This window comes from Triturus cristatus, chromosome 3_2 (assembly GCF_964204655.1).
Source record: "Triturus cristatus chromosome 3_2, aTriCri1.1, whole genome shotgun sequence".
In the NCBI taxonomy this organism is placed as follows: Eukaryota; Metazoa; Chordata; class Amphibia; order Caudata; family Salamandridae; genus Triturus; species Triturus cristatus.
In genome coordinates, this window is record NC_140584.1 from 374,498,703 (window position 1) to 374,570,791 (window position 72,089).

The following is a 72,089-nucleotide window of genomic DNA, read 5'->3' on the forward strand; positions in this document are numbered from 1 at the left end:
AATTCTCGATGAACTTCATGCTCTTCGTGCCAACACTGATAATATTGCATCAGAAATAAAAAATCTGCATATAGATATGGCTAGCATGTCGATGAGGGTCTCAGATAACTCCATTAAAATACAGGATAACCAGGTTAAAATCGACACTTTTCACCTCTTGTGGCTAAAATCTCCCCTATGTCTGCTCAATTGTTAGATATGGAAAATCGTAATAGACAATACAATCTATGCATTTTTAATTTGCCAGAAGATGTTGAAGGCTCCAATTGCAGACTGTACCTGGAGAATTTGCCTCCTGGTCTTTTAAATGTTAAATTTCCAGAGAAATTTGAAATAGATAAAGCGCATAGGATTCCACTAAATCGCAATCCTCATCATACCAAGCCACGACAAATGATTTTTAAGGTTCTTCGTCATCATCATTTGGTTTTGATAAGGAAAGCGGCTTGTGAAATTCCATCTTTACTGGTAAATGGCAATAAAAAATGTATTCACCAAGACTTTGCCAAAGAGACTGTTAAGACTCGCAAGGAATTCTCTGATTTGCGTCCTCAACTGCGTAGTCTTGGATTTAAATATGGCTTATTTGATCCTTAAACGTTGCGCATCTGGAGAGAAAATTTTTCTAAGACCTTCCAACGCCCAGAAGATTTAAAATTGTTTCTGGAACAACAGTCACATAATTCGCAGCATTCGCAGCATTCGCAGCATTCGCAGCTTTCGCAGCATTCTATGGATAAGCATGACTCTGCTACTTGAACAATATTTTCGCTCATATTTCTGACTAATTTTGTCATTCTCTAAGGGCTGGGCTCCAACGGTTTGGTGTTGCTTGTTAAGTGCGTGTGCGCTTTGCATCTGTTATTGATGTTTCTATGTGTTTGTAATTTTTGTTGTCGTCTTCTGAGTGTTAGTCTGTATTTTCTTTTCCTACCCTTTCCTTTTCGCCTGTTCTGGGGCTACTATTCTTCATGTTCCTTCCTTACTTCTTACTTTCCTCATCTTGACCTTTTCTTTTTCTCTTTTATCATGGCTAATGTTCATAACATTAAAGTAGTCTTATTAAATGTTAAAGGTTTACGTCATCCAGTTAAACGTACAAACATTTTAGACTACTTAGGTAGTTGCAAAGCAGATATTTGTTTTATACAGGAAACCCATATTGATGACAACATTTTAGAATATATGAAAAAAGTGGGTTGATAATATTGTCTCTTCTCCTGCAGTTGGCAAAAAAAATGGTGTGGCTATTCTTTTTTCAAAAAAATTACATTGCCAAATTTTGAGTAAATTTTCAGATACTGACGGGAGATATGTCCTAGTTAAACTTAAAGTTCATGATTCAGTTATATTTTTACTAAATGTTTATGGTCCTACTGCAGATGATCCTGTTTTTTGGTCTACTCTCACAATTGAAGTTTTAAAATTGGGAAAAGTTCCTCTAATTGTTGGAGGTGATTTTAATGTTATTTTTGATCTTTTATTAGATAGATTGTCTCTTACTAAATATCGTCCTCCTAAGGTTTTTTATGCTTTTAAATCATTTATTCAAACCACACAGTTAGTAGATATTTGGCGACTACATTTCCCTACAGAAAAAAGTTTTACATTCTTTTCTAATCCACATAATTCTCATTCTAGGCTTGATTATTTATTAGTCTCTACGCAATTAATTAATTCCGTCATTACTCCTATGATTGGTAACATTAATATTTTGGATCATGCTTTGATTTCTTTTGTTTTGAATTTAAATTCTTCCCTTACAAAGCAATCTAGATGGTGAATGAATACTGACATTGTTCTTAATGAGCGTAATAAACCTACGCTCTTAAATGCCATCCAGGAATACTTCCTTCTTAACCCTCAGGGTTCTACCTCTATGGTTAATAAATGGGACGCTTTCAAAGCTTATATTAGAGGTGTTACTATTTCTCTTATGGCTCACAAAAATAAAACCTTTAATGCCAATATTAAACACTTGGAAAAGCAAATAGCAAAATTTGAGAGACTTTTTATAACGTCTAATGACCCTCAATATAGAATCAAATTACAAAAACTACGATATGAGTTTAATGCAATCCTTAGCAAAAGAGCTGGTATTCAGATTTCTAATTCTAAAGCCAAATATCGTTTCAATGCCAATAGATCCGGCAGACTTTTAGCTAATTATTTGCGTATAAAAAAAAGATAAAACTCAAATCAATTCAATTCATGGCCCTAACGGTAAAGTTGCTTTATCGCACAATGATATCGTTAATTAATTTTGGGATTTTTACTCTACTCTCTATAACAAACCCAATTTTAGTGATGTTTCCTTGATTGATTCCTTTTTAACTAAGTGTGGGTTACCCAAGATTTCACAATCATATAAAAGTGGGCTTGACTCTCCCATTACTCAAGATGAAATTCGATCAGCCATAAAATCTCTTTAAAAAAATAACTCTCCTGGTCCTGATGGTATTCCTGCTGAGTTTTACAAAGAATTTCAATTACAGCTTATTCCTTTTTTTATTTCAACTTTTTATCTTTTTTAGTTCTACAGGAATTACTTTAGGTTCTTTTACTGAGGCTTTAATTATTGTACTTCCCAAACCTGATAAAGATCCCACACTTGTATCAAATTATCGCCCTATCTCTTTAATTAATCAAGATTGTAAATTATATGCTAAAATACTTGCTTCTAGATTGTCCCCTGTGTTAGATTCTATTATTCATCCATACCAATCCGGTTTTATGAAGAATAGATATTCTGCTAATAATACAAGAACTCTACTACATGTTATTGAACAAGCTTCCAATTTATCTCTACCATTGGGAATTCTCACATTAGATGCTGAGAAAGCTTTTGATAAAATTCACTTTGGTGATACATTTATTCGCATGATTTCTGCTCTGTATTCTGCTCCTACTGCTCGTTTATTTATCAATGGCCAAATATCAAACCAATTTTCTCTTTTTAGAGGTACAAGACAAGGTTGCCCTCTTTCCCCACTTTTGTTCCTTATAGGTATTGAACCCTTACTTACTTCTATAAGAAATTGTGATAATATTAAGGGAATCAATATGAAAGACGTCATTATTAAAACCTTAGCATATGCTGATGATGTACTTTTATTTATTAGTGATCCTTTATCTTCATTCCCTCCCCTATTAGAGATTATTTCAAAATATTCCACAGTATCTGGCTACAAATTGAATACTAATAAAACTGAATTTTTTCCTTTAAATATTTATTGTACTCCTGATATGTTACCTATGAATGAAATGTTTTGGCAAAAAGATACATTGAAGTATCTTGGTATTCTTTTCTCGTCATCCATAAAGTCTACAATAACACTGAATTGTGATGTTATTTTAAATTATATTAAAGATAAAACATCCAAATGGTCTTGACTTCACCTTTCATGGTGGGGAAGACTGGATGCTATTAAAATGACTATTGCTCCCAAAATATTCTACACTCTAGCTATGATTCCTACTCAATTCTCATTAAAATTTTACAAAGATGTTGATAAACTTCTCTCCAAATTTCTTTGGAATAATAAATCACCTCGTATTAGTTATATAAAATTAAAGATAACCAAATGTAATGCAGGTTTTGGTTTACCTGACTTTTTTCATTATCACAAAGCTTTCATTTTGAAACAAAGTTCCATATGGTTTAACCAGTCCTCTTTAAATAATCCACCTAAGTGGCTTCTTATCGAGAAGTCAATAGTTACTCCATTTCCATTACCCACTTTATTAACCATGTCTAATAAATCACCATTTTTACATAAATCTGTTATTCTTAAATTCACTAAATTGATTTTTAATTGTTTAGACTCAATTTTTCAATCTCCCATGTCTACTACAGAAGACTTGTCATTATGGTATAGCACAGTCATTAAATTAAATTGAAATATAAGTTTTTGGTATTCATGGATTAATGCTGGTATTTTTTATCACAAAGATGTCTATTCCAACAATGCATTCATATCATTTGATGCTCTACAAACAAAATTTAGTTTACCTCAGTCTGATATTACCAAATATGAATATTTATGTAATTCAATTCTAGATTCATTTCCCCATGTTATTCCTTCTAATGTTAAAGCTGATTTAGCAATATATATATATAGTCAAACGGTTTCCACATCGTCTCATGGTGTTTCTATTTTATATAAAAAATTATCTAATTCTCTAGGAACCAACATTAATATGATTTCAGTATTTTGGAATAACGAACTTTCGCTCTCCTTATTTGTTGATATATGGAAAGATATTTGGCTCAGTAATATTTCTGGTTGGTTACCTGTCTCACTTTATCAAACGAATTCTTATATTTTATTTAACTGTTTATGGACTCCATTACGTTTATTTCAAGCTAAACTCCTCCAATCTTCAACTTGTTGGCACTGTAAATTACATCCGGGTTCATTAAAACATATGCTTTTTGATTGTTCTTTAGTTGCTAAATTCTGGTCAGACGTTTGGGATATTATATAAAAGATAATAACTATTAATGATGATGTTTCATTTAAAATGGTAATATGTAAATCTGCTGTTTTGACACACAAATTGAATGACTTAGAAGGTAAACTTTTTATTTTTCTAATATCAGCTGCTTTTAAATCCATTACATTCTTTTGGAAAGATGTTTCGTTATTATCAGTTCATGCTTGGTGGTAATGGGTGATTTTTACAAGAAGAGGTGCTCAGTTATCTTTATCCGGTATTGGTCATAATTCCAACTCTTATCAATCTTTTTGGATACCTGTCGATATATATTTATCTTCTTAAATTATATATTTATATCTAGTTTTATTGCAATTTTATTAGACACATGTTTTTGCTATAGTAGCTCTTTATCTACTAGTTAATGCAATAGTTTTCTAATTGTATCTTTTCCCTTCCCCTTTTCATTTTTCATTGAGTAATTGTAATGTTGTTACCTACTGCAATCCATTTGCTGCTTTTGTATCTCTAAATTATGATTAGGTATTTTCGCTCAATAATATTTTTTCTATATTGTCTTTATGTTTTGCTTAATACAAAAACTCAATAAAATCTTTTAAACATGAAAAAGGGTAAGGATATATATGTGAGCAGTTTCACATCAATAGACGGTTTACTTAATACACTTACTTATTACATGGTGAACCTCAGCATGTGGGTACATAAAAAAATTATTTTCACTACAACAATACAAAAAGCCGTCAGAGAATTAATATAGATATGGGCTGAGATTTACTAAGAATTTGCATCAGGTTGCATCCCTTTTGTGGTGCAGCTCGACGGAAAATCCTTGAAAAACCACAGAAAGTGTCTTCATGTATGCTTTGATCCCACGACCTATCCCGCTCTAAAAAATCTTTATTGAAAACCTATTTGTTAGAAATTGGGGTGTCTAGTTGACAGAGGTATGCACCTTGTTCAGGTAGCGACGCTTCCTTCTAGTCAGGATAAGGGAGATACACACCTAGATAACCCCTGCTCACCCCTTGGCAGCTTGGCACGAGCAGGCAGGCTTATCTCAGAGGCCATGTGTAAAGTATTTGTACATAACACACAGTGTAACAGTAAAAACACTACAAATGGACACTACACAAGTTTAGAAAAATACTGTATCTTTATCTATACCAAACAAGACGAAAACTAATCCAACATACACAACTCAAAATATGACTTTTAAAAGGTTTCAAACAATTCTGTCCATAGAAATCTATGGATATGTGATTTTTACACAAAGTACCTCAAATGCATCAATATCCACAAGGCAAAACAGCCACAGAGAAGGGAAGCATCGGAAAGCACAGTGATGCGTCTGTTCCTGAAACCTTGGGGAGGCAATGCCTCGAATCCGGATTGTAGGGGGAAGTGTCAATTTCCCAGGCAATTCTGGTCTGCGGGTGCTGCGTCTGACAAATTTGGTGCACAGGTGCAATGTGTGAGAAAATTCAGGTAAATGGGACTATGCGGCGGCGATCCAGGTGCTGCATTGATTTTATAGTCGGTGACAGGTGATGTGTTGTTTCTCTTAGATCCTCACCTTGGCAGAGGTTCCTCTTGATTCTGGAAGTATTCTAAAGTTCTGGGGTTTTAGGTCTAGTACTTATACACTTTTCCCCTTTGAAGTCTTTGTTCAGAAAGTCTCTCTTGCTCAGTAAAACCATTTCTGTCCTCCCGGGTCCAGCCACACTATAGAGCCAAAAGGCAACAGGTGGCATCAGTATTGTGGTTGTGGAAGTTTGATTTCATCTGTCTTCAGGAGACCCACATCCCCTGGTGTAAGGGAAAGGTATTATCTGATCTTGGCTTTGATCTTTTAGGGTGTACACAACAAGGGATAACTTCCAGGGGCGTAGCTATACTAGGGAAACGTTCCAGCTGCACCATACTTCAGAAATTATCAGATAAAATGGGGAGGTGGGTAATTCTAGACTGAAAGATTGGGGAGGCGGCTTACGCTGTGTTCAATCTATGGAGCTAATACAGACGATGACACTTTGGATTTTTTTAATGTTGAGCTCTCAAAATGGCCAACCTCTTTGGTAATATGTGGGGACTTTAATTAACACTTAGAGGTGGATAAAAGATTAGATCCACTGGAGTATACAGGAAGAGAACCTACACTATTTAAAGCACTTACTCGTCTGGTTAAAACTCACGGGCTTGACGACGGTTGGGGGAAATACAGGGCCCCAAATCCAGGATATACCTTTTTCTCACACCCTCACAATAACATTTTAGAACTGTGCTTGATTTGTATTATACACCAGATAAATTGTTCAAATGATGAAGGAGAGAGGATGATTGCTGTCCTCGGTGTGAGGATGTAGCGGCTGAGATTGTCCGCATGTTTTTTCTCTGCCCAAACTTAGGACCTCTGTTTTATGATATGATTTTTAGAAGAGATTGGTGGAGTCCAAATACCAGTCGACTCTACACTGGCACTTTTATGAGTAGTAGAGGACCCAGTGGGAAATGAGCTGGTAAAAAAAAGAGGAATATCTGCTATTTATTGCTATGGTACTAACATGGATGTGTATCGCTACAAGATCGCTTAACCCGGAACCCCCCACTTTCCTTAAATGGAAATCTAGATTCCTGGCCAAAAGCGAGATGCCAATTTCATTTACATTTCGTATTGTTTCCTTATTAAATGTGTGGTCCTAATCAAATTTAGTACTGCCACACAGATAGCTTCAATGGACAAGGAGCATAGAAGATTAAAACCCTCCTGGTGATTACGGAGTTTCTCTAAAAAGTGGAATAAGGAACCGGGCCCTTGGTTCCATATAAAGCGTACAAAATAGGGTAAAGTGCAAGGTGCTTTGTTGTGATAAGTTTTTACAAGGGCAAGGAGTAAGCTTATTGCACCATCCAGCCTGTTTCGGAAAGGCCACTAAAAAGTGAAATGTGCAAAGCCAAAGTCTAGTCAAAAGTAATCTGAACTGCGCGTTCGTAGTAAAAGACAAATACAATTTTTGATGTAAGAGGATTTGATCATTTAAGGGTTGCAGCCTTCCTAGCCGCCGGCGATTGTCAAGCTCACCACAGTATGTATGTTTTATGTTCGATTTCATATTTGTATCTATGCTGTCAGGATTATCGTAATAATTCCCTAGGCCTATTTCATTCAATTTCCCTTTCACATGGCAAAGCCATGGGATAGCCTCGGCATTATCCAGCATCATGCAATCCTTGATATTTTCTCTTGTGAGCTTTAGGTCTTCCAACAGCCAAACTTTGGCCCAAAGGATCAGTGGGGCAATATTAATCCGATCAGCAGTAAAATCCACCCCTACCTCAGAATGACAAAATGCTGTGGGGAGCTTTTTGAGAACATCAACAATCTCTTTAAAAACGTATTTTCTAGCATTTGAAGTTGTGTGCTTTTATAGTGTCCCCATACTCCCGCTCCATAAGTAGTAATAGAGAAACATTTGGATTTATATAAGGTTATCAATTCCGCTACTGGCTTATGGTCCAGTTTACATGCAAAGCGGAAAAGACCTTCCACAGCACGGCTAGTGTTCAGCACCCTAGATATAATAAGATGTTCCCAGTTCAATTTATTATTAAAAATATTCCCCAGGTAGTTAACATTTGAGACCTTCTCGACTGCCTTACCCTTTACTGTAAACTTTCTAGATTTAGGGGCCGATTCCGATCCGGGTCGGAAAGCACTTCGACTGAGCCGGATCCGGAGTGTTTTCCGACCGAGCCGGAGTCCTGCAGTCCGACCGAGCGAGTACGATACGGCCGTATGCTGTCGGACTCGGTTCGGTCAGACTCCCATAGAAGACAAAGGGAGCCGGTCGTAAGACGCGTACATGGGCTCCCATTGACTGAATGGGTACGTCGCGGACAAGTGCGCCCCCTACAGTGAGTACGCGTCAGTGCCATCCGCACCGTACATGCCTGTGTTGGGGAGACCCATGGGTCTCCCCCTGTGTCCGAGTCGTAGGGCTGCGGGTGACAGGGCATCCGACGCGGACCCCCAAAGGCAACCACCCAGACGATTTGCGAGCCGGACACTCCGGCTCGCACTGGCTGTGCGATGCGTGCATCGTACTGGCTCGGTTGTGAGTCGCATCCATTGCACGCCACGGTTAGCTTCCGACCGAGACGTACGGAGCGGTTCGGACCCGGAAACGAGTCGGTCGGTGAATGTCATGTAGCTCGCATCGTACTTGCTCGCTCGTACAGCTGTACGAGTTGGGCAGAAAACACTTGTACGGTGCGTAGTTTTTCCAGTTGAATCGCATTCGGTGCCCTTCCGACCCGGATCGGAATCGGCCCCTCAGTGTGACTAGGACCGCAGACCATAATGTAGGATTTAGTAAAATTACCCTTTAGATCTTGGGCTAGCATAAAATCAGTAAAAGCATTCAGGGACTTTTGTAGACTATTAGCAGTTAAAGCCATTAAAACGTGTCATCTGCATATGAGAACAACGGAATCGGCTTGCCCCCAATTCTGGGGAAGTCTAACTCCTGATATAATAGAGCTGATTCTAGTCCGTTTATATACAAGAGGAAGAGATAGGGGGCCAATATGCACCTCTGATGAACTCCCTCCGTGGAAACAATGGGCCCGTCCTCTCTCGCCCAGGGCTAAATCGTATGGCTACCGTGGTGGATGCATGCAAATTACGCAATAGGGTTATGAGAGGCTTCTCGAAACCCATTTCTCCCATCATGGACCACAGTTTACCACTGTTAACCGAGGTGTATTGACCCCCTTCCTTGCCTTCATGTACTTGCCCATGATCAGAGGCAAGTTTAGGCACTGTTCATTTGTCCCCATACCTCTTCTAAAGCCATATTGAGTTTGGGACATTAGCCCTTTGGAATCTGCCCAGGTCTCAAGGCACGCTAGGATCACCCTCCCCAGCACCTTAACTGTGGTATCAATTAAGGAAATGGGGCTATAACAGGCTGGATCTTCCTTCTTTCTCATCTTGTACACAGGGACCCCTATAGCCTCTTTTCATGATGTTGGAATAGGGCCAATTATTGCTGCTCTAAAGACATTCGTCAGGAGGGGTGCCCAGAGTTGGAGATTACTTTTAAAAAAATCAAGAGGTAACCCATCCGGCTCTGGGGCTTTTAGGTGTATCTCTTTCTTGAGGGCATCCTCGACCTCATTCACTGAAAGAGAGGCGCTCAGATGGAGTGCAGTTGTTGGATTTAATGGGACCTCCTGATTTATTTCCTGGCTAGTAATCCCATTCGGGTTACATATCTTGGCATAGTGCGATCCCCACATATTCCCTGCTATTAATGAGTCCATACCCCTTGAGTCTTTTGAGAATAATGGGCGGTTTATTCCCTCTCAAAAGCTCCTAGAATCTTTGAATGCACTTGCTCTCTCTAGGTCCTACCAGGTCAACATTCTCAGGTCTTGTTTCCTCTGTGCAACTATGGTCTTATAGGACTGCCTTGTGCTCTTGATTAAGGCTTTATTATGCAGACTTTTGTGTATTGCCTTCTTTAGGTCCTTTAGGAACCCCTCGATTCCCTTGATACTAATGGGTTCATCAGGTTTCTTGATACGTCCCTGCAAATTCCCTGAAATCCCTGAATAACCATTTCAGGGGTGGAATCGTAATCAAGGCATTTCAGAATATAGCTTAAGTTTGCTTTAGCAGTGCTCTCCTCAAATTGGGGGGAATTTATCTTGTTCCATTTCATTTTCACCCCTTGGTTTAAATTATACTGGAGGAGGCGACCATCACCTTCCTTCTCCTGGGCAGCTACAAGTAAGGAGGAAGTGAGGGGGTTGTGATCGCTGGCATTGTTTGGCTTCACCTCAAAACTGTCTATCTGGAAGGCGGATTTTCTGGATATTAACATAAAGTCAATAACACTTTCTCTACCTCTGTCCATGTAGATGGGATATTGGATTTCTGTGTTACTGACCAGGGTGTCAGCGAAAAGCAAATCATTCACAATAATAATATCATTGAAGCCGTCCCCCTGTGGAGTGTGTATAAAATGCATCAGTGGTTGAACCTCAGTGTCTGTAAACCAACATACCTTGTCTGAGCTATGTCTACATAGAGTACAGTTAGAATCCCCGACCCAATAGATACACAGGGGCAACCACTTCCCGATCTTGTCAATTTCCTCCTTCAGGTTTACAATAATATCTCATCTATTTAGGTCAAAAACATTGTAATACCAATTACTTAAAAGAGTCTTGACCTGAAACAAGTTAAAAATCAAAATCAATTGATACCATTGTGAGTTAATAACTGACTTAACTTTAAAGAGCCCCGCATTTGAGAGAGATCAAGATCGCCAGTCCGCCTTTCGCTCGCCCTATAGGTGAGGCGGTTGCATGAACATTGAGGGAACGGCAACCATCTAATTGAATATTCTCCCTAGTCCATGTTTCCTTGGTACAAATAATATCGAAGGCATTTACAAACTTTAACCAGTTTCGAGCGGATGCCTGCTATGTTCCAGGAGACGATTCTAAAGGGTCGGGTTTTGCACGGCCTTATAACTGGGTCCTCCCTGTTACTAACAATCGCGAGGTTTACCGGTCCCCCACTGACTGAGTCAAATAAAGTAAAGGGGCTGGAAGGGTAGTCCCCAGTCGACAGCTCCTCATTACTAATAAAACTGTCGGGTTGTATATGTATGTTTTAATCCAAATAATATAACCCCTCCCTATTCCCTTCTATTTTATTCATTGAGCGGTGGGTTTCCCTGGGTAACCATCCTGTCATCAACCGCTTACTTGGGCTATATGGGTCCAAAGGTAGTCAGTCAATATCTGTTAAACCAGACAATGCTTCAAAGCGGTTAGGGTGGTGCAATGTGGGGGGCTGAGGAAGGGGGATTCTACTCTGAGAAGGCGGACAGATCGTAATACCTCTTTGGTGGAGAGGGTCAAAGAAGCCCAATGGGCGGGCCTGTATGTGCTCCAAAGGGGAGTCTCTGAGGTGACATAGGGCAAGTTCCGCCCATCTTCTAGCATCAAAGTTCAGGACCACACAATCACCTTCTCTATCTTTTTGTGTTTTCCCCAGCCAGCTCACTCGTCTTGCCATTATGATGTGCTTGCACCTGTTTACCTGGGGCTGTATTTTACTAGAGCACCAATAGGTGGATTTATTAATAAAACTCTGACAGCTTTCATGGTGACCTGGTTGAGGGTGTGGAACCCCTGTCAGAATTAACGTGTAGGGAGTACACTCTGGCTGGAGTTCTAATACTATATTAACATCCCGCCGGGTTTGCTCAAGGCCCTTATTGGACCCTTTCTTGATCCCTTAGCTCCCACTACGATCCCTTTCAGTGCTCAGGGAATTAAGGGCCCTTTGTTCTCTGTTGGCCCTCCCATCTTAACCACTTGCCTGTGTTTGCGGCGCTATTTGAGAGTCTGTACTGCTAACCCTGTCCTGATGGGGAACTGATATATTAGCCTCCACGCTTGTAGCTATTATAGCTATTGGTCTATCTGTAGCTGACCTCTCACTCTCGGAGGCACTGAGGGCGACGTTTTCCCCTCTCTCTAACGGGCCTTTACCCAAAGAACACCTTGCCTTAGGCCCACTTTGCTTTACCAAGCACCCTGGTGGTGACAGTAATTGGCCAAGCTGCTCCTCTATGCGGGCCAATCACAATAAGATAGGCTCCAGCGAATCTGTCACTATTTTCCCAAATATAGCTGACACCAAGTCCACATCAGACAGAGTTTTTGTCTCTGCAGGCCCGCCCACCCCTCGGGGTTTCCCCGCAGAGACAGGGGGGTTTTGCTTTCTGCTCTTAATCCTGGGTAGTTGACCCAAAGTCCGCTGTTCAGTCCCAGTTGGGTCAGTGCACTTCCTTTTTCCACCGGCTGCGTTTTGGTCCCCTGTGATTGTTGAATTTATGGTGTCCATGCCTTTTGGCTCTCCCCCCGGTGGACCCTGGCTCAAGATAATGACGGTGGGTGAGAGTGCAATTGGGGGTTCCTCTTGCCGAAAGGGAGAGATCACAGATGTTGTTCGCTTGGGGTCCTCTGTGGTTATCAGGGGGACAGGCTGGGCAGAATGTGTGTTCATGTCTACAGCTAGGGGTAATGGGGCCAACAATAGCCTGCGTTGCGCCAATTCACTGTCTTTGTTAAGTTTCCTCATGGCCCATTTGTAGAAAACCATATAATGTGGTGTCTGTGCATTTTGGTGCGGGAGTAGGTTTCTTTCTCCCCATCTGAGTGAGGAGCCTGGCTTCTCAATATGCAAAATACAAAGTTTCAGCGTTTAAATAAGGGTTATTTCCCAGGCCTTCCAAACCCAATCCTTACTTCTGTATCTCTGTTTTAGTGGGTCCAAGAGATGTGGCACAGCCCGGCCTCTTACGGCCTCGGACGGGTGCAGACGGGCCCACCCTTGGCCTGGACACGCCCGCGCGCATCGCGTGTCCCACGCTGTGGGAGCCTGTGCCTCAATTTGAAACACCTCCAGGTGCTCAAATCAGCTGGCGGTGGTAGCGCTGGGCGGCTCCTGCCTCTAAGGAGCTCGGGCCTTGTAGTGCCCCAACTGTTCCCTCTCGCTGGGGACACGGACTGCTGGCTGTCTCTCCTTGCGGGACCCCCATTTCTGACAGGGACAAACTTATGTATCTTTCAGCAGTTAAAAGAACTGATCCTGATGCTGGGTTTAAGGACATCTACTAAACAATGGCGGGCCCAAGGACAGAGAATAGGGAGAAGGCAAAACCAGGGGAAAGGGAACACTCAAAATAACAGAATTTGCCAACTTCGCATACTTTACAACGTTGAAATGAAATGTCATATATAAAAAAAGAAATAATGTTCTCACTAATGAGCTTTAAGAATGTCTGACTCATAAATATATATTTCTGAATTAAGGAATTCGAGTTATACCGTGCAAAGTATGTTGAGTTGGCAAATTCTGTTATTTTAAGGACATCCACTCCATCATCTCAAACCAGGAATTGCTATTGTAAATTAAATGGAATGGCAGCAGATGAGTTTACTATCTTCAGAAACAGGAGGCAGCCACTTATTTTAAGAATGATATTGTCTTATTTCCTACTTGTCTATGATTCGTAGGATCTTAAAATGTAGTCAGTGTCTAAACACTTGGGGGCAGATTTATGAGCCCCTTGCGCCTCATTTACTCCACCGTTTCATCACTTTTGTGATGCAGCGGCGGCGCAAATCCTGCACCATGCTGCGGGGTAATTACAACGTGACGCATCTGGGAGATGCGTCACATTGTAAAGCCCTGCGCCAGCAGTAGGCGTACCTGTGCGGGGGGGGCGTTCCGTCGCAGGAACACCTCCTAAAAGATTTCACTCAGTCACTTTTGAGCCCATGCTGCGTCAAAACCCTGCGCCTGCTTGAAGCAGGCGTAAGGATTGATGCAGCATTGTAATGATAGGGCACCCCTGAGCCTTGCTGGAGCTGCGTCGCGCTTGCGACACAACTCCAGCAATGCGCCGCCTTTCCGACAGGAGATGCGTCACGCATCTGCCCATCCGAGTGCCACGGTACGCCGCATTGTAATGCGGTGCATCAATGGTGGCGCACGGGTGGGCAGATGCGTCGCAACTCTTCTGGCACATCTCTGCTGATTAGCAGAGATGCGCCAGACGTCATAAATCTGCCCCAAGATTTATCAGTGAACTGCAGGTAAATGGATCATTTAGGGGGCAGTCAAATTTATTCCTCCTTTTTGCTTTGTTGGTTTTATGGCTGTACTAATCAGCAGGAAAGAAGGAATTGTCACACAACTGTCTTTTTCATGAATTATTATTAGTAAAATCATTACATTTATTTTCAAAAACAACGTTTTTTATAGTATATTAAAAAATGCAATATTCTTTGGCGATGGGTAGGTTTCTTCTGCCATGATGGCTTTTCTAGGTGTTCAAATCCTAAGGGGGATATTCACAAGGAAGGGGCTGAGATGGGCATTAGCCTTCTTGGCTTAACGCCTCTCTCTGCCACTTTGTAAAAGCAAGGCTGCACTATATTCACAAGGCCATGGTGCAGCCTTGCTTTTCCCCCTTTTTCCCATATCGATTTTATCCACACTCAGTGTGGGAGGGTATGCTCAGACGTGAGTCCCTTGCTCATTGCACCATCAGGATTCAGGCAAGCCGGGCTGACGAAGGCTGTGATGCCAGAAACCGGTCCCCGGAAGCTTGTTTCCTTCCCAGTATAAGAATTGGCTTGGTAGTTTGGTTTGCCCTGTTCCCATCATGCACTGGGACAGGTACAGACTAATTTGCATGTAGCCAGGTTCTGAGCTGGGATGGTGCAGTGAGCTAAAAAACGGTGATGGATTAAAACCATGATCTCTTGACTTGGTAAGAGTATTCTGCATCATTCAGAAACTCTGTCCGTCACCACCCCCTTTTTCCCATATCAATTTTATCCACACTCAGTGTGGGAGGGTATGCTCAGACGTGAGTCCCTTGCTCATTGCACCATCAGGATTCAGGCAAGCCGGGCTGATGAAGGCTGTAATGCCAGAAACCAGTCCCCGGAAGCTTGTTTCCTTCCCAGTATAAGAATTGGCTTGGTAGTTTGGTTTGCCCTGTTCCCATCATGCACTGGGACAGGTACAGACTAATTTGCATGTAGCCAGGTTCTGAGCTGGGATGGTGCAGTGAGCTAAAAAACGGTGATGGATTAAAACCATGATCTCTTGACTTGGTAGGAGTATTCTGCATCATTCAGAAACTCTGTCCGTCACCACCCCCTTTTTCCCATATCGATTTTATCCACACTCAGTGTGGGAGGGTATGCTCAGACGTGAGTCCCTTGCTCATTGCACCATCAGGATTCAGGCAAGCCGGGCTGACGAAGGCTGTGATGCCAGAAACCGGTCCCCGGAAGCTTGTTTCCTTCCCAGTATAAGAATTGGCTTGGTAGTTTGGTTTGCCCTGTTCCCATCATGCACTGGGACAGGTACAGACTAATTTGCATGTAGCCAGGTTCTGAGCTGGGATGGTGCAGTGAGCTAAAAAACGGTGATGGATTAAAACCATGATCTCTTGACTTGGTAAGAGTATTCTGCATCATTCAGAAACTCTGTCCGTCACCACCCCCTTTTTCCCATATCGATTTTATCCACACTCAGTGTGGGAGGGTATGCTCAGACGTGAGTCCCTTGCTCATTGCACCATCAGGATTCAGGCAAGCCGGGCTGACGAAGGCTGTGATGCCAGAAACCGGTCCCCGGAAGCTTGTTTCCTTCCCAGTATAAGAATTGGCTTGGTAGTTTGGTTTGCCCTGTTCCCATCATGCACTGGGACAGGTACAGACTAATTTGCATGTAGCCAGGTTCTGAGCTGGGATGGTGCAGTGAGCTAAAAAACGGTGATGGATTAAAACCATGATCTCTTGACTTGGTAAGAGTATTCTGCATCATTCAGAAACTCTGTCCGTCACCACCCCCTTTTTCCCATATCGATTTTATCCACACTCAGTGTGGGAGGGTATGCTCAGACGTGAGTCCCTTGCTCATTGCACCATCAGGATTCAGGCAAGCCGGGCTGACGAAGGCTGTGATGCCAGAAACCGGTCCCCGGAAGCTTGTTTCCTTCCCAGTATAAGAATTGGCTTGGTAGTTTGGTTTGCCCTGTTCCCATCATGCACTGGGACAGGTACAGACTAATTTGCATGTAGCCAGGTTCTGAGCTGGGATGGTGCAGTGAGCTAAAAAACGGTGATGGATTAAAACCATGATCTCTTGACTTGGTAAGAGTATTCTGCATCATTCAGAAACTCTGTCCGTCACCACCCCCTTTTTCCCATATCGATTTTATCCACACTCAGTGTGGGAGGGTATGCTCAGACGTGAGTCCCTTGCTCATTGCACCATCAGGATTCAGGCAAGCCGGGCTGACGAAGGCTGTGATGCCAGAAACCGGTCCCCGGAAGCTTGTTTCCTTCCCAGTATAAGAATTGGCTTGGTAGTTTGGTTTGCCCTGTTCCCATCATGCACTGGGACAGGTACAGACTAATTTGCATGTAGCCAGGTTCTGAGCTGGGATGGTGCAGTGAGCTAAAAAACGGTGATGGATTAAAACCATGATCTCTTGACTTGGTAAGAGTATTCTGCATCATTCAGAAACTCTGTCCGTCACCACCCCCTTTTTCCCATATCGATATTATCCACACTCAGTGTGGGAGGGTATGCTCAGACGTGAGTCCCTTGCTCATTGCACCATCAGGATTCAGGCAAGCCGGGCTGACGAAGGCTGTGATGCCAGAAACCGGTCCCCGGAAGCTTGTTTCCTTCCCAGTATAAGAATTGGCTTGGTAGTTTGGTTTGCCCTGTTCCCATCATGCACTGGGACAGGTACAGACTAATTTGCATGTAGCCAGGTTCTGAGCTGGGATGGTGTAGTGAGCTAAAAAACGGTGATGGATTAAAACCATGATCTCTTGACTTGGTAAGAGTATTCTGCATCATTCAGAAACTCTGTCCGTCACCACCCCCTTTTTCCCATATCGATTTTATCCACACTCAGTGTGGGAGGGTATGCTCAGACGTGAGTCCCTTGCTCATTGCACCATCAGGATTCAGGCAAGCCGGGCTGACGAAGGCTGTGATGCCAGAAACCGGTCCCCGGAAGCTTGTTTCCTTCCCAGTATAAGAATTGGCTTGGTAGTTTGGTTTGCCCTGTTCCCATCATGCACTGGGACAGGTACAGACTAATTTGCATGTAGCCAGGTTCTGAGCTGGGATGGTGCAGTGAGCTAAAAAACGGTGATGGATTAAAACCATGATCTCTTGACTTGGTAAGAGTATTCTGCATCATTCAGAAACTCTGTCCGTCACCACCCCCTTTTTCCCATATCGATTTTATCCACACTCAGTGTGGGAGGGTATGCTCAGACGTGAGTCCCTTGCTCATTGCACCATCAGGATTCAGGCAAGCCGGGCTGACGAAGGCTGTGATGCCAGAAACCGGTCCCCGGAAGCTTGTTTCCTTCCCAGTATAAGAATTGGCTTGGTAGTTTGGTTTGCCCTGTTCCCATCATGCACTGGGACAGGTACAGACTAATTTGCATGTAGCCAGGTTCTGAGCTGGGATGGTGCAGTGAGCTAAAAAACGGTGATGGATTAAAACCATGATCTCTTGACTTGGTAAGAGTATTCTGCATCATTCAGAAACTCTGTCCGTCACCACCCCCTTTTTCCCATATCGATTTTATCCACACTCAGTGTGGGAGGGTATGCTCAGACGTGAGTCCCTTGCTCATTGCACCATCAGGATTCAGGCAAGCCGGGCTGACGAAGGCTGTGATGCCAGAAACCGGTCCCCGGAAGCTTGTTTCCTTCCCAGTATAAGAATTGGCTTGGTAGTTTGGTTTGCCCTGTTCCCATCATGCACTGGGACAGGTACAGACTAATTTGCATGTAGCCAGGTTCTGAGCTGGGATGGTGCAGTGAGCTAAAAAACGGTGATGGATTAAAACCATGATCTCTTGACTTGGTAAGAGTATTCTGCATCATTCAGAAACTCTGTCCGTCACCACCCCCTTTTTCCCATATCGATTTTATCCACACTCAGTGTGGGAGGGTATGCTCAGACGTGAGTCCCTTGCTCATTGCACCATCAGGATTCAGGCAAGCCGGGCTGACGAAGGCTGTGATGCCAGAAACCGGTCCCCGGAAGCTTGTTTCCTTCCCAGTATAAGAATTGGCTTGGTAGTTTGGTTTGCCCTGTTCCCATCATGCACTGGGACAGGTACAGACTAATTTGCATGTAGCCAGGTTCTGAGCTGGGATGGTGCAGTGAGCTAAAAAACGGTGATGGATTAAAACCATGATCTCTTGACTTGGTAAGAGTATTCTGCATCATTCAGAAACTCTGTCCGTCACCACCCCCTTTTTCCCATATCGATTTTATCCACACTCAGTGTGGGAGGGTATGCTCAGACGTGAGTCCCTTGCTCATTGCACCATCAGGATTCAGGCAAGCCGGGCTGACGAAGGCTGTGATGCCAGAAACCGGTCCCCGGAAGCTTGTTTCCTTCCCAGTATAAGAATTGGCTTGGTAGTTTGGTTTGCCCTGTTCCCATCATGCACTGGGACAGGTACAGACTAATTTGCATGTAGCCAGGTTCTGAGCTGGGATGGTGCAGTGAGCTAAAAAACGGTGATGGATTAAAACCATGATCTCTTGACTTGGTAAGAGTATTCTGCATCATTCAGAAACTCTGTCCGTCACCACCCCCTTTTTCCCATATCGATTTTATCCACACTCAGTGTGGGAGGGTATGCTCAGACGTGAGTCCCTTGCTCATTGCACCATCAGGATTCAGGCAAGCCGGGCTGACGAAGGCTGTGATGCCAGAAACCGGTCCCCGGAAGCTTGTTTCCTTCCCAGTATAAGAATTGGCTTGGTAGTTTGGTTTGCCCTGTTCCCATCATGCACTGGGACAGGTACAGACTAATTTGCATGTAGCCAGGTTCTGAGCTGGGATGGTGCAGTGAGCTAAAAAACGGTGATGGATTAAAACCATGATCTCTTGACTTGGTTAGAGTATTCTGCATCATTCAGAAACTCTGTCCGTCACCACCCCCTTTTTCCCATATCGATTTTATCCACACTCAGTGTGGGAGGGTATGCTCAGACGTGAGTCCCTTGCTCATTGCACCATCAGGATTCAGGCAAGCCGGGCTGACGAAGGCTGTGATGCCAGAAACCGGTCCCCGGAAGCTTGTTTCCTTCCCAGTATAAGAATTGGCTTGGTAGTTTGGTTTGCCCTGTTCCCATCATGCACTGGGACAGGTACAGACTAATTTGCATGTAGCCAGGTTCTGAGCTGGGATGGTGCAGTGAGCTAAAAAACGGTGATGGATTAAAACCATGATCTCTTGACTTGGTAAGAGTATTCTGCATCATTCAGAAACTCTGTCCATCACCACCCCCTTTTTCCCATATCGATTTTATCCACACTCAGTGTGGGAGGGTATGCTCAGACGTGAGTCCCTTGCTCATTGCACCATCAGGATTCAGGCAAGCCGGGCTGATGAAGGCTGTGATGCCAGAAACCGGTCCCCGGGAGCTTGTTTCCTTCCCAGTATAAGAATTGGCTTGGTAGTTTGGTTTGCCCTGTTCCCATCATGCACTGGGACAGGTACAGACTAATTTGCATGTAGCCAGGTTCTGAGCTGGGATGGTGCAGTGAGCTAAAAAACGGTGATGGATTAAAACCATGATCTCTTGACTTGGTAAGAGTATTCTGCATCATTCAGAAACTCTGTCCGTCACCACCCCCTTTTTCCCATATCGATTTTATCCACACTCAGTGTGGGAGGGTATGCTCAGACGTGAGTCCCTTGCTCATTGCACCATCAGGATTCAGGCAAGCCGGGCTGACGAAGGCTGTGATGCCAGAAACCGGTCCCCGGAAGCTTGTTTCCTTCCCAGTATAAGAATTGGCTTGGTAGTTTGGTTTGTCCTGTTCCCATCATGCACTGGGACAGGTACAGACTAATTTGCATGTAGCCAGGTTCTGAGCTGGGATGGTGCAGTGAGCTAAAAAACGGTGATGGATTAAAACCATGATCTCTTGACTTGGTAAGAGTATTCTGCATCATTCAGAAACTCTGTCCGTCACCACCCCCTTTTTCCCATATCGATTTTATCCACACTCAGTGTGGGAGGGTATGCTCAGACGTGAGTCCCTTGCTCATTGCACCATCAGGATTCAGGCAAGCCGGGCTGACGAAGGCTGTGATGCCAGAAACCGGTCCCCGGAAGCTTGTTTCCTTCCCAGTATAAGAATTGGCTTGGTAGTTTGGTTTGCCCTGTTCCCATCATGCACTGGGACAGGTACAGACTAATTTGCATGTAGCCAGGTTCTGAGCTGGGATGGTGCAGTGAGCTAAAAAACGGTGATGGATTAAAACCATGATCTCTTGACTTGGTAAGAGTATTCTGCATCATTCAGAAACTCTGTCCGTCACCACCCCCTTTTTCCCATATCGATTTTATCCACACTCAGTGTGGGAGGGTATGCTCAGACGTGAGTCCCTTGCTCATTGCACCATCAGGATTCAGGCAAGCCGGGCTGACGAAGGCTGTGATGCCAGAAACCGGTCCCCGGAAGCTTGTTTCCTTCCCAGTATAAGAATTGGCTTGGTAGTTTGGTTTGCCCTGTTCCCATCATGCACTGGGACAGGTACAGACTAATTTGCATGTAGCCAGGTTCTGAGCTGGGATGGTGCAGTGAGCTAAAAAACGGTGATGGATTAAAACCATGATCTCTTGACTTGGTAAGAGTATTCTGCATCATTCAGAAACTCTGTCCGTCACCACCCCCTTTTTCCCATATCGATTTTATCCACACTCAGTGTGGGAGGGTATGCTCAGACGTGAGTCCCTTGCTCATTGCACCATCAGGATTCAGGCAAGCCGGGCTGACGAAGGCTGTGATGCCAGAAACCGGTCCCCGGAAGCTTGTTTCCTTCCCAGTATAAGAATTGGCTTGGTAGTTTGGTTTGCCCTGTTCCCATCATGCACTGGGACAGGTACAGACTAATTTGCATGTAGCCAGGTTCTGAGCTGGGATGGTGCAGTGAGCTAAAAAACGGTGATGGATTAAAACCATGATCTCTTGACTTGGTAAGAGTATTCTGCATCAATCAGAAACTCTGTCCGTCACCACCCCCTTTTTCCCATATCGATTTTATCCACACTCAGTGTGGGAGGGTATGCTCAGACGTGAGTCCCTTGCTCATTGCACCATCAGGATTCAGGCAAGCCGGGCTGACGAAGGCTGTGATGCCAGAAACCGGTCCCCGGAAGCTTGTTTCCTTCCCAGTATAAGAATTGGCTTGGTAGTTTGGTTTGCCCTGTTCCCATCATGCACTGGGACAGGTACAGACTAATTTGCATGTAGCCAGGTTCTGAGCTGGGATGGTGCAGTGAGCTAAAAAACGGTGATGGATTAAAACCATGATCTCTTGACTTGGTAAGAGTATTCTGCATCATTCAGAAACTCTGTCCGTCACCACCCCCTTTTTCCCATATCGATTTTATCCACACTCAGTGTGGGAGGGTATGCTCAGACGTGAGTCCCTTGCTCATTGCACCATCAGGATTCAGGCAAGCCGGGCTGACGAAGGCTGTGATGCCAGAAACCGGTCCCCGGAAGCTTGTTTCCTTCCCAGTATAAGAATTGGCTTGGTAGTTTGGTTTGCCCTGTTCCCATCATGCACTGGGACAGGTACAGACTAATTTGCATGTAGCCAGGTTCTGAGCTGGGATGGTGCAGTGAGCTAAAAAACGGTGATGGATTAAAACCATGATCTCTTGACTTGGTTAGAGTATTCTGCATCATTCAGAAACTCTGTCCGTCACCACGCCCTTTTTCCCATATCGATTTTATCCACACTCAGTGTGGGAGGGTATGCTCAGACGTGAGTCCCTTGCTCATTGCACCATCAGGATTCAGGCAAGCCGGGCTGACGAAGGCTGTGATGCCAGAAACCGGTCCCCGGAAGCTTGTTTCCTTCCCAGTATAAGAATTGGCTTGGTAGTTTGGTTTGCCCTGTTCCCATCATGCACTGGGACAGGTACAGACTAATTTGCATGTAGCCAGGTTCTGAGCTGGGATGGTGCAGTGAGCTAAAAAACGGTGATGGATTAAAACCATGATCTCTTGACTTGGTAAGAGTATTCTGCATCATTCAGAAACTCTGTCCGTCACCACCCCCTTTTTCCCATATCGATTTTATCCACACTCAGTGTGGGAGGGTATGCTCAGACGTGAGTCCCTTGCTCATTGCACCATCAGGATTCAGGCAAGCCGGGCTGACGAAGGCTGTGATGCCAGAAACCGGTCCCCGGAAGCTTGTTTCCTTCCCAGTATAAGAATTGGCTTGGTAGTTTGGTTTGCCCTGTTCCCATCATGCACTGGGACAGATACAGACTAATTTGCATGTAGCCAGGTTCTGAGCTGGGATGGTGCAGTGAGCTAAAAAACGGTGATGGATTAAAACCATGATCTCTTGACTTGGTAAGAGTATTCTGCATCATTCAGAAACTCTGTCCGTCACCACCCCCTTTTTCCCATTTCCCCATATGATGGCGCTAATTTTCACAACTTAGGGCCAACGCAGGCCCCCTTGCACCAGAGTGCAAGGGTGTCTGCAAGCAGGGAGGTTTGTTTATGTACAGGAAGGTATCCTTTCCTGTACATAAACAAACCTAAAATGCCAGTTTGTAACTTACATGTGTGCTGCTTCATGCAGCACACATGTAAGTTACAAAACTGCATTTTATAAAAAGGTTTGTTTATTTACAGGAAGGTACACCTTCCTGTACATAAACAAACCATGGCATTTTTATATTTTCCATGTGTGCTGCACAAGGCTGCACACATGGAAAATGCAAAATCGAGGAGAAATTAAGCATTTCTCCTCGTATCGCCAACTTAAGACCAGGTTTTTCCTGGTCTTAAGTTTGGCGTTAGCTCCTATTTACACTGCCCTTGTGAATAGGGGGCAGCATAAATATCAATGGGTGTTGCGGTGGAACACCCACCACAACACCCACTGCACGCCCCTTTCATGCTAAACACAGCGTGAAAGGGGGCATATTCACAACGCAGCGCTAAGTCACGTTTAGTGGCTTAACGCTGCCTTGTGGATAAGTTGATGCCCCTATCGCCACCACAAAGTCACTGAAAGTGACATTGTGGTGGCGATAGGGGCTTGTGAATATGCCCCTCAGATTATTCCTCCTTGTGAATCACTTTCAACAGCAGCTCTTTCATAATTGGTTTCTGTGTATGGGCAACATCCTCTTTCTGGCTCTTTTTTCAATAGTCACTCGTTCTCTAATGCCCCCCTGCCACAAAGAAATCGTTAAGTCAAGGCAGTGATTTCGACATAAATTCCAACACGTTTAGTGTTAGAAGCAACTATAATAAAAAAAAATGTGTGCAATGTTTCAATTTCAATAGTTTTCTTAAAAATGTGAGTGGTTGTTTGGACTCATTTAGTTTGTGGCTTACATCCTTATAACAAACAGTGTCGGAAATATATTTTGTGCTCCTGTATCACTCAAAAAGACAGTGAGCATATCAATACGATTCCAAAACAGGATGGTTATAGAGAGCGTTGTTTTTTTTCTCCTTGCCGATAAAAGCTTGAACTGTGTATATTTTTCCTCCGAAAGGCAAAGGAGTTGAATTTCCCCAAAAATGGTTAATGTGGCTCAATATATGCAACTATTAAACTTATTTCATCTAGGACAGGAACAACGCCATTTGTAAAATGAATTGTTCTTATTAAGAATAAACTGTCAGAAAAAATAACAGTTGCTGAAAAAAAATCAATTGGTTTGTTTAAAAAGACAAATGTTTCCCTATGAAAAAAAAAATCTAAATTTAGAGAACAAAATCAAACAGTTTCAGTGTGGCACGTTAGCTAATTTTCTTGATTTGAAGTATCTGTGGCCTAGAAAATGTGATGGTCCATTGCATAAAGTAATATAAAGCTAAGCATCTTGTCTTCTTTCAATTATCCTACATTGGACCAATTCAAAGTGTTGTTTACACACCTAGGTTAATTTTAAGAATGCAAAGAAATGCAATTTAGGCCATTATTACTAGTTCTTTTCATTTTGGTGTGGCGAAACATCTGTCCCTCCACGCCGTTAGCAGAAATGTGATGGGTTGAATGTTTGAATTAATCCCAACTACTGCAAATTACTAATTGTTTTCCCAACACCGCTTTAATTATAGGAGTGTTTCCTTTGTTTGCCTCCCTGGAAAGTCACTTTTAACTTATTTGCACAAGAAAAAATCTGCCTGCATTTCCAACATGGTAACATTACTTGAAAATGTTGCATGAAGACCACCACATATAGCAGTAACTGCTGTAGATTGCCCACTCTGAAGCACCCACTGTACTACTCAAATGTGTGATGCTGAAAATCATTGCAAAAGTGGATTTTACATCGTATTTATTCTTCCCAATGCGAATTAGTGTGCAGAATTTACGATTACAATTTTTTTTGCACATGTAGAAATTTGTCAATTAATTCTGCCCTCCTTCACTCCCCACCTCTCTCTCTTCTTTCTCCTTCTCTTTTCTTTCTATCTCTCACACACATATATGAACGCACACATGTTCTCTCTTAGGATGCAGGATTTTGAGCTAAAACTTATGATCAGAATTTGTTACTCTGAACATCTACACATTTGCCAATTGAGCCCTTCTGTCCTCTCTCTGTGCGTCTCTCTCCTCTCTCAAGGGTGTGCGTGTACAACCCCACACACTCACTCACTCACACACACACACAATCTCTCTCTCTCTCTTATAGCAGATGTTTATTTTATGCACGTTTTTGACACTGTATCAATGACAGACCATAACATGATAATCCATAAAATGTGAATGGAAATATAACCCAGCTACCGATAAACATGCAGTTTTAATCAACTTAGTCAATAGTATGCCAATTCCATTTAGTTGCTAGCTATGTGCTTGTGTTATAATTATGCTAATTACTGTTTTGCTGTGGATGCAGCTGCAGGGTCTCTGAATGGCACAAGAGGCAGTGTCTGCATCACAGCTGTCCAATATAACATCTAGTTACACTGTCTGGAATGCACATTCATAGAAAACACACATTAATAGGAAACAAATTAATAGAAATACTGCTACATTGTAACTAACAGAGGAAACCCACAAGATAAGTGAAAATATGTTTTAAAAAGAAATTCCCATTGCTCTCCAGAACAAGAACATAGGGGCATATTTACAAGCGGGCGATAAAAAATTATCGCTGCTTTTGCGGCCGTTTTCGGCCGAAAAGCGGCGATAATTTTATTGCCTAATTAGCAAGGCCAGTGCTTTAGCGTGGGGATTCCTAACGCCCACTTTGCATTTCTAATGAGATGCAAAGTGGGCGTTCCTGACTTAACATGACAGGAGAAATGTCGCTAAGCGACATTTCTCCTATCATCAAGCCCCACGCTATGAAGCACAGCGTCAGGAAAAGTAGCGATAACCCCTGTTATCACTACTTTCCTTACACCTGCTTCAGGACTGACTTAGCCATGATATCCTATGGTAGGTGGATATCATGGCTAAGTTTGTGAGTCCCTATCAACAAGCTAACGCCACATTGCGTGAGATTATCGCTGGGTTTCCAGCGATAATCTCACGTTGGGCAGTTAGCGTGAGGATTTTTATCGCTGAGGAGATAAGCGTTGCTAATAGCACGCTATCTCAGCGATAAAAATCCACGTTACCCGGCGAAAATTATCCTCACGCTAAGAGCGCTGAGCGATAATTATCGCCGGATGTTGCTGATATGCCCCATAGTTTTAATGTTAAGCATAAAAAGTTATGCAGGCAAACATCGTGAGAGGCAGGGTGTGTAAAGTGTTTAGAAAGAGAATGAGGGTGTGCCCTACAAAAAAAATGAAAAAAATTGTGAAAAGGGGGGCTACAGGCAGGTATGAGAAATAATTAAGTAAAATAACATGAAAGAAGAGAGTGCAAGGGATGTTTATGAAGAAGTGAAGGCAGAGAGAAGAAATGGAAGAGAAAATGAGTAGTGCAGAAAGTGAAGGAGTTTGGGGGTGGCAGTTAATCCCATTACACACCAATGCCTAAAAGGAAATTAAAACTCATCTACTGAGAAGTTATGGGAATGGAAAGACTGCGGAAGGAAACTATTTGTGCACACTTTATACAGAAACCATAAAACGTGCGAAAGGCATTTATGAAAAACAACACTAAAAAGTCCCAAATCATACAGGACTCGTAAGTACCTTTCCTCATGATTTATTGAAGAAGTAGCAGGTAAACGACCGTCAGAGAGACAGGAACCAGCAACTGCCAGATTTCCCCCAACATTCACACTCAACCTTGACAGTGGTTGCCAAGGTGGCTCATGCATCCCAGGTTCTAAACACAGAACCTAACACATCTTCCCCTTATAATAACCTAAAACAAACTCAAAATACAAAAATGCATAAAAGTATGATAGCAAAATAATCCATATATGATATCAACCTTTAATGTTGCACAAAAGGGAGTGTAGAGATAAGAAAATAATGATATTTAGATGAAAAACAAACTTTACACTTTTAATAACACCAAGATCCCGAACCTGCCTGCAAAAACAACAGAGGACCTCAGAGTTAAAAAGGAAGACCTACATAATCCTTGAAATGAGTAGGTGTCCTCCTTATTCTTACAGACGTACCTGATCCAGAATATTCCTGGTCCTGGGAATCTCCTAGGGCAATTTTGGACTGCTCACTACCCTCACTCCATTTCCTTTTTTGTTTGAACAATTTCTCTTTGTCCCACCATTTTCCATTGCTTAGCTTCACCACCCTCTCTTTGACCACCTCAATCTCCATGGGCTGGGAGAACCCTTTGCCACAATGACTGGCATTTTTACTTTTACCAATCTCCTTTATTATAAACAGATTGGCGTCTTCCCTTCATCAACTCTGTGCTTGCATACTTCTCCTGAGCCTTCTTGCAACTGTCCTTGACCTGCTGAGGTTTACAATGCGACACCATCAAATCATTCATTCAAGGTTTGACAAGTTTGGCGGCCCCCATCCTTGCCTTTAACAGAACAAAAGGGGAGATATTGGTGGTGGCACAAGGAGTGGTACGCAATGCCCACAGCAGATCCATAAGCACTCTCTTCCAATTCAACCCATTGGCCATTGATAGTTGTATGTTATTCTTGATAACTCTGTTGCATCATTCCACTAGATCATTACTATGAGGTGGCAAAGGGAAATTGTTATGTGCTTTATCCCACAATGAGACATGAAAATCTGAAACACTTTGGATATAAATTGCATCCCACTGTCTGTGACTAGTTCAACTGGGGCATACTCCCTAAAGAACAAGGCTTGCAAAAACTCCAAAACCTCTTCTTTGTTGGCTGACTTCAGGAACTGTGAACTGTACCTCTGGCCACTGTGTGCCATAATCCACCAGTAGCAGCCCATACCTGTTCCCTTCATTCAAGACATACAAAGGTACAATGATGTCCAGACACAACTTAAACCAAGGTTTATCTGGTATAGCTTCAACCGGGCTGGAAAAAGTCACTTTAGACTTGTCACTTACTGCACATGCCACAAAATCCCTGACTTAATGCTGCACACCACGATCCATTCCCCGCCTCAAGAACAGCTCCCTAATCATCTTCTTCATGGTTCTTTTCCTTACATGTCCCTCGTGGGCCAAAGTGTTTTTTTTAACAACTTTATTTTTTAGGTTTTCATTTCCAACTGGTCGGTTGTACACACGTTTGCAATACAATCATCCATAATCTTTTTCTTGAAACATGCAGATCTCCAGCGATACATCAATCAAGTACATTGAACATAGCAAGAGAAAATAGAAGGCATACAAATTATAATAACGAAGGTGGACACCTCCACCAGCATGTCACGTGTCGACACAATAATAAGATTATTACATTACTCTGCACCATCATTTTCTGACGTGTCTGCCTGCTCACTTCCATGTCCTGTTACATTGAGCAATGTCCTGCATAATTATCTCCACTTTTCAAGGTCCTCCTCCAGTTTATCAATCTTTCTACAAGTCCTCATATGCAGCTCTTCGGCAAGTGACCACTCACCCACATCTCTCATCCACCCCTCTAGTGTCAGTACTCACAGGCTCATCCAGTATATCGATACCCGCCGTCTGGCAAGCACCAATACCAATTGAAAGAGTTTATAGGCCATCTTACTTTTCCAATGCTTTGGTATCTGTCCCAAAAGACACTGCGCACGGCTAGCCTCCACTCGGATCCCCACCCCCGACACCCTTGCCACCACACCATGCCAAAATTGTAGCACCTCTGGGCATTCCCAAGCTAAATGCAAGAACCCTGCTCGCCCGTGACATCTAGGGCATTCATGTGGTCGGATTAAATCTATGTGGTGAAGCCTCACGGGGGTCATATACACTCTTTGCAGGAAATTATAATGTATCAATTTTAATCGCGCATTACCGGATACTTTACTTGTCAATTCACATGCGTTCTCCCAAATCTTTTCTGTCACCGGGACCTGCAGATCCTCATTCCATGTTTCCCTCGCCCGGTGGACCCAGGACAACGAATCTGTCCTCATAGCCCTGTGAGACCAATTTACGTCCACTACCACAAGTAAGCAGCACATCCAATGTCTTGGTTGTTGGTGTCATATTAAGTACATGGGCCATGTGACCCTAACTAGCTCTATCAGCTCTGCGTACTGCAAATACTGTCCATGTCCTAATTCAAAACTCTTGCACGCCTGCTCAAACATAAGGAAGGTATCATTTATATATAGATCTGCCAGTACCTGACATCCTCCGTCCCTACACGCCCTGAAGGACATACTCTCAATCATTTGACGTACAGTAGCCAGGTGCCATATGCTTAACTCCCGATGAAATGTTGTGTGCCGTAGCACGCGCTCCACAAACTTTTGCCATAAAAATGCTGTTTGCTTAACGTCATATCGGAGATCCATGCCCACACCCGTCCCCTCCGTCAACGCGACAGGAAGACTCTCCAGCTGGATCAGTCCATCCAGCACACGCTTCTCCGAGTTGACTCCCTCATTCATCCACAGTGCTGCGTACTGAAGGTGCGCTGCATAATAGTATAAGTCTAATCTGGGTGCCTCTAATGCCCCCTCCTCATAACATCTGGAAAGGACCTGCAATAACACCCTGCTGCGTTTTCCCGCCCAATACAAGGATACCAACAACAGCCTCAATTGCCGAAATACCGGCATGGGAATATTACACAAAGAATTCTGTAAAGCATTGAAGCATCGGGGCAAAAGCACCATCTTTGCCACTGCAATTCTGCCCATCAAGCAGCGGCAGTGTATTCCAGAATGCCACAAAGCCCTTCAGAGAGTCCAATACCTTATATATGTTCAAGCGAAGGATCTGCGCATCTTCATGCGCGACTTGTATTCCCAACTAACGGAATTTACCTATTTCCCCCCGCAGCCCTATGGTTGGCAGCTCCTCAACTCTATATCCCTTCAGTCCAGCCAGCGGGAACACCAATGACTCATCCCTGTTAAGGTGCAGGCCTGAATATTCTGCGAATTGGTCCAACAACAGCAATAGCTCTGGAATTGCTGTCCGGGGGATTTTACATAGAACAATGCATCATCAGCATATGGAGATGCCAGATGAAGGAAACTCCCCAGTCAGATTCCCCATCCAGCCAGATCCCGACAGGCTCACAATGCCATAGGCTCTATGGCCAATACAAAGAGTAATGGGGACAGCGAATCCTGACACTTGGCTTAGTATACAGTATCTGAACCCACTTACGGAACCGGGGCCAGAATCCTGCCACTCTCAATACCTCTTGTAGGTACCCCCAATCCACCGTATCAAAAGCTTTTTCAAGATCAATTGATACTAGTGCCATTTCCTCAGCGCTTATTCTTGTCTCATGTATTATGTGGACCAATCGCCGAATGTTCATGCCCGTGTTCCGACCCGGAATAAAGCCACACTGGTCCTCATGAACCAAGTGGGCCATGTGCGGTCCCAACCTCTTAGCCAACACTTTACACAATATTTTCGCATCAGTATTAATCATTGTTAGAGGTCTGAATGCCGCGAGTCCTGACTATTTCCAACCGGCTTAGGGGACATACATTTTTCTCCCTCTTGCATTATTGTCGGTAATACCCCCTTTTCAAAGGCCTCATTAAAGGTTTGTAGTAAGGGTTGCAACAATTTAGCCGAGTACTCCTGATAGAATTAGCTTAGGAATCCATCTCCTCCCAGGAGCCTTAGCCCTGGGCATGTAACCAACAGCCTCCGCTATTTCATCAGTTGTCAATTGCACTTCCAGTTCCTGAATGTCGTCTTCCGTGAGCTTCGTCAGTTGTAGACCCTTCAAAAATGGGGCATAGCGTTCAGGTTTGACCATTGGGTCAGCCATATATACCTTATGCGTATGCTTCTGAAATTGTTCCAGAATGTCTAGTCTAGAGTGTATCGGTTCACCAATTTGCGTGCCTATACAGGTGATCGATGGGGGCGCCTGCTCCCTATGCAGTATCCATGCTAACAGCCAACTAGACTTAACTCTCTGTGTGTGCAGCAATTGCCTATATTTAGTAAGTGTATATTTTTCCAGCCTATCCCATGTATCTGTGATTTGTTCATTCAGCATACGTTCCCGTTCTCGGGCATCCTCCTGTCCCTGTACACCCGTCTGTATTTCCACTATTGAGTTTTCATTATCGCGCAGCTCACCAATCAATGCAGATTAATGCAGGTGCTTCTGTTACCAAGACCTTGTCCAGTCAGTCTACTATATGTGTGATGTGTTGGTGTAAAACACGTGTACACCTTCTGTGTCGGGTACCGTATCCTCCAGCTATCCCTCAGACCCAGGTCATGCATCACTTTTCGCAATTGCTTAGTCAGACGAGGCTTGGTGCCCCTCTGGAGGGATGCCTATCCAAGTCAGGATCCAGCACACAATTAAAATCTCCCAGCCAAATAAGTGGGGCATCCAAGTCCTCAGTGATCAAGTCCTGTATTGTTAAGAAAAAGAAATGATCATCGATATTCGGGGCACACGTGTTCAGTATGGTTATATCTTTTCCGTCAAGTTTCCCCAGTAGCAACCCATACCGACCAGCAATTTTAGCTTCCATATACTGGAGCTTAAAAGGTGTACCCGGGGCCTGCCAGATCAGCGTTCCCCTAGCATAGGTGGAGTATGAAGAGTGAAACACTTGCCCCCTCCATTTCTTAGCCAATCTCGCGGCTCCCACATCATCCAAATGTGTTTCCTGCAGGCATGCAATCTTTACATTATGCCGCTTTCAGAACAAAAGTACTCTATGCCGCTTAGTACTGGTACTCAACCCTCGAACATTCCAACTAAAAAACTTTACCTCTCTCGCCATAATTCTTGCTTCAACAACCTCTTAGCTTAACACATCTTATGCCCATCCCAAAACTTAAATCAAACCTACCCCACACCCCCACCCGCGGACAATATTCGGCAATCATCACAGTCGAATCTGCCCACCCTCTGCTCGTGCTTGGACGTACGCAGCACCCCCAACATCCCAAATGGGGCAACAAGTTTTGACTCCAGTCCCCAGCCCGTCCCCTCCTTAATTATGTGACAGCTTCTTAACCAGAACAGTCTTAGGACCCATGCGTATGTCCAATACCCTTCACGCCATACTCACACACTTAATTAATTGTTGTTATAGGCAGGCTAGTTTCGACAAGCTGGCAGACTACTACATTCTCAATACAACAGTGATTACTTCATGCAATATTACCATACATCTATATCAGCGTTTGTTCATGCTCCAGATGGGCCGGTCAGTCAATTGTTTCTTAGTCTTCCTCCCTCTCAGGAGGAACCTCCAGCAGCGTTTCAGGCACAATGTCTATCGTCGGCCCCAGGCACTGCGATTCCTCATCCGATCCGGCATTTGCCGCACCTTGGGGCTGTGCCATCTCACTTCCATCCTCCAGCGCATCCAGCCGCAGTGATCCATCCTCGCTCACTGTGATCCATTGCTGTGCAGGGTCAGCCAGATTTCTTACTTCTGCTTGTCCTTTTTTTTGCCTAGAGCCCTTGTTGGTTAATGTTCCCCAACGTCTCTTCTGCCCCCTCTGCTCACTGGGTGGACGCCATTCCCCTCAAATTTCTAGCCATTCCCAAATGTTCTCTGGAGTATCAAAAAAATGCACTCTGCCATCCCAAATTACCTTTAGTTTAGCAGGGTACAGTAACATATATTGGAGACTCAGTTCACGTAGTTTGCGTTGTACCCCTAGGAAGGATTTCCGTAATTTTTGTACTTGCTTCGTATAGTCAGGGTACACAGCAATCTTGTAGTTTTCAGCTGTTCGCAAGTCACAATATGCAGTCTCTGTCCCGATAATTATAAATGTTTGCAATCATTGCACAGGGCTGTGCCCCTGTTGGCAGGGGCGGGGGTGGGACCTGGACCCTATGTGCACCTTCTGTCACAAACATTGCTCTGCCGCTCCCTGTTCCGCTTTCCCAGGGAAACCCACCACATGTATGTTACTATGCCGTGCTCTCCCTTCCGCTTCCTCCGCAGGGTTCTCGAGCGCTTTTATGGCCATGGTCATCTGTGCCACCTGTTGTTTGAGCATTGCTACGTCCCCTTTCAACTCCACTATGTTCTCTTCAGCAGTTGTGACTTTTTCTGCTACTTTGAGAAAGTCCGCTCGGAGGAGGTTTAAATCTGTGGAGACGGTATCTATACGATCCTCCAATGCTTGGCTAGAGCCCTGGATAGCTGCCATTAATTCTGCTATAGTGGGTTTCTGGCTCTCTCCCTCCTGCTCTTGTTCTACCCCCCAGGCTTGTCATGTCAACCGCTGGATTTGGTGCCTAGGAGTAGTGTACTGGGTGATTGTGTTGGACCCCACCAACCTCTGAGCTTTATCATTTCCCATTTCGCTTCTGTAACCGCAAGCCACCCAGCTCTCAGTGATAGTCAATGATTGCGAGTCCTGCCTTTGCCCTTCTCCAAAGATGACCCAGGGCCTCACTCGACCAGTGCCACTGTTCATATCCAGCCCCTGGTTCCTAGAGAGGCGTTTAACCTGCCATCTGGCCAGTGAACCCCTCTGCTTCGTCCCTGTGTTCGGGGATGACACTCCTCAATCTCCAGTATTATTATAGCAACATCAATTGTCTTGCCCTGCTCTCACGCCCCTCACTGCCGCATTTCAAGCTTTCCACAGACAGGCCTGATATCCCTCCAGCATGAGCACCATAGCAGGGCAGGGCCGGGCCTCACCTAGATCTGATACCTCAGCCGCTGCTATCAGTAACATGAAATTGAGCTGGCCCCTCCACCGATCTCTGTCTCTTCTCACAGCTCACTACAGGGGTGGGGGGGCAAATGTTATCGGAGCATGATGCTCCCGTTCCTTGTGCCCTTCCTCCCTAACTAAAGCAGGCTCCTTAGCTGCTCTCGTATGGGACCCAGGCAAATACCTGCAGCAGGCCACGCCCATCACCAGCGCCAATCCTCGGCTCCTTTCCTGTTCCTCCGACGCAGCAACTCCGTTCCCTCCGTCGGGACACGGCAGGATAGCACACCGCAGGTGCAGATCGGTGCACTCGCAGGACACCTCCACTCAACACTTGGAGTTGCAGTAATACCCCGTCGGGGATTACACATCACCAGCTGGGCCCAGTCTGCTCCAGTTCAACTGCTCACACTCTCTCTGCCCCCTCTCCGACCAGGCAAGTCGCAAGTCACGGCGCACGAGCCGGTCAAGGCCGCTTCTCTTCACGCTGCAGGGGGCTTCACAGGACAGACAATCCAGGGACCAACGGCAGCACGACCAATGCCAGTCAACTCTCGGTCTCCTGCCCAGCACAGTTCATCTGCTGAGCGACGGCTATCAGGACCACTACGCTGCCATCCTCAGCCTAAGGCCCACACTCCGGTCACTGCGCAGTATTAGCGCTCGCCCTTTTCTGCCACCACCGAACCACCTCAATCACCTTCGCAGGGGTCAGGGGTCCAATATTCCTCTACACCTGCAGTTCTAGTTGGTTGCTGCCTTTTACTGACAGGATAAATACAGGATTCACGGGCGGATGGACCGGGAGCTCAGAATGCTCACGTCCTGTCGGCCATGTGGCTTGGCCACTCCCCCATCGTGGGTTAAAGTTAAAATCTTACCCTGCATTTTCAACAGAAGCACCAACAAATCCATCTGTCGATCACACCATCCCTCATTCTTAAACACATGCTGAAAAGAATTTACACTTGAACTAGACTCTTTGGACATCCATCCTTTACCCAACATACCAGCCACATCTTGCATCACCTCATCTTTCAACATTGCTTCTTTCCATTTTTTTCCTCGGAAATGCATCTAAAACCTGCTTCTTCCAGTGATGCCACCATGTAGTTCTCCTCACACTCCATACTTGTTGCCTCACTCTTGAGTTCCAATCTGAATAAACAATCCACAAAAATATTTTTTGCACCAGGAATGTATTATAAACTGAACTGGTAGTCCATCCTTCTATAATGCCTCTTGGCTATACTGGGAGTGGCTTCCCTAGGTGGTAAACACATTCACCAATGGTTTGTGGTCCATGCGAATGACAAATTCAGAGCCCCACAAGTTCATGAAATGGTCCACTACCCACCAGCAGGCCAAAGCTTCTAGCTCAATTACACAGTACATATACGCGCCCCTCTCAATGCTCTGGAAGTGAAAGCTACAACTACCTCCCTGCCTTCCCTTTTTCTAGCAGAATCGCAACCAAACCTTGCTGACTGGCATCAGTTACCATCAAAGATGGGTCATTTGTGTCAAAAGGCTGGAAGAGAATAGTCTTCCCTAGTTCACATTTGATTTCACGTTCATGCTTTGCAGACCATGTAAACTGCTGATTGCTCCTCATTACCCCTCTCAAGTTGTGTCTTCTTACTACAATTCAGAATGAGTCACGCATAAAATTCCAGTATCCCAAGGAATGACAGCAACTGATCCTTGTTCTGTGGGATGGGGAAATTCCTTGATGACCCTATCCAAATCTTCCTTTGGTTCCACACCTCAATCATAACTACATCTACAGGTGTAGCATTAGAACGTTTCTGCCTTCGGTGCCCAAAGAATGGCACAACAGAGCCAACTTTTTTGGTGGGAGTAAATACCTCCCCCTCTGTGTTTTTAAGCATAGGATTAGCACAGTGCTATCCGTGCCGAGCTCTAAAATGGGCAAAGCCTTTTACCACTCCAGGCACAGTATTACAGCTTTGGATTGGTAAATACCATCCAAGCCAACCTGAAATGAATACAAGCAACCTCTGACACGTGTTTCGCTCTCATTAGAGTTCTTCAGAGAGGTACAGCTTTGTCCAGACACAAGGGAGCACCCAGTATAAGTCAAAACAATTCCCTTTCAGGCATAGAGTGACGCATAAATTATGCAAAAAAAGAGGCAGAGAGCTCTGGGTGATTATCAATTATCAAGTACATACATATTATTAATAAAAAAACTCATAAAAAATATTTAACTTCCCACACTTTACCCCTATAATCCCCACAACCCACAGTTAAAATTAAACTATAAAAATGAATTACACAATAACAATTAGTATTTAACAACTAATTATAAAGTAAGTAAAATTAATTTACTCCTCATACTGTACACCTATAACAATAAAACCCACACAAAAAAATATAAACAAATACCCTAATTAAATATAAATGATAATTCATATTAATGATCAACTTATTTTTAATCAATTAAACAAAAAATATTTCCCACAATTTACCCCTATAAACACCACAACCCACACATAAAATTAATTACACAAATTCATCATTTAATTTTAAATTAATAAATTAATATTAACAAATAATTATTAATTATCAATTAATTAGTTAATATAAATTACCAACTAATTAATAATTAATTAAACATACATTTCTTACCACCCTTTACCCCTATAAACCCTACAACCCGCACCTAAAATTAATTACACAATTTCCGTAAATAAATTTCAATCAATTAATGAATATTCTTTAAGAACTAATTTTAAATTAATTAAAAATAAATTACTTCCCACCCTTTGCCCCATAAACCCCACAACCTACACCTAAAATAAAATCACACAATTACCGTAATTAATTATCAATTAATTAGTAAATATAAATTAACAACTAATTATTAATTAATTAAACATAAATTACTTCCCACCCTTTACCCCTATGAACCCCACAAACCGCACTTAAAATTAATAACACAATTTACATAATGAATTCTCAATCAATTAATTAATATAAATTAACACCTAGTTATTAATTAATCAAAACTAAATTACTTCCCACTCTTTACCCCTATAAACCCCACAACCTGTGCGTACAATTAATAACACAATTTACATAATTAATTATCAATTAATTATTTATTATTAATTAACAACCAATTAATAATTACTTACAAATAAATTACTTCCCACAGTTAACGCCATAAAATCTAAATTAAATAATTAAAAAGTAATCATTAATCTATTATAATTAAATTACTTCCCACCCTTTTCCCCTATAAACCCGCAACCCGCTACGGAAATAAAAAATGCAAAAGTTAATTAAAATAAAATTCATGACTAGTAAAAATATAACACCTATATTATAAAACAAACAATATTTATACAAAAAAAACATGCATCCAATACATTTAACATATAAACCATAACACTAATTAAATAATCAATATTTTAAACATCTCTATTTTTGCAAACAATATCGAGGACTTCTATAGTTTTAAAAACGATATTTCTTACCTTAAATTCGATATTCTTGACCACAATAATCTTGCTGTCGATATTTCTGAATCACGATATTTCAAACTCGATATTTGCGTAAGTCGACATTTCCAACTCGATATTCTGTCTCAGCACCCACGGATGCATACTGTATGCAGCTGTATAATAGGCTCAATGATTCAACATACATAATAACAGATTCTGCTCTTGCTTTTCCTCTTTGAGCCTAGCATAATTCAGGAATGACGCCTTGCTAAATATGGGGCCATAATAGTGGTATTAGTATTGGGTTAAAGAGGCACCTTCTCACTATTAAAAAGGACAATTTTGTAAGTTCACCGAAAAGTAGGACTCTTTTCACTTGGTCACATACAAGGTACATGCTCTGTCCAACACTTGTTTTATTTCTGTGAGTCCCATACATTTCGGTGAGCATTTCAAGACATGCATAGTGTATAACAAGGTGTTTGCGGATGTACAAAATGTTTACAGTTGATATAGGTGTGCTGTCCCCAAGATATCATCAAGACCCAATAACAATTGCCTCCCTTGAAATGACAATGTCATTCTCAGAACAGGCATGCCATCGCCCGAATTCTTTGCACATTGAGAGCTGAAAAATTGATAAATATGTTCACACAGTGTGCAAAGGCTGTCAGTAGTGATTCCTGTGATCACACTGCAGATGGAGATAGTGCATAATGGGTCTGAAACAGATTGGATAGAGCAGCTTTTGAAAGAAAGATTGTTCTTTTCATACAAAGATGCACAATTCTTGGTTTCCCTTAGTGGCCTGGTAGTAATCAATGGGGATAGCCGGGGTAGTGGATCTCACAAACCTGACTCTCTTCCTTGGAATAAAAGGAGTAATCTAAGAATTCAGGATTTTAGTGGAGACGTGTTCATTCACTGATGGGCCAGTGGCAACTCCTGGCTCAATAGTTACTTCCTCTGCATTTAAGAGCAGCGGCTCAACAGAGTTTTCATGTATTTGTTTCTGTGGCCAGGAAGATGTAGTTTTAGTAGTCTGGGTGAGTTTATTACTGATTATGCAACAGTTTTCGTCAATTGTTGAGGGACATGGGAGAAGGTTTTCCTGATGCCATGAATCTGAAAGTATACAACGTTTATCAAGGAACTGACTAGAAACATCGGAGTCATGTTTTTGTAGTTGACGATTCACAGCTTTGTAAACCTGGCACTAGTTAAATTAGTTGTTAGACTTAGTATTTCACCTCTAATTTTTGTCTATGCAAAATTGCCTGTTCGTTTCTGAATGGCCGTAATTGGCTCAAATTGACTATGGACAATGTGGAGAGTTCGTTGGCAGATCCCAGTTTGCCAACTCTTTCTCACTCCCTCTGGCAAATTAGCTGTGGCCCATGGCTACCCACCTCTAAAGCAATGAAAGACGGTTTTGAAGGTAGTAAGATGGTGGCTGCCCGATCGCTGTGATAGCTGCTCTGGTGGCTCCAGCCCTAATGAACAGAAATATGGTGGAAGGATTGTTCCGGTAATAAAATAATAACATGGAGAAAGAAACATACCTGATTGACCCTTCACGGCTCTGGAGGCAGAGTGCTTTGCAGCTTTGAGGAACGCGAGCCGTGATCACGGTGGCTTTGGGACTGGGCAGGGCTGCGGTCAGCATTCTATGCAGGAGATTTGCACAGCTTCTGACACTGGAAATGGCACCTAAGCTCAACAAGGCAGGGAATGATGTCGCTACAGTGGGACGAGCTTCAGGCCAGCACCTTTGTGGCATTACAGCCAAGAAACAAGAGGACACCGCTGCTTCTGCAGTGAAAAAACAGAGCAAGAAGCCCACAGAAAGCAGCGGAAAGTCAGCGTGGATCCGGGCAGCTCTAAGCAACCAATAATTGTGGAGGCTTTTTTGTCAGCTCCCCTCAGGGATGAAGCTGTCCCCCAGTTAGTCTAAGGTGGATAACGCCTCCTCCGCTCTCGCGCAAAAAAGATTGATGGGCGGGGCTCAGATGAACTCTCTGCTCACGGATACAATGTTGCCACTGGAAGTAGGTAGCCTATCTGGAGGTGAGACAGCGGCGCCAGGACAGAACCACCCAGTGGGAGAACTGCTTAAGGGAGGACTCCAGGGCCCATGGTTCCCGGAATGGAGGGCGTCTTCTATGGGTCTAGCTGTAAATACAGAAAATGTTTCTTTATCCTCACTCCCTGGTACTAATCCGTGTGAATTTATTCTGCTAGGAACTAATTTAAAGAATATGCTGGGGTCTCCAGAGCTGGGGGAGAAGTTGTCAGCTTCTAACATGGTGCCCACGGATGAGGAGTCCGGGACTGAGAGCTCATCAGTCAGCACTGAGGGTAGTCACGACAAAATGTCTACTCAAAAACAGAGAAAGAAGACAAGAGCAAGCCGAACCGGCCAAGACACAGATACCAACACTGTCCGTAACCTAAGATGGGACTATTCTGCTACCAGTCAGGTTTACAATGAAGATGGGGGAGGAAAAACTAAACTCAAGTCGGACCCGGCAACTCCCCAGGTCCCATAGACCTCCCCTCTATTGAACATATCTACTCAACCTTAAAGCAAATGCAAGGAGAGGCCCGGTTGGAAAATCAGAGGGCCCACCAGGCCACACAAAAATTGGAAGGGTCAATTTGGAAAATCAGTAAAAGCTGCTCAGAAATGAAGGAGAGAGTGAACCTTGTGGAGGAAAGGGGCAGAATAATATAGGGGAAGTCGGGAAACTTCAAAAGCATAAGGAGGCACAGGATTCGCAAATGACGAATGTAATGTGGAAACTTGAGGAATTCGAGAACCAACGCCTCTGAAACAATCTTAGGTTTCTGGGCCTAGCAGAAAACAATGAGGGGAGTGATATCAGATATTTTATGGCAAGACTTCTAAAGGGAGCTTTCCCTGACGTGCCTCAGTGGAACTGGGACGCTGAGATGCTACGGGCTCATTGTTTTCCTTTGATGCAAAGGAAAAACCAATTGGCAGGACAAACCGAACAGCCTCGGGCAATTTTAATTTTCTTGGGTAACTTCCTCCCCTGTCAAGCCATATTTGATAAGGCAAGGCCAAAAGCCAAGCGCACCTTTGAGCGGCATATGTTCTTTGTCCGCCAGGACTTTTGCCACAATACTGTGGAAAGGAGGTGTCGCAGGCGCCAGCTGATCTCATCCTTTCAGGAACTAAGCAGTGAGGCATATCTGTTAAGCCCGGCCCGTCTTCAAGTCATCTCTGATGGGAAGGTGCAGATTTTTACATCTGAAATTAAGGCTCAAGAGTACCTGAAGGAGATCAAAGGAGGGTCAGGGTTGGCAGGATTAGAATGAAAAGTTTCTATAATGTTAACTCTCAGAGGACTTCTGCAGCTGGCAGTCTATGGTCGTTAGCAAGGGGGCTTCTTTCTTACTCGATTATATTATTTTTACCACCTAATCTTTCTTTTTTGACATCTTTTTATTTTTTCTCTGGTTTTTATATGAGGGCTGGAGCCCAAGGGCACTTTGGGGCGGGTGATGTGGGTGACATCACCAGGGTCAGATCTGAGGATCTGGAGTAGGAGAGATCATCCAAGTGGACAGGGACAGTCATGCACAAGTGGTGGTGTGAGGGTTGGATTAAGTATGTTAGATAGGGAAATGGGCTTTTACTCACACACATATGAATGAGTAATCTGCTGTTTGCAACTATTAACATATGTGGGTTAAATGACCCCATGAGAAGGCATAGGGTAGCCCTTGATATGCTTTATCTCAAGGCAGACATCATATGTGTGCAAGATACACATATTGAGGGTTCTAGGAAGACACTGATAGAGTCTTTGGGATACCAAAGGGTATTTAGCACTTCACAAGGAGCACGTACATGGGAGGTGGCAATTTTGGTGTGGAAAGGGGGGCATGTTCCCAAGGGTTTAGGGAGACAAATATGGTCACTGTGCCATCGGTGACTGTCAGTTCCCCAAAGGGGTTTTCACACTTTGTTCAGTATATGGGCAAGTCTTAGATGACCCAGTGGTGTTTGAGTGGTTAAACTGTGAATTATTCTTATGACCACTCCCGCTCATCATGTGTGGGGATTTTAATATGAATTTGAATGTGGAATTGGTATGCATGGAGGCTAGAAAGTATAAAGCCTGCACACCTAAGATTCTTAGGTATCTGCTGGTTCTAAGCTTCACCCATTGCCAGATGGACATTTGGAGAGAGAAATGTCTCTTGGATGCTGGTTTTACATATTTTTTAGCTCCACATAATGTATTTGCAAGGCTGGACTATTTTTTTATTTCTCAAGATCTTTTGCACGGCAGCCAAATTGAGAAATATCCCATGGCCATGTCAGACCACAACCCATTGGTACTGGAGGTCTCTCACCTGGATAAGTTGGGCCAGTTGCGGTGTTGGTCTTTTGAACGGGCTTTGTTAGTGGATGATACATTTCATAATCATATGCAGGAGTGGATTCCACTTTTATGCCAGAAATCATGGGTAGTGCTCCTGTTAGGGTAATCTGGGATGCCTTAGAAGCTAGGATTTAAGGGGAGACTGCCCGGACCTGTAAAAAAAAAGAGAGACTCCATCTGGGTGGCATCTATAAAGGTTATCGCTCACAGAGGCTATAGTGATGGAAGCAGTGGGCTTGGGTATGGAGACTCAGATGGCACAGCTGAAAGTAGCCGTGGCTAAGGCAGCAATAGTGAGCCTTTCGACAAAGAAAGGCGCAGACAAATTTCTGGCACAAAAATATACATTTTACGAATATAGTGAGAGGGTGGGCCATCTCTTGACTATCTGGACTAGGCAGCAAATAGCCCAGTCCCATATTTTGGAAATCCAAGATCCAGTGTCAGGAATAGTTTCGGATCGAGAAGGAATAAGGGTTGCCTTCCAGAGATTTTACCAAAGGTTATAATCCAAGGATGTGGGAGGGGAGTCTGAGGACATTATAAGATATCTGAAATCAGTGATGATGGGGAATATAGGAGAGAAAGACAAGGAATATTTAGGTCGAATGATTATGGCAGAGGAAATCGAGCTAGCAACCTCCACTCTTGCAGCTGGGAAGGTAGCTGGAATGGATCAAAGAGAGTTTTAGAAGATTTTGCCTCCTGCCTCAATAAATACCTGCTGGAACATTTTCTGACAGTGCAGGGTGGTGAGGCGCCACCTGGGTCTTGGGTCTTAGCAAATCTTGCGGTGTTCCCAAAAAAAAGGGAAGTCTCCATTAGAACTAGGCTCATACCGGCCCATTTCCCTAATGAACAGTGACTCTAAAATCTACCCCAAGATCATGGCTACAAGGCTGTCTGGAACAATCAGCAAAATTGTGTCTCCTTGGCAATACAGCTTTGTTCCAGGTCGAAGAACAACTGACCACATCAGGTGGGTAATTACACTTTTCGATGCAACGGCAGTGAAGGGAGAGCCTATGGCTTTAATACTCTTGGATGCTGGAAAAGCATTCACTAGGGTCTCCTGGCACTATCTCTGGTTTTTGATCGAGAAGATTTGTTTAGGGGCCGGGTTTGGCATTGACTTGAAAGCATTGTTTTCAGCAGCCCAAGGCTAAGATTTCCATGATCGGTGGTCAGTAGGAACTTATCAAAATACAGTGAGGTTCTAGACAGGGATGTCCCTTTTCTCCCTTGTTATTCACCTTGTATATCAATCCTTTGCTAAGGAGGATAGTAAACAATAAGTTAATTCAGCTGATTAGGTCACATGATGGGAAACAAAAATATTGGCCTACGCTGATAATTTGGCAGTAGTTACAACAGATCCCGGGTTTTCATTAAGAGAAATAGATGAAGAGACTAAGCAGTCTGGCACATTTTTGGGATATCTATTAAATCAAGATAAGACCCAAATTGTTAAAAACATAGAAGTGGAATGGGACAGTAGGCACGTGGTAGAGGGTGCTACCTATTTTGGGGGTAAAAATAGTAGCTGACGTACTTAAAATTATACAGACAAAGTTAGATCCATTAATAAAAAGTACAAGGGTAAATTCGGTAGAAAAAATAACTTTCAAATGTCTCCAATAGGAAAAACCAATTTGATCAAGATGTTTTTTCTGCCTAAAATACTTTTTTAGTGCTATCCCTCTTGAAGTAGGGAACCAATGGTTTATGGTTATTGAAGGGGTGATGTCTAGATTTTTGTGGGCATATAGTAGGCTTAGCAGGACATTGAAATATCTGACCCCCTTCCGAGAGAGTGCGGGGGGCTAGCAGTGCTTAATATAAGAATGTACTACTGGGCCACCATCCTGCAACAGTTGTCTATTTTGTTTGGGATTAAAGAAGAGGTTTATCAAAGTCCCAACCTGTATGAGCTTCTGATTGGGGATGCAGTGTGGGGAGTACTTTGGAGGCAGATTGAGTAGGGTACTACAAAAGAGTTAGATTTAAGACCCTCCGTTGCTTGTTCAAAATATGGGTAGCAGTTCGGAAGAAAATAGGCCTGTGCCGGCTGAACTTTTATACTCCATTACATAAAACCCCTTATCTCCCGATAATTTTTCGGAACTCCTATATGAATCATTGGGAAGAGGACGGCCCTTTAAAATTAGGTGATTTCTTTCAGGGGGGAGGAAGTAATCTCGCTTGAAACCTTACGGCACAAGTTTAGTCTAGGGCATCATGAGTTTTGAAATATCTTCAGATTTGTGATTTTTTTCTGAAAAATGCTGGAGGGGACGAAACATTTTCATTTGAACTGGTTTGTAGAATCTTGATTAGAAAAACCCCTATTGCGAAGCATTATCAGTTGTTGAATGGGCTCATGCTAGAAAAGCAGGTAAAGTGGTGAGAAGAGAAGGTTTAGGCAGGAACAGTTGTCCTCTTGGAGTCCAGTAATCTGGCCCAGATTATTTTAATTTCTGCCTCTTTGCAAGTACAGCACTTTAAAACCTATTATAAATCGTATTACACTGCAGGGAAAATAGCTAAATGGGGTAGAACCAGGAACGTACATTGTCCCCGATGCCACTCATACGGGCGGATCTGATACACATGTTCGCAACCTGCCTGGTTCTAGGTGGCCTGATTGGGGACATTACTGAGTTCCTGGAGGGAAGACTGGGACTAAGTATAGTACTGAGCCCACACCTTATATTACTTGGGGTTAGCAATTAATCAATCCCTAGCCAGGTACAGGCATTCGTGTTTATTGCAATGACGGCTTTTAGGCTGTGTATGGCTACTGCATGGAGAGCCCTCTCTCCACCTTCAGTCCAACAATGGCTCGCTCGTCTAATGGCTATTTATCACACGGAGGTGGCAGTACATGCAAAAAAAAAACAAGGAGGCTACACTCGAAGAGGGATAGTAGAGCATCTTTTTATTTTTCTATGATGTGGGGAAGAGGGTCAAGAGGGTAATTTCTTCCACAGGTGTTTTTTACATGGGAAAGATAGGAATATGTGTATAAATGTTTGATCTGTGTATATGGTGTGACATGAATTAATTTAAGAATGGATTGTCCACTTGGAGGGGCATGTTAAAAGGCAAGCCATAAAACGTGCAATAAAGATATGGTTAAAGAAATAAAATAAATAAAGCAATGAAAGCTTCTAGGTTAATATTAAGATGAAATCACAAATAAGTACGGTAGCTTCAGAGGAAAAGAGATTGACTGTTTCCCTATTTAGGAGTACAAGTCAGGGCCCAATTAGGGATGTCACAGAACTACTGCCAGAATACAAGGACAACCATTCTTATGGAAGAGGAAACCTCACACATATATTTGTGTCATGCTTCATCATCGGCAACCTCTCCCCACCCAGATAGGACAATGCCACCAAGGTGGACTCAACCTCCTGATGGACTCGGACGGAGGAGGGAGTTTTTATATAAAAGCTACTGGACAATGGCAGGATCCAGGTGAATTGAATCTATCCTGCAGTTCCCTGGTACATCACCTTTAATAATGGGGATCTCAGGTATGTCTAAAAACCGAAACATTATGGTATTTTGAGGACAATGACTCAAACTGTCTCCCTGTTAAGATTAACACTGCTCTTCAGGGGAAACATCCATTACAAGGTAGTCATTACAACGCACTACCTTTACAACGCGACTGTGACAATGCAACTGCCTTTACATCGCATGCCATTACAACGCATGCCATTTCAATGCATCACTACGACGCATGCCATTACAACGCATGTCATTACAACGCATTATAAGTTAAGTAATGGAGATTTTTTAGTTTTAGGGTGGGTATGGGTTTTGGGGTACATGGGAATAGTAATATTTATCCAACACTTTCCCACTGTTGCACTCACTGGAGTGGGAATAGTAATTTTTACCCCCACACTATCCAACACTTACCATACTGTTGCACTCACTGGAGCGGAAATAGTAATTTTTACCCCTACACTCTCTAACACTTACCCTACTGGTGCCCTAAAAGTATTATGCATTGCAATGGTATGCATTGTAATGGTATGTGTTGTAATGGAATGTGTTGTAATGGTAGATTTAAAAATGCGTTGTAATGGCATGCGTTGTAAAATCATGCAATGTAAAAACTCTGTTGTAAAAGCATGCGTTGTAATTGTTTGCGTTGTAACGTCATATATTCCGCTTCAGGTGAACAAACAAGTGGCCTCAGAGGCCTCGTCTTGCTCTTTCTACCTTCATCAATTCAGACAGATTCTGCCCTATCTCTTCCCCGAGGACAAAATTTCAGCTGTATTAGGGTGATCAGTCCAAACTTGACTTCTGTAACTGCCTTTATCTCATTACTAATTCTGCACTGCTGGATTAGATCTAATCCACAAAAAATGAAGGAGCTTGACTTGCTTTGGGGACTCCTAACTATATAAGGTCTCAACCAGCCTGCAGATTTTACAATGCATTCTCATTTGAGCTCACACAATCCTTAACGTGTAATCAACAAGCTTTATGTGAAAATTCTCACACATTTATCTCTCATGGACTAAAGTAAGATTATTAAAGAAACGCTTCATTCTTCCTAGTTTTTTCTGCTACAAATTTCCAAACCACACAAAGCTTGGAAGGGTGACCACAGTTTATCTGTATGAGCACCCAAGTTATGGAACATCCTTTCATACCATCGTCAGTTCTGTTCTAAAGATTTATCTTTCATTGGCAATGAAATTCTTTTTTGTTCTAATTTCTCCTTTTTCTCTCAATAGCAATCGTTCATCATATTTTTTAATGCAGTTTTATATAGAGAACTCGACCTGAAGGTACCAGAGCACTTTACATGAGCACCAGTTGCATTACAGACAGCCACATTCATTTTTTGGCAGGGAGAGATTAGGTGATTTGCTCAGAACCACAGGATGTTTGAGCCTGCCGCCAGACTCGAACCTGGTTCCTCAACTTCAATGCCAACCGCTCTAGCCCACATCCTCTTCCTTTTGTGCCAGGAATCCTGAAAGTGTGAGTAGCGCTTTAGAAACCAATCTAACATAACATCATGTGATTCCCAGCTACGTAACACTGGCACTAGGCATCTTTCAGGGACCAAGTAGGAAGGCATCATGAATTATAAGGATGCAAACATTGAAGAACTATTGGAATCCTAGAAAATGTATTTTATTCAGTACAAGTTCCACTGATGCCCACCTCAACACATCTTTCCTCCACGGGTGTAATAAGGGAGCTGCAGCTGCCTTCCATGACATGTCTATGCGGCACTTAGCAAAAACCAAGGTCAAACTCTGAAAAACAACCATTTGCTTTGTCTTCTCAGTACCTACCCCCATATTAAGCAAGCATTGAAGAGGATCCTGTGGTAAAATCCAGACAGTCACTTCCGAGATACACTCTGCTATCTCCCTCCAGAACATAGTTATTACCGGGCATGCACACACCATCTGTATAAAATCTGCCTTCTCTACGTCGCATCTAGGACAGAAGGCCCTAGTTGGGATCCACATAGATCTTCCCTATCCTGTGTAGGGAAAGATATGCATGGTGTACATAGTTGAATTGGTTGACGCGAGCATTTCAAGATATCTTCTTGATCAACCCCAAACATTGCTCCCATGCAGCCTCAAGTATTTCTACCGCAAGTCGGTCTTCCCACCACCGCTTGAGAGCCCATACTCCCAGAATAACGGAGCCCTGCAGTAATGCCCCATATATTCTCGTGATCACCAGTCTTTTCCTCTTCACGCCAGGCACCATCTGTAGCTGAGAGGCATCCCATGGAAACTTATGCTCAGAACCCCACAGCCTGCCTACAACCCCACGAAGGGCTGCGTATAAAAAAATTGGCCCAGGTCTAAGTCATTTATGGGCACCAACTCCTCAAACGTGCATATTCTCCCATCTTCTACCACATTCCACCACTATGCCAGTCCCGCTGCCATCCAGTCCCCTGTTTGGTGTACCTCCACCAAGTGTCTGCAGAGAGGTGGAGCCCACAACAGAAGACTCGGAGGGTAGGGCACCATTTTCTTGCCGTCATGTACATATTTCTTCCAACACCAGATGGCCACCCTTAATAGCAAATTAGGAAAACCTTTCAATTATGGAGCTCTCAGGAAGCACTCCAACAATGGCTGGTTACTAAGCTCAAGTCTGGTCATGTTATGCTCAGGAGTCGGTGTGTCCCCCAACCATCGCATCAGCCATTAGAGCTGTGTGGCAGCGCAATAAAGTTCTATAGTTGGGCATCATCAAACTTCCTTCCCTCAATGGAGCGTATAGTCATCCTTTGCCCCAAATGATGGAAGCAAGTAATCACTGCAAGCCCATGAAAAAGATTTTTTCCAATTTGACTGGTAGGTGGCAAAAAAACTCAGAAGTCTAGGACGGACCAACATTTTCACAATAGATCCCCTACCCATGGGGGATAAAGGAAACTGTGTCCAAAAGGGCATCGACTTGCAAATCAACATCAATGCTTTCCCCAGATTAGCATCAATAAGGTCAATTTGGACTCTTAAATACTTAATGGTGTCAAACTTCCACTGCAATGCGTCACCCATACCTTTATGGCATTGGAGATCAGATTTCTGTAATAGCAGGAACAAACGTGATTTGTCCCAGTTAATCCGAAGTTTGGATATTTGGTCAAACCCGTCCAAGACCTTCATAATGTCAAGCAGTACACTGGGGTCCACCTTCAAATATACTAAAGTGGCATCTGCATACATAGATACCATATGGGATCGTACAGAGACACAAATACCCCACTGATGGCCCAGTGTTGAAAACAGGCGTGCCAAAAGACCCATGGCTAAGGAGAACTGTAAGGGAAAGAGGGGACAGCCTTGCCTAGTGCCCCTCTTAATGCCAAAACTGTCTGATATAATCTCACCTGTATGGACCCTTGCCAACGAACACTCATACAGAAGCCCAATTCATGGACGGAACTCCTGTAGCGTACCCAGTTTGGCCAATACAGCCGGCAGATAAACCCACCCTATGGTATTGAATGCCTTTTGAATATCCAGGGAGGCCACCCAACACTGAATGTTAGTTTTACGTGCACAGTCCATAAACCAGAATTAACCGTGTAAATTCAAAAACGTATTCCTGCCTTGAATAATACCGTTTTAATCTGGGTGCCCTAAAATCTGCACCTAGGGCATCAGTCTATTAGCTAGCACCTTCCCCAAGATCTTGTAATCAAGGTTGAGCAGGGACTGGGGGCGGTAGAATGCAACTTTCAACAAGTCATGTCCCGTCTTCGGGAGCATTGTTATTACTGCCTCTTTCATAGAGTCTTATAATATATCATACTCCTTCACCTTCCAATAGACCTGCAGAAGTCTAGGATTCAGCTAAGCTCGATATGTGGCATAAAATTCAATGGACAACCCATCTGTGCCTGGAGTGTTGCCCCTTGTCAACTGTTCTATAGGTAATGTGACCTCTTCCAAGGTCAGAGGACCATCCAAATTCTGTCCCTGCAGTGGGTTAAAAGCGGATGCCTCAATGTTTCCCAAGTACTCTGACACAGTCTCCTTATATGCTCTCTCAGCAACTGTATAGAGTGCCATGTAATAGTAATAGTTCTCAAATTCCTCATTGACAGCCAGCTGTGACTTCATCAGTAGATCTATAATGGTTTGGATCGCCCCTATGGGAGCATGTGCCAACTGTGTCAGCAGACCACTGGATTTATCACTTTGTTCATGTTGCACTTTAATGTATTCTTTATAGTCCAAAGCAGACAGATGTTGCAGTGTCTCCCTATAATCAGCCCTTTGGCCAATCAATGTAACTTGCACCTATGGGTTAGCCACCCACTCCCTTTTTGCTGCTTTCATACAATCTTCCAGGCTCATGACCTCCTCCCGCAAACCTTATCTCATACCATATTGTGTTGTCATACGCACCCCATGATCACCTTGAATGCATCCCATTCCACCAAAGCGTCCACTGCAGACCCCTCATTGTCAGCAAAATATCAATCAATATGGTCACCCACATGAGTCCATAGGTATCACCAAGTATGGGCAGCCCCAAGAAAAGGTCACTAGCAATGGGCTGTGATCTGAGAGTGTTCTGTCCAGGTAATCAGCACATATACACTTACTCACCAAGGTTACATTGCCGTATACAAGATACATGCATGTGTGTAAAGCATGCAGTGCTGAGAAATATGAATAATTCCATAGGCATGGATTTAAAGCACACCAAATGTCTACTGCTTGCACATTTTGTATCTTTTGTTGCAATTGTTTGATGTTAGTTTGAGACTGAGCCCCTGAGATAGGCATAGTTGATCTATACCATGCTAGATCTGGGACACAGTTAATATCCACAAACCATAAAGCCAAGGAAAGTGCACAGTGCAGGAGGGCAGGTGTCAAAGAGGCAAAGAAAAGAAGCTGTCCCACTTTCGGAGCTTACAATGCAAAAAGTGTGAGGGCTTCACAATCTGGGATGCCATCCAAACTGTCATAGTGACCCTCAGAGCCTATCAGAGATTACTCCCCCACAAATAGGACTCCAAATGCCACCCATAGCAGATCCTCCCTTTCATAGCAAGAATAAGTGGTGTCGTACGGCACACTTCACCAATGCTTGCACAGTTTAACCAGTTGCCCTGCCATTAAATGTGTTTCTGGAAGCATGCAAACTGGACACTGCAGAGTCTCAGGTATGTATGAATCGTGTGGTGTTTGCTATAAGTGCCAGTGCCCTTTACATTCCACATCATAACCCAGACCCATATGAGCATTGTAGGTAGCAACATATTCATGTCTAGTGTAATAGTGTGGACCATGTGGTGGTGAAAGCAAGTGCAGCAATTAAAAACAGAAAAGTGAAACATGATGAACAATCCCCAACAGTCCCACATTCCTGGCCATGCCATCATTCGAACACAGCCAATCAATGCCTCTAATGATTTGACAGACAATCTATAGTCATGATCCAAACAAGCCATGTGACACATGTAGTCAGCCCCCCGCCATCAGTACTTCACAGATCCCGCTCCTCCTCTGGGTGCATCAAATGCCCGGGTCTCCCCCTAACCCACCCAGGTGTAAGACCCTGTAGCAGCCACAGCAAAGAAGAAAAGGGTATTCTACAGTTCACGAACACATCAACAGTTCAGTCATCATTGGAGTAACCTGAGGGGCCTCCCTTTGTTCCCTTTGGTTTCTCCTCCATGTTCTGGTGGATCAAGTGACCCCACTGTGTCCACATCCGAGTCCCTACCATCTGACTTTACCACCACCGACTGTTCCACTTTGGACACCACCTGTCTCTGCCCATCGTGGCCTGAGCTTTCGCTGGTTTGTCACCATCTCGGCTTCTGGACCTTTCACTTCTCCCCCTTTTTGGTGGGGGTAGGGCGCAGGTTCTCACCTCTCTTTTCTAACAGTCCCATGCCTCCTACAGGGTGAAAAAGAAAAATTTCCCACCATCAACAAGGTCCTTCAGTTTCACTGGGTATAACAGTGCATATTTGAGTATTTGAGTCCCCGTTTCACCATGTGCAATGTCTCCTGCTGTCACCGACCCTCAACCTTGTAATCTGGGAATATCGCGACTGTAGTATTTTCCACTGTCCATAGGGCCCTCGTTCTGGCGATAGGTAAGATGTCATCCCTGTCCCCAAAGGTGAACAGTCTCATCACTACTGGCTGCTGGGATTCTCCAGGGTTAGGAGGTCTGCCTGGTACCCTGAAAGCTTGTTCTAATGAAAAGAAGGTCAAAGTTTTGCACTTGACATTTTCCGTCAATCAAGTCTGTAGATATAGATCTAAACTTGTGCCTTCAACTTTTTCGGGTAGACCTACCACCCGGATATTGTTTCTCCAGGAGCGGCCCTCCACATCATTCACCCAGTATTAGACGTGGCATCTTTTGGCGTTGTTACCCCTCACTTTTTGCCCTTACCTCCTGTATTTTTGACACTGAGCCGGATTACGTTTTTGCTGGTTTAGACTCTTCGGGCACTTTGCCACTGCTGATCAGTGCCAAAGTGCAAGTGCTCCCTGGAGAAATTGTATGTGATTGATTATCTACGATTGGCAGATTTGTGTTATCCATAGGCCCCTAGTAGAGTGCACTAAAGGTGCCGGGGCTGATAACTCAAATGCTACTAGAGTGCTTGCAGCACTGGTTGTGCCCCCCACACGAATAGCGCGGAAACGATGTCTCACGCCGGCCATTGCCGTGCCCGTGCACGATCTGTCGAGTGCACCGACAACCTGGCCGGTGTCCACACCTGCCATGCCTGACCTTCCCTTCTCGTGCACGTTAGTCGCCCCATAGTAGTCCCCCTATGGGCAGGGTGCAGTGCATGAGGAAGGCAGGACATGTCCTAGTGTGGGTGACATGTCCTGGTAGTGAAAGACCGCCAAATGATCTTTCACTATTGAGGGGCTATCTTGCCCGATAGGATAGAATGGGGAAGGCTGCGCATCATGGTTACCCGCCTATCTTCCCTTAGGAGCGAGATGCTCGGTCGGAGTCTGGTACCCCTGAAGTCAGGATTCGATAATGCATCATTTAGGCTGGATGGTTTTTGAATTCTGTGTTTGAGGATAGCACTTTTAGAAAGTGGCTGTTCTCGTGTTAGACCGTTCCATGTGGCTCGGCCTGTTGTGTGTATTGACCATCTGGGTTTATGAGTGACAGGGTCTGGTGTGATGTGTATGATCCCTGGGAAGGCCGGATGAGCCGGTGGTGGGCTGAATAGGCCGATCGAAACCTAGAGTGGTGGGAGGAGTAGCGCCCGGGCCTGAATAGGGCTGTGCCTGTCTTCCACAGAGCTGGCTCCGCCTCCTGTGGTACGTCTGAGGACCCTGGCACACCTGCACAAAGAGACGAAGACGTGTCCTGGCCGGGGGCACCCCAAACTGGTTCGAGCTGGGTCCTGGACCCCTCACACAAAGAGATCAAAGCCTTTATGGGGTATAAGTACACCCACCGAAACCCCAGAGAATTAGACAAGTGTGAATTGACTACCTTCATGATCGAGAGGAATCCCTGCTGAAGAGGAACAGCTGAAGAGACTCAGAAGAAGACTGCCCTTGCTGTGTGTCTGGGGTTGGCCTGTAGTTTGTTGTTGCCCCTGAAGAGAGGATAAAGGGACTCAGCTGTGAGGTGTGTCCCCCTACTTGAAGACAGACTTTTGCTGAAGTGCAGTGTCCGGCTGAAGGAGAAGCATCTCCAAGGACCGGAGTAGAGCTGGTCTCCTGTTACGAAGTCCCAGGCCCAAAAGGGCTTCACCGCCAGCACCCCTGAACTTCCTTGCTGGGAGTTCCAGTCGAGAGGAGGACCTAAAGCTGAGAGTAAGGCTTTTCTGTTACAGAGGAGCTGTGTAAGCACGAGAGGAGCGGAATCTGCTTTTTGTTCCCAAAAAGGGACCGCCGACGTCGCAAGTTGCCGAAGACGACATCAATCTCCCCTGACGCCGTGCATCGTCATCACCATCTCTGTCCGAGGTACTGTTGCCAAGGGTCCATGTGATGCTGCACCTGCTGCTGCGAGTATCGCAGGCAGTGTTGAACGTTGGACTTTGTGGGTGTTGTTGACGCAGAGGTAGCCCCGGGGGAGCTACCTGTTTCTACTACATAAACTTGATTCGCAATGAGCTTTCTAAGAAGAAACTTTCAACCAAGTAACCTTATTTATGTGAACTCTTTTTGCTGTGTTGGTCTTGTTAAAAGTTTTGTAGAGATTTTATTTTTCTAAACTGGTGTGGAGTCTGTTTGTGGTGCTATCGCTATATTACTGTGAGTGCTAGTACAAATACTTTACGCTTTGCCTTTGAAGTTAAGCCTGTCTGCTCGAGCCAAGCTACCGAGGGAGTGAGCAAAGGTTATCGACAAGCGTGTATCTTTCTTAATCTGACTAGAAGCAGGGGTCCGTCTTTGGTCTGAGGTACCTACCGCTGCCAACTAGAGACCCCCATTTCTAACACCAAGGAGCACAACACTGCCACGTCCTTCTGAAGCATTGCAATGTGCAGCTAATGGTATGGCACCAAGGGGAATATAGCCGCCAAATCTGACTCTGTTGCCTTCTTTCTTTTTTTTTAGCTTTTTGTGGTGTTCCTGCAGAAACCCAACCTCTAGCAGCTATGTGTCGAACCTAAGTTCTAGAGAGGTTTTTCTGTTACGTACAGCAGGCAGTATCTCCATTATTTTCTCAGTATGGTCCTGTAGTAGGTGTTCCACTGCCCACTCCTAAGGTAGGTGATCCTGACCCACAGCCAGGAGCAGCGTCATCAGCGCCCTTTCACCAACTTTGCCAGGCTTTGCCTTAGCCATGCACAGTAGCCAATGCCCCCCTCGAGCAAGTTATTTGTATCAGGAGATAGCTGTGCACAGAAACAGAAAGTCAGTGGTACTAGTGTCGCATTGTATATCCTCAAGTAGTCAGGTCCCACAGTACAAACAGTTTAGCAATAGCCCAAGCCCCCCATTAGGGAAGGGAATGGCAATTCCAGGGAGATGCGGCCCACATAGCAATGTGGCCAGCAAAGTGGCAATCCCTCCTTGTTCCAGGCAAAATGTCCTTGGTTCCAGTAGCGTTCTGATTTGGTGGTGCCAGGGGCCCAGTATTTATACCCAAATGTGCCTTTGAAGTGGGTAAGACATCAAAGAGGGCTTTGAAGTTCACAATTTCCCTGTGTTACCTGCCCTGGCTCCAGACACACTACAGGGGGGTATGTAGCTCTTTGTGTGGGGAGAGGCTCAGCTCTCTTCAGGTTCAAATGCTAGCTCCTCCCTCTCAATCCACCTTAGGAAGGTCCATCAGCCTGGAGATGGGACAACAGGATGCCATCATCATCATAAATCTTTATTTCGGCAATATTTCAGCCATAAAAGAACACATAAAATAGTTTGTACAATATAAAAACAGTAATGAAGCAATAGCTACAATTTCATGATCTAATGTAAACCAGAGCTACTAGCCACTGTTTGAAATTATGAAACTCCTTTTGATCCAAATAGCATGCAGATACTTCGATAGTGCAAACACAATATGACCTGCAGTGTCGGTTTTAAGAATCCTTAAAGCATCTGAGCATTTCCTGAATCCTAAATTTCTACAGATTGGTACAATCCAATTCTTCCTTGCTCTACTATAGAGAGGGCATAAAAACAAAAGGTGGCATTCATCCTCATTATTCATACCACAGCCTGGACATTTGGAGGCCCTGGACGGAGACCATTTGCTGGTAAGGCACGCTAAAGGAAGGGAACCAAACCTCCACTGTATGTAGAGCTTCCTGGCCATAACGGGAAATATTACATCCAGATAATCTTCAAAAGAGTAGACAGATTTTATCTCTAAGAATGATTTTGTCATGGACCCATTCTGCGAATCATGCAGCCATACACTTGAGCAGCGTGATCTATAGTACTCCGTAAATAGATTCCCTGAGATCTCTCTGCAAGCTGTTACCGGATTAAGCCACATATCCACAAGGCCCATTTCCAGAAGTTCATCTTTGATATAAGAGAGCCAGGGAATATCCACTGCCTTGCTTAGACTCAATATTTCTTGTAGTTCAGTTCTGTACTGCAGGAGTTCGGGGGTCAGCCATAGCCTCCTCCAAAACCTAAGAGGTTTAATGGCTAGTTCCTCCTGGATAGGAAATATACCCAAATCAAGCCTTAGCGGTAAAAGAGGTGTACTTTGAGGAAGCGAGAGCAACTGCCGCAGGAAATTGTTCTCTACTTTGGTCATGCCAGGTCTGGCGGCGTGCCCCCATAATTCCCCACCGTACAATGCTGCCGCTCTAGCCCTTGATTTATAAATTTCAAGCCCAGGGCTTATAGGCCTGTATGTGGAGGCATTTGACATTTTTAGTATTCCCCCAGCTATTTGGGTCAGTTTAAGTTGTGATTTGGCAAGATGGGGACCCCAGGAGAGATTTTCACTTAGTGTGACACCTAGGTATTGGAATTTATGAACTCTCTCCAATACAACCGAGTCCAGACTGGGTGGAGGTCTAGTGTGTGATGAGGGGTTAAAAATCATGTACTTGGTCTTGTCTACATTTATCTGTAGACCATGGTCACAGCAAAAGTTATTAAAACCATCCAATATGCAATGTATCCCCATGGGTGACTTAGATAATAGCAAGGTGTCGTCAGCAAACATTATAGCCGCGACTTTCTTGCCTGCCAACCTGGGGGCATCGTTGTTTGGCACTGCATCCAGGTGCGATATCAACCCATTTACATATAAACAAAACAAGGTCGGAGCCAGGACGCACCCTTGCCTGACTCCCTTGTTCACCGTGAACCTAGCGGACAGTGCACCTCCTCTCGCGCACCTGACCTGTGCGAAATTCTGGGTATGCAGCCTCACCAGTATCCCCAGTAGTAAATTGGGAACTCCCAGATCTCGTAGGACAGCCCAGAGTTTACCCCTAGGGACAGTGTCAAACGCTGAACGTAAATCTACAAACACCATATAGAGGCTGCCACCCTCTATTACCACAGTCTCCCAGTACAGCATTATTAAACGGAAAATCTGGTCCATGGTGGATGTTTTACTTCTAAAGCCGGCCTGATATGGTGAAAGAATTTCATTCTCATTGGTCCACTCCTGCAAACGATCTAAAATGAGTCGTGCAAATATTTTTTGGGGGACATCAATGAGGCTGATGGGCCTATAATTGACGGGGAGCAGGGGAGAACCCTTTTTAAATATTGGTATAATTTCTGCTCCCAACCACGAGCCCAGAACCTCTGCACCGTACAAGATGGAGTTATAAAGTGCACATAAGTACGGCGCCCATATCTTTGGCTGTTCTTTGAACATGTCCCCAGGTAGTTTGTCAATGCCTGGTGCTTTGCCCGTCGCCAGTTTACCGAGGGCATTGGAAACCTCCTCTAGGGAGAATTCCAAGGCCTCAGCATCCCCAGAAGGAGGTGCATAGAAGGGCAAAAGATCTAAGTCGGAAGTTGCTGCGTATAGGGATTTGAAGTGAGATTCCCACACCCCCTGCATCTAGATTAACTTCGATTGCGTTACGGGGTTCCGCACACCCTGTATTCACAATAGACCAGAATCTACGCGCTTCCTTGTTGGCAAGTGCAGAGGCTAAATTCTCCCATCTCTCCCAGTCCCAATCTTTTTTTGCCTGTTTCAGTACTTCTTTGTAGGAGAGCCTAAGGGCACGGATAGTTAGCCTATCACTGCCAGCTTTAATGGCATTAATCAGATCGGATTTGGATCTCCTACATATAGCATTATACCAAGACGAGGGGGTGATCCTGGGCTTACTGGATGAGATAATAGGATTAAAAATGCCTGCTAGGGTGTCAACCAAATCCTGATGGACAGTAAGCAGGTTCACAGAAATACCCAGGGACATCCCCTTGGCCCAGATGTCGCTTGCCATTTTAAGGAGGGGAAGGATGAGTGTATATGGACTTGAAAGTGCATCCCTCCTCTCACGCAGAGTCGCCCACTTTACCCGTCTCCTGTTGTTGGTAGTAACCAGGCCTGGGTCAGCGGTTGATTCCGTATGGGTTTTCGAGAGTTTAGGGAGTTCCATTTTCAGCAACAGTGCGTTATGATCGCTGTCCGTTCTATTCAATACCTCCAGATCCACAATCCTTGACCACAGCCTGGTCTGAACCATGACGTAGTCTAAGTGGGATTCCTGGTCTTTTTTGTTGTACGTGCACTTGGAGGGAATGTCTGAGGGCATCCGACCATTAACCGCCCTGACTGAATTATGGAGCATTAGGGTCAAGATCTGCATGGCCAATGGGGTCCATGCCTTTGCGTAGGAGGACCTACATGGAGGGATTCCCCAGAACTCATCCTCATCTAACAATGCCCCCTCATTCAGCCCTTGCAGAGGCTCGTAGTGGCAATTGAAATCTCCTGCAATCACATAGTGAATGTCTCGATTTAGGGATTCAAGAAAAGCTGATAATTCCCCAATGGTGTTAGATTCCTTTGCCAGAGCAGTTGGTCGGGAATATACATTCACTAGTGCCAGTTTATAAAAAGTGGGCCATGTCATTAGGACGCATAGAATGTCGTCTGAGTTTGTCTGGATCGATTCCACCCTACAACCCAGATGTACACCGACCCATGTTGTCAGACCACCAGAGGGGCGGCCTTTACCTCCCCATCGGGCAGAGATGGTAAAAGCCACAAACCCCAATCTATGAAACTCCTCCCTAGCCCAGGTCTCCTGGAGTAGGATCACATCAGAGGTATCGACAAAAGAACCCCATGCTGGGCAGGCTAGCTTATTTTTCAGGCCCGCCACATTCCATGATATTAAGTTCATGAGCTGTGGGTGACACGGGGGGTTTGGTGAGGGATCCGATTGATGAAGTGAACACCTCTGCTGATGTAATTCAGTTGGCCGAGGTGGGGCAGCACTAGTACTTTCTAGGATGTCTGACGATTGCTGGGCAGCGGGAGTCAGTATAGAAATCTCTAGGGGGGGACTGATATTAATCCCCACAGTATTGGAGGGAGTCCCCGGGGTGCAAGATGACAAGATGCTTTCCCTTATTGCCTCACTTGGCTCAGAACCTATGATGTTACCCCCCGATGTACCCTGTGCTGCTTTGTTATGCCTAGCCAGTCAGTCAACCTGGTCAAGATAACTGAATCTATTTGAGCAGGGGGTAAAGGACCATTTTGAGTCATAGGGATCTTGCCTTGCTTTCCCACCACCTCCCCTGCGCGAATGCGGGATATAGGTCCAACCATTTTCTTCTGGCCTCAGTCGTCCCTTGGGGTAAAAGAAGGAGAGGTGACGCACCCCTATTTTTGTATCTGAACGGGAAGTTTCCGAGTTACAGATATAATCTGCTGTCTTAGCATCCCGAAAGTTGACTATGACGCAGTCGCCAGTTATATTTTTGGGGGTGCACCCCACCCAACCCACCCTTCTAACCATGATGATCTCACTTCTAGCGTACGGAGGCAGAGGCCTATGCATGCTAAGCCAGTGTAATGTCTTATTTTTCAGGTTGGATAAATCTTCGATACTGGGGTCACTGATTTCTGGAACCCCTGTAAGGACTGCCAGGTAGGGGCTAGCTTCCGGGGGCAGATCAAATCTCGGGACAGACCTCGGAGCCTCTCCCTGATTTCGCTTCCGCTCCATCCTCCCGTTGGCACTGTCGTTAACCGGAGGGGCCTTTCCTGTAGTATGGGTGTCTAAATGGTGGTTGTCGGAGGGCCTACCTTCCTGTTGTGCTTGTGGGAAATTGTGTGTAGTAGCTGAGGCTGCCTGTGGTACAACATGTGGGATGGTGGATGACCGATTGTCTGAACATACAACAGAAGCGTCTGTCACTACCCCTCCTGTCCTGGCAATAGAAACACAATTGCAGGAGCATGGAGGGCGTGCTTTATTATTGACACCATCTGTAATTCCCCTTATTTGTTGTTCAAGCTTTGTGAGGAGGAACACCATGCCATCCAGCCTTTTTTCCAGTGGTCCCAGAAGAGTGCGCAGCAGTGAATCTATTTGCTGTGGTGGTGTTGCCTCCCCAGCTGCATATGGCAGGAAAGTGAGAGGAGCCTGTGTATGGTCAGAATGATCCCCGGCGGGCTTTGGATGGGTGACGTCTAGAAGTGGGGTACAGCTACCCTGACCTTCATTGACCACTAAGTCTACCTCTGGGACTGCAATATTTCGACGTTTTGCTAATTTAGCTCCCCCTGGATTAGTGCTGGCTTCCCTAGAGGCTTTGGGCTTGGTTTTCGGAATCAGCCCTTTACTATTGCCCTTTTTTTTCCGCAAAATCGGTCCATGTCTAGTCACTTGGGGGGATAAATCTCTCGAGTTGGTCACGGGATCATTACAACTCGAGGGATCACTGTAAGAAGTATCATCCACAAATTGGGTGAGGGGTAAGATGGTAGTTTTAGCACCAATGCCATTAGGGGTGCGCGCAGTCGCAAGAAGGCCCAGAGAGGATCTCCTAGCTACAGCAAGGTCCTGCGAAACTCTGCGCTCCATGAGTTCAATGCCCTGATCAATCACAGAGTTAGCTCTTACTATAAAATGGTCTAAGGTGCCTGTAAGATTACCATTGGACACAACATTCCTACCCGCTTTAGATGCCATTTCTCAAGTTAAGTGGAACACAATAATTAGATCGTAGTAGTTATGCGTCTGTGTATACTACAATAAACCTGTGGATAATTAGTAGCAAGTCAATAACCAGTAAAATAAAATACTTTAGAAGTACACATACGGTTTAGTCCACAGTTTGAAAAGGGGGGGCCCGGTCCGGTCTCTCACGGGCTACAACGGGCCCGCCCTTGGCCCGGGCTTGGCCCGGGACACGCCCCGGACGCGTCCCGCGTACGCGTTGTGGTGGATATATTTATAATGGGAAAGGGGGGAGGGGCCGGGAAGAGTCTCCACCTGCGGCCAATGTCCAGGAAACAGAGGGGCGGCTGGGACTCGCAGTCCCGGTCACACCGTCACACAATCTTCGATGCTCCCGCACCTGTGTCCACACACCTCCCGTTGCAGAGAGACCTTCGCTCTGCCCGCCTGCCAAGTCGTCGTCTCCGAGCGGCTCGCGCGAAGCGGGGGCCGCGAGGCGCTATGAAGCGAGGGGGGAGGGGCCGGGAAGAGTCTCCACCTGCGGCCAATGTCCAGGAAACAGAGGGGCCGCTGGGACTCGCAGTCCCGGTCACACCGTCACACAATCCTCGATGCACCCGCACCTGCACCTGTGTCCACACACCTCCCGTTGCAGAGAGACCTTCGCTCTGCCCACCTGCCAAGTCGTCGTCTCCGAGCGGCTCCCGCGAAGCGGGGGCCGCGAGGCGCTATGAAGTGAGGGGGAGAGGGGCCGGGAAGAGTCTCCACCTGCGGCCAATGTCCAGGAAACAGAGGGGCCGCTGGGACTCGCAGTCCCGGTCACACCGTCACACAATCCTCGATGCTCCCGCACCTGCACCTGTGTCCACACACCTCCCGTTGCAGAGAGACCTTCGCTCTGCCCGCCTGCCAAGTCGTCGTCGCCGAGCGGCACCCCTGGCAATGGAACAACTCTCCAACAACTTAAATGGCACAGAACCCAAATCCAACATGTGTGGCGACCCCTGATACAATGCCTGACCCGCACAGCATTCACCTATTTTAAAAACACGATACCAGTTATTGCTTTCCTTTGAGCCTTTATGCCACAGATGCTTCTGAATATGCCAGTCTCGAAGTCTCTACCAATTGCGGAGTCTCTACCATTACGGATGCTTTCCGTGTTAAAGCAGGTCAGGCCGATATTCATCTAAATTCACCCGGCATTAGAACACAGCATCCCCCAGCGGCAATCCAGGTCGTTTTGAGAGAGAAAGGAACGCGCATCTCCCTCTCACCTTCTAGAGTGCTGCCGCATCCATCAGCTCCTCCGGGGACCGCGAAAAGCAAACACCAAGCGGGCAGACTCAGGGAGGGGTGCACACAATCCTGACGCCGGGATCAGAAAGCTGCCTGCCGCGCTTCTCCTCCAGAATCCCGACACGATGAGAGCTCACACGGAGGTACGGATGCAAATGTAACACCCCAGCTACCTTTCTGTGGGCCCGATTCACAGAACTAACTAAAGACAAAATCCTAAACTTACTACCATTTTGGTATTCACAGAAGGCACTTACTCATTTTGGTATTCACAGAAGGCACTTACTCATTAATGAGTAAGTGCCTTCTGTAAATGCCAAAATGAGTAAGTTGCTCAAAATGAGTAAGTTACTCAAAATGAGTAAGTTATTTATTTTGGTATTCACAGAAAGCACTTACTCATCAATGAGTAAGTGCCTTCTGTGAATACCAAAATGAGAAAATGCCTTCTGGGAATTCCAAAATGAGTAAGTGCCTTCTGTGAATACCAAAATGGTAGTAAGTTTAGGATTTTGTCTTAAGTTAGTTCTATGAATCGGGCCCTGTGTGGCTGTCTAAAGGGAATGAGCAAAGCCCAGCTGTCACCCAACCCAGACGTACATTCAGGGACAGGCAGAGGCACAGAATGGTTAAAGCAAGCCAACTCTCTAAAAGTGGCATTTTCAGACTTACAATTTAAAGTCTGATTTCACCATAAGTTGTGATTTTAAATTGTGAGTCCAGCAAATCCAAACTCCAACTCTCTATCTCTTCAAAATTCGAAATTGCACTTAAAAGATGTTTTAAGGCAATCCCAATATTGACCCATGGGAAAGATAGGCGAAAATTGAATTTAACAGTTTTCACTAACAGGAGATGTAAAACTCAAAAGTTCATTTCCTACCTTTCAAATACACTGCACCATGCCCATAGGGCTGCCTAGGGCCTACCTTAAGGGGTGACATGTATGTAAAGAAATTGAGGGTTAAGGCCTGGCAAGTGTGTTAACTTGCCCGGTTGAAATTGCAGTTTAAACTGTACACACAGGTTCTGCTGTAGCAGGCCTGAGACATGTGTAAAGACTACTGAAGCGGGGGCACAATCATTTCTGCAGGCCCACTAGTAGTATTTAATATACAGGCCAATGGCACATTTAGTGCACTTTGCTAGGGAATAACAAGTAAATTAAATATGGCAGTTGTGGATAGGCCACTGTTACCATGTTTTGAGTACAGAGCATATGCACTTTAGCACTGGCAGTGGTAAAGTGCTCAGCATCCTTAAGCCAACAGATAGAAATTCAGCAAAACAGGGAGAAGAAATACACAATGTTTGGGGGTGATACTGCAGAAAGGGCCAGGTCTAACACTGCCACATGTGCAGTTTTCTACAGTTGTAGTTTCACAGGAGTAGTCCCAGAAATATTTGTGAATGCCCCAGCCCTTTAAATTTTTGAAAATCCTGTAGTCCATCTCTCTCTCCACGAGGACATGAATACCGACCCTTCACACAGTGATCCCATTTCTTTATTTGTTTTACTTCTTTGCCTTGTTCGGGATAATGTGTAGTGGTTCCCTTTCTGCAGATTTTGCCGGGTCACATCTCGAAACCAATTTGATTTCTTTATTCTTTTCTTAGTTGAATAAACGTAGCCACACAGGCTGATGTCCCAGATGCAGGCCATTTCTACAGAGAGTAACCATGATACACAGATTATGAGACTCCTGATAGAGCATAGACATTATCTTTCATCTACCTCTACAATTTTACCCTGACAAATATTTGTGACATAATTTTATGATAATGGAAAATGTGTGTCATGTTATCAAGTTTAAGAAAACATATAAACAAAGCTTGATTTAGATACTGCATCATAAAAGCATGCAGAATGTTAGAAGTAGATTTCTGGTGACACTTAACAGTCAATACGCTAATGTGAAGTTTAACAATTATATTGACATCATTTTTATAACATGAAATGTTATAAGAATAAAACTGCTTTATATGTTAGGAAAACTGGTTAAAAATAATACTATAATGTGTAATGTGAGCACTGACATCGACGAGAAAAGTAGATGTTATGCAAAGTAATGCTATAATTCGTGCTATGTAAAAGCTTATTTCAAATGTGCCTTTCAAACCTGAATGATGTATTAACAGATAACGTGCAAAGCAACTTACAAAATTAATTGTGAGTTAATAGTGAAGTGTTAACATTTGTTACCCTATTTTCAAGTGAATAAATTACAAATTATATTGAGATGATTTTAAAACGTTTAATTGAAGAATTAATGTACTGTTGTAGGTAATGTGAGATTCATACTTTAACACAAATTCATTGTGCACAAGCTCTGTTTCATAAAGACCTCAAAACTTGATTTCTTTCCTAATGTGAACTTATAAACTGAGTAGTTTGAAGCCTATGGGAACCTTTCGTAAAGTTTCTACTTGTGTTCTAACACCCAAATGATTCCTTTCAGGTTTATAGCTTACTTGACCAGACTTGCAACAAAACTGTTACTTCCTAGAGCACATGCTTGGGAAAGGACTGGCAAGGAATGAGAACATTGAATCGCCTACTTCCTAAGTGTCACAATCAGTCATATGACTAAAGTACAGTGGTCCTAAGGGTAAAGCAAGTGATGGATTACTTCATTCTACCAGATTTGTATACTTTACCTACTACATTATCTGATCCTATGAAAACTGACCAATGGGACAGAGTGGTCCGACAAATTTGGTGATGTCAAGGGGTGTAGACCTATAATCGATGGAGTATAATTGCCTAAACTGTGGACAGGGGCGGTTCCTATATTGTCCATCTCCCCTCTACCCATCTTGCAGTACAGAGACTGATGATTTGGACTTCCAGAAACAATGCAAACTGTGATGAAATACTGCGTTTGCTACCGGCTGGTATGCTTGCGTAGTGGAACCTTATCAGCTGAAAAGGTACCGAAAAGAATCTGTGGCATTGATGCTGCAGTGCGGACAGGTGCAGACAATCCTGTCCATGAACTTGAACTGGTCATTCTGAAATTTACGGAACTTTCATTATTTGGGTTGGTATGAGAAACAACTGATTTTTCTAATGTATTTACTTTCTTTGGACAAAATCTCCCCCGGCTGAGGAAGATAGCTCCCTTCATATTTTGATTCCACAAGCTTGTTAATACTTATTAAATCTGATTGTATTTTACATTTATATTGTATGCCAATTATTTGAAGCTAGATGAAAATACATTCAATATAAAATATTCTGGTGATTCTGTTTCATTATTTTCTGTGGCTAAGTTAATCTAATTTATGGTTAACTGACCTAGAGGTAGATTTACCTGGGAAAACATCGGTAACTAGTCATAATATCGAATAAAAAATATTGAATTGACAAAATATCAAGTTTTTAATATTGAGTGGACAGGATATTGATAGGGGAGTAGGGTGGGAAGTAATTTAATTTTAATGTAATTTTTATTATTTTTTATATAATATTTATTAAAAGTTATTTTATAGGGTTATTTGTGTTAATTAATTTAGATTTGATGGTTATTAATGTTATTGTTAATTGTTATTAGTTAATTAATTCATTATTAATTAAATATTTTAATTTATTAATATTTTACAATGTTGTAGGTGACGTTTATAGGGGAAAATGGTGGAAGGTAAATTAATTTTGAAAAATTCCCTCCCGCTATCCAACACTTTCCCTACTGTTGCATTAGCTGGAGTGGGAATAGTAATTTTTACCCTCCCGCTATCCAACACTTTCCCTACTGTTGCACTCACTGGAATGGGAATAGTAATTTTTACCCACTTGCTATCCAACACTTTCCCTACTGGTGCACTCACTGGAGTGGGATTAGTAATTTTTAACCTCCCGCTATACAACACTTGCCCTACTGTTGCACTCACTGGAGTGGGAATAGTCATTTTTAGCCTCCTGCTATCCAACACTTTCCCTACTGTTACACTCAGTGGAGTGGGAATAGTACATTATTCCCACCCGCTATCCAACACTATCTCTACTGTTGCACTCACTGGAGTGGGAATAGTAATTTTTACCCACCCGCTATCCAACACTTTCCCTACTGTTGCACTCACTGGAGTGGGAATAGTAATTTTTATCCACCCACTATCCAACACTTTTTCTACTGTTCCACTCGCTGGAGTAGGAATAGTAACTTTTATCTACCTGCTATCCAACACTTTCCCTACTGTACCACTTGTTGAAGTGGAAGTAGTAATTTTATCCTTTACGCTATGTAACGTATTTAGTATTGTTATATTTAATAAAGTGTAAAATAATATTTTTTTTAAAAAAAATATTTATTTTGATGTTTTAACCATATCATATTTTTTTTTATTAATCTTATTGGTTATATATATATATATATCAAATCCAAGGCGGTTCACTTTTCCCGGGTTCCAGGCGCTTCATGAGAGGTGCGTAACCAACGCGGTTGAACCAAACCGCAATTAATGCACACAACACTCCCCTGTGGAAGTAAAAGGTCGCTCTCCAACAACTTTCTTTCAAATCTTCATTTATTTTGAAATCATCTTCATCTCTTAGCAGCCAATGCAGATTACCATTAACCAACGCGTTCCGGTATCTTCGTATACCTTGATCACGGTCGTTTGGTCACATGATTTTTACCATTTAAAATGACTGCCTGTAAAGGAAACACTATGACATCATTTCCTGTTCACTTACAGGACTACCCCATTGATTTTTGGGAAATGTAGTTCTGCAATTCACAATTAATTATTTAATACGTTTACATACACAGAAGTCTTAGTTTTGCCAAGGCTATCATGAGTACTCAATTTATATGTGGTCAGTCTATTTTGTACATGATTTTTACCATTAAAACAGACTGCCTGTAAAGTAGACACTATAACATCATTTCCTGCTCACTTACAAGACTACCCCATTGATTTCTGGGAAATGTAGTTCTGCAATTCACAATTAATTATTTAATGTGTTTACATACACGGAAGTCTTTGTTTTGCCAAGGCTTCATGAGTATTTAATTTATATGTGGTCAGTCTTTTTTGTTTGTTTTATGTCCTCAGTTTCATAGCGCATTACACATTTAATTATTCAAAAGGTAAGAGTTCATGTTTGATTGCAAAAGCTTGTATCGCTTTATTTTTGTGCCCCACATTAGGGACTTCACTGTTGGTTTAAAACCGGCTTCCATGAGACTGGAAGTTTTTTTTCTCTTTTTCCTTCTTTTAAATCTGTTTCTCTCTTTTTGCCCTCCAGTGGGCGTGTTTTTTAGACAAGATCTCGCACTCCGTACTTTCTTAAAATCATGCCTGTGTGTTTTTACCCCCTCCGGTGGGCATTCCAAAAAATTCCTTTGTTTTCAACTTTGTGCGCTCTGTACTGATGACCATATCCTTTAGTATTGCTAGATTTAATTATGGTTAGCTTGTTATACTGTTACAGGTGTATGTATAGTTCCTCTGACTGATTCAAACCAAATGGGGTCATGGTTCTAAGATTCAAGATATGCCGGGAATTCTTCTGTCGTAAAATCTTCTCCCGGTTTCCACCTCGTGTGTTAACTGGGACGGTCTCAATTCCATAAAATTTCAAAGATTCCCAGTTGGCATTGTGATGCGTCTCCATATTCTTGGCCACTGCATTGTTTCTGTCTCTATTCTTTGTGGCTAGTACATGCTCCAGTATTCGTTTTTTAAAATCACAAATGGTACTGCCCACATACTTTAGCGTACACGGGCACTCAATCACGTACACCGTGTATTGACTTTTACACGTTATTAGATCTCTAATTTGCCAGATTTTATTGTTTGCCATTGTGACTTCCGTAACTTTTTTCGCAATTTTGCATACTTTGCAGTTGTAACACTTGATGAAACCTTTTGTGTTTAACCATGTCTCCTTGTGTGTCTTGGCTTTAAAGTGACTATGCACCAGTCGAACTTTCAAATTTTTGGCCCTTCGATACAATATTATTGGATGGTCACCCATTTTTTCGCCAATAGTTCCATCTAACTGTAGGATTTTCCAGTTCTTCTTTATTATATTGGCTATTTCTTTGGATTCTTGGCTGAAATCCGTAATAAGTCTTATGGGTTCTTCGGTGGTTTGCTCTTTGTTTTCAGATGTTGTTAGGCATTCCTTTCTTGTCCTTCCATTTGCTGTGTTCCAACATTTATTTACTGTGTTTTTGCTGTATTTTCTATCCTCAAATCTTTTAATTGTTCTAGCACTGTGCTTTAACCATTCCTCTTCCTCACTGCAAATTCTCCGCAGGCGGAGGAACTCTCCATAAGGTATGCTAGATATGAGAGATGGCTGATGAAAGCTGGTAGCCTCCAGGGTAGCATTAGTCGCCGTGCTTTTTCGATGTAAAGTAGTTTCCAGACAGTTGTTTTTCACATAAATTTCTACATCCAGGAAGATAACTCTTTCTCTGCTGAAATCATGTGCAAATCTTAAATTAGATGTACTTGTATTTAAAATTTCAAAGTATTCCTGAAAGTCTTCCTCATTCCCATTCCAAATAATGAGGAGGTCGTCTATGAAACGTGTCCAGCTTATTATCTGTTGTCTGTATTTTTCATTTTTGATGTTCCAGGCTATCTCTTTCTCCCACCACCCCATTACCAAACAAACGTAACTGGGGCTAAAGGAAAAACCCATAGCTGCTCCATTTCGCTGGCGATATAATTCATCCCCAAAGACAAAAACATTGTTTGTTAAGCATAACGTTATCCTGTCCATCAGCATCACATTATGTTCCTTGTAATGGATATTTCTTTCTTGTACAAAATGATGGCATGCAGTTAGACCCTGGGTGTTATCAATGTTCATATATAACGCAACCGCATCCATCGTAATTAGACAAAAGGTGCTCTGCCAAGTTATGCCATGTAAGATTCTAAGGAGGTCTGTTGTGTCCTTAACGTATGATTTTAGGTCTGCCACATATGGAATCAAAAAGTAATCAATAACATTTGCCATTGGTTTCAAAAGTGAGCCTTTTGCTGACAGAATTGGCCTTCCTGGTGATTCTTTTTGTTTTTTATGTAATTTTGGGAGAAAATACATGGTGGCTAGAATTGGAAAGCCCACAGTTAAATATTTACATTCATCCTCATCAATCAAATTACTTGCTACCCAAGTCCTTAGTTTTCCATCAATCTCATGTTTGATTGATGTAGTGGGATTTGCTTGTAATTTCTCATAATATTTACAGTCATTTAGTTGACGTAGGGCTTCCGTGGTGTACAGGGTGCGAACCCATAACACTACGTTGCCCCCTTTGTCTGCCATTTTTATTTCAAAATCATGATCATTGGCTAGTTTTTCCAGGGCTTCTCTTTCCATTCTGTTTAAATTATCTTTGAACTTTGTTTTTTTCATGTTATAGAGGTCATGTATAATAGCCTCCTGAAAAAGAGCGATTTTATTTCCTGGGGCTATTTGTGGATAGAACTTGGACTGTGGTCTTTTTTTACTCAAACCTGCCCCAAATTGTGGGCATGCTGTTTCCAGGGATATCTCTTCTCCTTCTTCTGCATTTAAGTTAAGCAATGTTAGAAAATACGTTGACTCCTTTGCCAGCAGTATTGAGGTTGGTTTTGGCATTATTTTTGTTAATTTGGGTCTGTTTTGATTTTCCATGAAGTGTTTGGCTAATTTTATTTTGCGAATATATAAGTACAGATCAATCCTGGTTTGTGCTAAATTCATTCTTTGCGTGGGGCAATAATTGATGCCTCATTTTAATAATGACATTTCTGCGGAGGACAGTTCTCTTTCTGAGAGATTTACAACCTGGAGCTCGTCCGTTATTGATCCTTCCTTTGTCTCACGAGTTTTCGTACCAATCCTTTCTGATGAAGAACTTGCTTCTTCGTCCCCTTCGTTTTGTCCGTCGCGATTTCTTTGCTGCCACGGTTTTCCCCTGCCTCTTCCTCGTGGTTGTCGTTGCGCCATTAGATTTTGTTCCCATTGACGTTGTTGTAGGACAAGGCGCATATCCCCTAAAAAAATCTTTCTCGCACCATCTGGTGGATCTTCGGGGTCTCCTTCACTTAGGTCAGTCGAGGCCAGGGACGAGAAACTACTGGATGCGCCAGAAAAATTGCTGGCTGGTGTTTGTTGTTTGAAAGGGTCGAACTTTCGTGCAAAAGTAAAAATCCGTCCTTCCGCATAATCAATGGTGTCCCACACAAATTTATTATGTTTCCGTTGCCTTACAATGTCTTCATGCTTAGCAATTTGCCGTTCCAAACCTTCCTTAAACTTTGACATTTCTGAGTTTAATTTGAGTGACTCCAAATCCTTTTCCACTTCCTGTAATTGCTCTTTGATTTTTTGGAAGGCAATCTCTATGTGTTTAACAAGTATTTTTTATTAATCCCAAAGATGAGATCAGCGTGTGTTTAAAATTTTATGGAATTGAGACCGTCCCAATTAACACACGAGGCGGAAACCGGGAGAAGATTTTACGACAGAAGGAGTCCCGGCATATCTTGAATCTTAGAACCATGACCCCATTTGGTTTGAATCAGTCAGAGGAACTATACATACACCTGTAACAGTATAACTAGCAATACTAAAGGATATGGTCATCAGTACAGAGTGCACAAAGTTGAAAGCAAAGGAATTTTTTGGAATGCCCACCGGAGGGGGTAAAAACACACAGGCATGATTTTAAGAAAGTACGGAGTGTGAGATCTTGTCTACAAACACGCCCACTGGAGGGCAAAAAGAGAGAAACAGATTTAAGGGAAGGAAAAAGAGAAAAAAAAAACTTCCAGTCTCATGGAAGCCGGTTTTAAACCAACAGTGAAGTCCCTAATGTGGGGCACAAAAATAAAGTGATACAAGCTTTTGCAATCAAACATGAACTCTTACCCTTTTGAATAGTTAAATGTGTAATGTGCTATGAAACTGAGGACATAAAACAAACAAAAAAGACTGACCACATATAAATTGAGTATCATGAAGCCTTGGCAAAACAAAGACTTCTGTATATGTAAACGTATTAAATAATTAACTGTGAATTACAGAACCACATTTCCCAAAAACCAATGGGGTAGTCCTGTAAGTGAACAGGAAATTATGTCATAGTGTTTCCTTTACAGGCAGTCGTTTTAAATGGTAAAAATCATGTGACCAAACGACCGTGATCAAGGTATACGAGGATACCGAAACGCGTTGGTTAATGGTAATCTGCATTGGCTGCTAAGAGATGAAGAAGATTTCAAAATAAATTAAGATTTGAAAGAAAGTTGTTGGAGTGCGACCTTTTACTTCCACAGGGGAGTGTTGTGTGCATATATATATATATATATATATATATATATATATATATATATATATATATATATACTATTTGTACTTCTCTATTTAGAAAATCTACTGCTGGCAACAGCACCCTTCACGCCCTCAGCAGTCACCCGGATACCTTGAAGTGGAGTATTCTCTATGGGGAACTGTTGAGGGCGAAAAGGAACTGTAACACCGAGACAGCATTTGCATCTGAAAGCATTACCATTACCCAGCGTTTCATTCAGCGAGGGTATCCTCAATGGGTACTAAAAAAAAACAAAGAGAGAGTAAATCTGGTAGATAGGGCAAGTACTATCTCTGACAAACCTGATTTTGACACTGACAATAATGAGAATCAAACACGAGTTATCATGACTTTTAGCTCGGATGCTAACAGAATCACGAAAATCTTTGCCAGGCACTGGGACATTCTTAAGAGTGACAATACTATAGGCAACAGTATATCTGACCGACCAAGTATTACGTACAGAAGATGCAGCAACATTAGAGACATGCTAGTCCGTAGTGATATTACCATCTATACACAGGAAAATCAACATGGCCTGAAGGGTTTTTACCCTTGCGGACATTGCAAAGCTTGCAACAATAGTATTTCCCGCAAACAAGTTACCTACAATGGTGTCAAAAAAGATCTAACACAATTTATGACATGCAGTACCACCTTTGTCATATATGCCATTGAATGCCCGTGCAAGCTGTGGAATATTGGCAGCACCACATGCATGGCTAAGAAAAGGATATTAGAACATGGCAGAGCCATTACCAATTTTGATCCTAAATATCCCGTGGCTAGGCACTTTAGAGACAAGCATTTCTCTAACACTAGAGAGATGAGTTTTCTCATTTTGGAACACATTGATAGACATCTAAGAAGTGGAAATAGAGCACTGTTCTTGCGACAGAAGGTATCAAGGTACATCATTGATTTCCAAACCAAATCCCCAGGTGGTCTTAACCAAGAAGAGGAATTGTCTGTACATCTTAAAGAATAATACACAGGGTTGTCTATTATTATTATTATTCTCCTCTGTCACATTCTTCATTTATCTCCAACAGAAGTTGTTTAGCTGTTGACAGTTGTTATGTTTAGGAAGCACTTGTGTTTTATTTCCAGTTTTGTGGTTGAACAAGACAATACAGTCGTTAACTTTGGATTCTCCTTTAATCTATGTCTGTCTTGCGTTTTACTCTTTCTCTCTTTTTTTTCCATTGCTGAGATTGTCATAGTTGCATATGATTAATCATCATTGAACTATATGTTATCTGTTTGATGAACAGGTGATATTGATTTTAATTCTTACTTTTCTTTCTTTTTCTTATCTTGCTTCACAGGAGGAAAGGAAGGGTCCCACTCACCGTTATTCACCAGCACGGGCTACCTACCCTTTTTTCTTTCTTTGTTAAATACATGAATATTTATCTTCACATCATATCACTGCACGAGGGTAGTGAGTGACAGACATCTAAATTGTGATTGGACAGGTGATTTCGTTGACCAACTGGACATCATTACAGGCATTCACTTATCGACAGCGTGCTATTGTACTATGGAGGTCTGTTGCACATTGATATTGGTTGACATTGCTGCTTGTTACATTGCACCTTATCGATGGCATTTGGTGCACACTCAACATGTGTTTGTATATTAATTGTAAATTTATGTGTTTTTTCTTTTTGCTCAAGGTTGTTGATTGCATTGTGCTGACATTAGCTCACACCACTTGGTGGTCACCATGACCGTTTACAACTCTTTTGAGTTTTGGTTATTTTCAGCGTATACAATGCTTGGGCTTCGACACTGGTGGTCACTATGACCGTTATCATGTTTGTGCAGTCTCTGACAATTTTATTGTATTCCAGTGCTTGCCTACACACAGATCGCAATATTTATATAGATAAGAGACATATTTTTTGTCTGCATGATTTAGCGCGCTTGCGAGCCTACACCTGTTACCATGACAACTTGTGACACGTGCCAACTTTATTGAGTGGTCGACCGTGGACATATTATCATATGCACTATGCTTACATTAATTGTTGGTCACTATGACTAATTACAACTCTTTGTAAGTGTGGTTATCTCCACTGAATACAAGGTTCCGGCTGTGACTTTGTTCACAGCTGTTTGTGGGCATCATGACCGGTATTATGTGTTTGC